The sequence below is a fragment of the Hibiscus syriacus genome, unplaced genomic scaffold, assembly GCF_006381635.1.
Source record: "Hibiscus syriacus cultivar Baekdansim isolate YM2019G1 unplaced genomic scaffold, ASM638163v2 tig00111708_pilon, whole genome shotgun sequence".
NCBI lineage: Eukaryota > Viridiplantae > Streptophyta > Magnoliopsida > Malvales > Malvaceae > Hibiscus > Hibiscus syriacus.
Window position 1 is genome coordinate 2,081,577 of NW_024063159.1, and position 67,530 is coordinate 2,149,106.

Below are 67,530 nucleotides of genomic sequence, written 5' to 3' on the forward strand. Positions count from 1 at the left end.
AATAATGTCTCCCTCGTACATATAATTATATATAAATATCAAGTGGCTCCAAATAATTAACTTCCTTTAGGCCCTGCTCATGGGTCCATATAAGTGCTAAATATTTGGTTATTAGGATAATCGTTGATCGAATCATGTAAAAATTAATTACCAGTTATTAAAGTTGATATATTATCTGTTTTCAAATTAATTTAATTTAAATTTTTAATCAAATAAATGAAATAAAAATATTATATACCTCAAACTTTTAAAGTCATATGAATTTGTATCTGTCAGGCCCAAAATGTATGTAACTTCAAAATAATCTAAATCGAATTAGGAAGCTAAGTTCAAGCACTAATTTAAACCAATAAATTCAGTTTAGTTATGTAATTAGTCAAAAAAAAAAATCGTTGATCAAACTGAGTCCCTTCAGCTTTGATGTGCTGCAGAACCCTCACCAACTCATTGATCAAACTTGGTTTTTTTTTTCCGGGAAAACTCCGACCATGAAGCCGGCAATAGCCTTATCGATCGATCCCTGTTCGATCTAAACCCCTGGTAGAACTTCAGGCACATCTTGTACGCACTCACTTGATTGTAAACGCTAATGATCGTCATTGCTTCTCTTATCGTCCCTTCTTCCCATACATTGCTATCATGCTACGATAGGCCACGACACATTTATCGAACCCTTTATCCTGCATCTCCGAAAACAGGTATCGGCTTTCGCGTTGAGACCGATACATCAGTAGACGTTTATGATCGAAGAGTACGTTACGTGATCCGGTTTGCAGCCCTGCAGAACCAGCTGCTCTTAAAAATCACAACAGTAGATTGGGTTAAACGCAATGACAGCGAGTTTAACAGTGTTAATCAATCTAGAACCATCGGGGTAGACATTGTAACGCTTGAAATCATGGGGAGGAGACATGAACAAATCCCATTTCTTGGATTGGACAAAGTACTTTCTCGGGAGCTTCAACACTTGTTTCTCTGGTATGATTCCTGGGTTCTCTTTCAAAGAAGATTTTTGTTGTTTGCACCTAGTTCTACCTTGAATTGTTTGCATTGTGAAACTAAAATTCGTTTGAAGCAAAAAAGATTCCATTTCCTGCTGATTTTATTTTGGTACGTGTCAATTTCTATACCTTGTTTAATGTACATTCAAATTTATATCAAAATTCTGACGTTTTGAAACAACACAGAAAGAAGAAGAAAACTCTTTTGAGGTGTTGTTTAATTGTTCATGAAGCCAAAGCAATCCACTGACTTGCTGTGCATGGACTTGTTGGAGTGCCAATGATCTGCATCCATTTCCATTGCCTGTCCTGAACTTGCTGAATTTCTGCTAACCGGACCAGTTAATAATTTTCGTTAGTTTCTTATTCATTTCAATTGGTTCTTATATTATACCTTAGGTATACATTTCCGTCTGAACGACTGAACCTATGGAAAACAGTGGATTCCCTTCGAAAAATGGCCCAAGTGGAGCAACCAGGGTAAAATCTTTGAAAGCATGAAAAGCGAACCGGTTTGCTAAAAGGACAAACGCCTCGTAGCGGTTCCTGTCAACCTGGACAGAACTAAATGCCGAGATTGGTGATGCTCATGCCACAACTCTGTCACTTTGTTATCCTGGTAGAACTGGTCATTTCTTCCAACAACAAACACTACGTTAATCCTAGACATTTTTTGGTCTATTATGCATGCCAGTTTGGTTTCTGGAGGGTTTCGGCAATCTTTCATTTGAACTTTCTGAGGGCAACCGACATGACATGTAAGGATATTGGTTAGTGCACATTGAGAACTTATCGAAGAATCTGTTTGCTTTTCTTATTTTATTTGATTTCTGCAACTTACCGTGAATCTGTGTATTTAAGGATATTCATCAGAAATGATATCAAAACTAGGAAAATAGGGTATGCCCATGTCTTGTGATGCTCTAATGTGTTAGTTTGTGAGTATTGGTGATATTCATTTATGCAGAGTACATTTGTTAGTAAAAACAACGATGCGGAGTGATCACTCGAGAAATGTACCGAGCTCCCCGTTAATGGTATTAGAGAACCCTCTTTTGCTGTTTCTTCACTCTGCAGATGCTTCTTCCATGATGGCCTCGAGATCTTATCATATTCATAAAGGCCGCCTGCAGAACTAATGCATAATCTCATGTTTAGCTCACTTTGGTAATCTTAAAACTGAAAAACAGGTTATAATTTATTCTCTGATAACATAAATCGAAATTCGTGACATTCACCTTGATTACTTGGTTCCAACCATAGAAATTGTGTTGAATTTTGACTGGAATTCTTCTATGATTTCATTTAATTTGCAGGATTCAAGAGATGGGAGTTTTACCATGTGCCAGCTGAGGTATGTCTGTTATTAGTTTTCTATGGTCATTGTTTCATAAAGTCTCAAAAATGGAAAAATTAATTTTAAGTTTCGTTTTCATTAAAATTGGGGTTTCCTTTAAAATAAAAAATATGTTTCGAGGGAGTCGCCACCAATATTTGTTTAGAGTGTGAATTAAAACAAATTTTAGGTATGCAAAAACGAGTTCGGAGTCGATTACATGTGAGGAAGGGTTAACACCCCATAACGTCTGGAAATTGATACCTAGTCAGTTAATTACTATCTTCTCAATGCAATTTATGAATTCAAATTTAATTAAATTACTAATCTCTTTTTAGTTAAATAAATACAACACAATTTAACCGATTAAAATTTTAGAGAGAAAAGTTAACAACTCGTTACATTTAACTGAAGAGAGTTAACCACCTAATATAAAGTGGAATGACATCCATCTTGTCGTAACCGGTTTTGGTCCGGGCACGAAATATTTATTTGGCGGTGACATTGATGTGAATAAATGGTTTTGAAAATAATTTAGAGTCGCCATCGGCCTTTGGGTCAGGTAGGTCGAATACCTAAAAAATATCTTTTAAAAGAGTTTTTTAGAAAACATCAATTAAAAGATAAACTGATCTGCGTTTTAACCAAAAATTCGTTTTTTTAATAATAAAAAGGGATTCGTGGTCGGTTACGTTTAGGGAAGGTAGCACCCCTACAACGCCCAAAATTGGTACTTTTTAATTATAAATTCTCTAGTATTAAAATTAAAAATTCAAAAATATATTTAATTTATTTTAAAATTAAAAATTCAAAAATATATTTAATTTATTATTTCAAAATTATATAATAATATTTATTTATTTAAAAATATTAGAAAAGGACTTCTAGGTGCCTTAAGACAGCTCTTTTCTTTGATATTAATAAAATTGATTTTAAATAAATTAAATAATAATTTTTAATATATTTAATTTTAAGATACCAGAATAGGACATCTAGTTATATTAAGACTGTCCTTTTCTTCGATATTGAAAAATATTAAAATAATTTATTTTAAAAAATATAAATTATATTTATCTATATATTATGACTATATAATAATAGTAAAATTTTTTAATATATAAACAATTAAAACAATAAAAATACAATTAGAACGATATATTAAAAAGCAGTAAATAAATGAAAACATTTAAAATTAGTGACTAAATTATAGTAAATTAAAATTAAAAACCTAATTCATAATTAATCAAAATTTAGGGTTAAACAGTTATTTTCTTATTTTATTAATTTAGTGACTAAAAAAAACTATATAAAATTCGGATAATAAATTAAAAGAAATTAAAAAATATAAAATCGGTATTAAATAAAATTAAAAACCATGAGACTAAATTGTACATATATATATATATTATAATATATATATATATATATATATATATATATATATATATATATATATATATATATATATATATATTCTGTAAGGACTAATTAAAATAAAATAAAATTAGAAGCTAAATTAAAATAATCAAAAACTACTTTCAGTGACTAAATCGTAAGGATTACACAAACTATAGTGACTGCGGAAATGGTTTACCCATGATGGAAATTACACATATACCCTCATCAAAACGGCGTCGTTTTGATGAGGGTATTTATACCCATTTAAGCCGGCCCTAAGGGCCATCTTTCTCACTTCTCTGGTTTTGCTCTTCTCTTTAGAGAGAGAAGCTCTCGTTTCTCTCGCCGGAAGAGAAAATCGGCCTCCGTTTCCGGCGCCGATCGCCACCGCGACCACCGCTCACGGTGACCGGAATTCCTAATTACTCTAGAGCATAGATCTCGACCTTCTAAGGCCGAATATGGCCTCCGTTGTCCTAAAATGCTCTAGATCGTTCTAGATCTAAAATAAATCGAAGGTTTACCTTCGGTTTACAATGATTCCGGTGGTTCCAGACGATTTAAAGGTTCTACGATGGTAAGATGCTCCTTTTCCTCTTCTTTCTGGTTATTGGCTTGCTGTGATTATCTCTTCCTTTCGTTTTTTTTTCTTTTCTTTTTTTTTTGTTTTCTATTTTTTTTCTCTCTCTCTGTGGCTGTCTGTTTCTCTCTTCTTCGCAGGTATGGTGGCTTTTATAGCCACCACAAGGTTCTGTTTGGACCGGTCCCGAGAGGGATGTCTAGGTGAGTCACCATAGCTATGCTGGTGACTCACCATGGAGCTCGATTTGGGCTGCCATCTGGTGTCTGGAATACGGCGGCGAGGTGGCGTGGCAAAAGCAGCGTCGGCAGCGACTGGTTGGACCATCTGGCAGTGAGGCGTCGGCAGAACGTCTGGAAGCTGGAGAGGCTTGAGCCTTCTGGAAGCGACGGCTGGGAGCTAGGGTTTGAAAACCCTAGCTGAAACCCTAAATTGGTTTAGGGTTTCCATCTGGTCTGGGTCGGTTCTAGGTCACTGTTGGGCTTCAAATTGTAAATGGGCTCGGGGATCTGTAAAATGGTTTGTAATATTTATTTTTATTTAATAATAATAATATAATAAATTAATAATTAATAATAAAAATGAACTGAAAAATTATGTCTACAGCTGCCCTCTTTGCTCATTCTTGTGTTAACAAGAATAGAGCAAAAGACGAAAAAAACAATAATTTTTCATTCGGCTTATTTTAAGTAATATGGAAATGTTGAAAACATCATGCACTGAAGGCTTACAGATGACCCTAAGGCTTTGAAAAACATCAAAAAGCTCCTGAAGGCTTTTTGGAAACATCATGCACTGTAGGACTACAGATGACCCTAAGGCTTTGAAAACATCAAAAAGCTCCCGAAGGCTTTTTGGAAACATCATGCACTGTAGGACTTACAGATGACTCTAAGGTTTTGAAAACATCAAAAAGCTCCCGAAGGCTTTTTGGAAACATCATGCACTGAAGGACTTACAGATGACCCGAAGGCTTTAAGAACATCAAAAAGCTCTCGAAGGCTTTTTGGAAACATCATGCACTGAAGGACTTACAGATGACCGAAGGCTTTAAAAACATCAAAAAGCTCCCGAAGGCTTTTTGGAAAATCATGCACTGAAGGACTTATAGATGAGGGAAATAGTTTACTAAGTAAAAAAACTAAGGAAATCGTTTTCTTACTTTCAACAATTTCATTTTTAGAAAAGATTGAATGAGAAACTATGGAAATCGTTTTCTCATTATTTTTCAAAATAACATGTTGATTGGGTAACATGCCCCAATTTCAAGATAATTTTCATTCTTGTGGATTGCATCCATCTCTTCTTCACTTGATTAATATGGAGATGTTGAATAAATTCTTCTCTTTTCAGAAGAGTTTTTTCATTATGAACTTTCCGCTGGGGATGATGTTGACCTATTTCCTGTGATAGAGTCATTCAAAAAGTGAATAAGCTCTTGACTTTCTCTAGAAAGGCTGATGCTAATCTATCTCCTTCTGTGATAGAATATGCAAAAAGTTGAACAATTCTTTTATTATGAACTTCTTCCTTCTTCAGATGAGTTCTTCTCATTATGAACTTCTCTGGAAAAGCTGCTCCATCAAGTGATGGATTTGAGCAAAAGGTTGAACAATTCTTATTATGAACTTCTTCTTCCTTCTTCAGATGAGTTCTTTCATTATGAACCTTCTCTGGCAAAATAATCCATCAAGTGATGAATTCAGACAAAGGTTGAACAAATTTCAATATGAACTTCTTCCTTCTTCAGATGAGTTCTTCTCATTATGAACTTTCTCTGGAATGATGATCCATCAAATAATATATTCAAGTAAAAGGTTGAACAAATTCTTCTCATTATGAACTTCTTCTTCCTTCTTCAGATAAGTTCTTCTCATTATGAACTTTCTCTGGAAATGATGATCCATCAAATGATGGATTCAAGTAAAAGGTTGAACAAATTCTTCTCATTATGAACTTCTTCTTCCTTCTTCATATGAGTTCTTCTCATTATGAACTTCTATGGAAATGTCAATCCATGATGGATTTGAGCAAAAGGTTGAACAAATTCTTCTCATTATGAATTTCTTCTTCCTTCAGATGAGTTCTTCTCATTATGAACTCGACCTGGAATGTTGATCCATTGAATGATGGATTGAACTTTGCTAAAATCTTTGAAATTCCTGTCAAATATTCAACATGGATAAAATGAATGAAAATGCTCCTATTTTGCAAATGTCTAAATATGATGCATGAATGTTGATGCGATCTTCGTTAACTTCAAAATGGTGAACTCGGTTTTCCTCCACTTCATCATTTATTGCCAGGGTCACCTCTGGATATCAGTGTAGCAACTTATGCTATCAAGCTTGCATTCTGAAGAAATATGATCAACTTGTATCTTTATGTCTTCTTTGCTTCATGAAAGTCTCAGAAGAATTGTTTCACTTGTGGACTCTTGCTATAGTCAGAGCTATGACTTTGATGCCCCATCTTGTCTTGGATAAAACCAACTTTATTTGTTTGGACTTGTGTAGAAATCCATAAAGTTTTCATTTGAAAAGAGAATCTGTCATCTTTAAAAGAGAATCTATCATCTTTGAAGAGTGTAGATGTAGATATGCCTGACTCAGCAGGGATTAATTAGGAGAGTAAAGCCTGTTCTAATTTGACTCTTGAAACATATCACAAGGAAGATTATTCCAATTCCTTTCATGTCTCCACATATAATCAGATTTCGAATAAGGCAACTTGGACCATATCATGTCGAGATGCTTAACAACAACTTGTCGTTCAACCTTAGTTGGCTCCACTAGTTTCTTGTTGTCAAAATTTTCATCTCTCCTTCTGTGGAAAGAAGTCTTCATTATATTTCACTTTTAATCTTGAAGTTGAAGAAGACAAAATTCATCTTGGGTCAATAAATGGAAACCATATGATTGCAACACTGGTTCAGCACCATAATCACTGGTTCATAAAACATTTGACACATTCATCATCTCATGTGGCTTCTGCTTGGATTGCCGGTCAAGAAACTTCTTTGCATAGTGTTTAAAATTGTATAATGTCACAGACCATTTGAAAACAAAACTCCATGGGGATTCAAGTGTGATGTTGGTATGACCAAAAAATTAGTCAAATCCACAAGATATGCTAGTGCTAAATTGAAGAAGAGACACCAACTAATCTTGATATCATCTCGGGCAAAGGCAAAGTGTGATACAGATCACGTTTTCTTCTGTAATGAGCGTTGTAAGAATTAGAAACATATCAGCTATAGGGGCCATGTACAGGAAGAGGTTCATGGAATTCTTGCCGCTGGGGATGAAACACCCATGATAAAACCAAAATAGATGAAAACCCAGTTCACCCTGGCTAGCAATGATGATCCCAATAACAACGGGAATAACAGTAATATAAGTGAGAGTCGAGTCTCCCTTTTCAATGTCATCAAGGAAGCAAAAACTGATGTGAAAAACAGCTTCATAATCTCAATAGTATAGTGGAAACTATTTGCTAGGAATCTCAAAGAAATATTTTCAATTATCACCGACACACAGAAGGCCAAATTCAATGCTGAAATCTTAAGGAACTGAAACCTGGATCGAGTAGTCTGCCTGAGGATCATCTTTATTTATGCAACCGTAATGTAGTTTATCAAAGAACACTGTCATACGGTAAGAATATTAGGTTTTTGAAAACATACTTGCTGAGTAACATTTGTTCAACAACATGATCATAATGTAACTGCCTGATGAACGAAGCAATTATGTATAGTCAGTTCGACTGTCACTGTTTTACCATTTTCATTCTTCACACCTTTCTGTCTCATTGGAAATATTTTTTCAAGTCAATGATCTTGACACAGGATGATATAGGCCTTCAGCATGCCCCCACATTGGCTAATACAAGTGTTCAAAATGCATCAACAGTTCTGATTCTGATTGAAATGGGTTTTCAGCATGCCCCAGCATTTTGCTGATAAATATTCAGAATATTTCAACATTTCTGATTCTGTTTGAAAAAGGTTTTTAGCATGCCCCAAATATTTGTAATATGAGTCTCAAAATACCACATGGATCTGTCTGAAGTGAGCTCTAAAATGCCCCAATATTGCTTCTTGTTAAGATGAGCCTACAAGAATGCCCAAATATTCATATTGCTGTGAGCCTTCAAAATGCCCCAATCTATTTCTGGTTGAAATGGGCCCTCAAGATGTCCCTCTAGATTTATCTGATTCACTCTCAATCTCTGTTTGACTGGAATGTCATGATCCCCACGAGGTCCAATTTTGACATTGATTTGTTGTAGGTACTTGTAGCTTTATTCGTGTCCCAAATCTATTTATCTTGAATACTCTCATTCTGGTGTCACTAAACATTAGTGTTATCAAGTAACTGAAATTTCTTCATGTTGTCACAAACTTAAGAAGTATTCAATCATTCTGACAGAAACGTCTGAGATATGTATCTTCTGAATGAGGTGACCCTTTTCTGTATCTGGAGGGATTTAGTCAGACAGAGTAGTGAAAATAGTTTGGTAATCCGTTCCAGGCTGACACAGTGGCTTATCATCTTTCAGTGAAGGCCATATCTGAAATATACTTTTCTGTGGGAGAGAAACCAATTTATGCAAACAATAATCTGATGCAATGGCAAGACTACATATACAATGGTACAGGCTCATAAAAATCCATACCCATGCAACATGTTGATTCTGATAATAACTCATCTGATTATGAAGCGATCTTTCAGGATGATTTCACATATATTGATAGTTCTTCTGATATCGAGGAAATCATGAATTCTGATTCTGATGAGGAGAGTAAACTGTTATACTTGACAAAAATGGGATTCTCAGAGGCTGAAGCTTCAATAACTATGGAGAGATGTGGTCCAGATTCATCAATTACAGAGTTGACAGATTTTATATGTGCTGCCCAAATGGCTAAGGCTGCTGATGCACTTCTTTCAGGAGAATATAGGAAGCCATTATGCAATGATCCTAATTACAAGTAAAGGCGAATCTTGGGCTATGTTTTTTTTTTTGGAAAGGAAGAAGCAGAGGAAGCTTGAAAAGAAGCTTCTTAATGAAGATAATCATGCAGTTCATCTTTCAATTCCAACGATTGGTTCTGGGGTTCCTACTGAATCAGATCAGATAACTCAAAGAACACTTCCAGAAGATGCTATGGACATTCATCTTCCAAATTCAATGATTGGTTCTGTCCAACCAGATCAGATAACTCAAAGAACACTTCTAGAAGATGCTATGGAGCACATTACATTTGTTCCAGTTAATGTTTGGACTAGGATATCACAGTGCTTATTCGATGTAGAGCCAGAATTTTTAGATTCGAAGCATTTCCATGCTACTACACTGAAAAGGGCTATATTCATAATTCTGCCAATTAAGAACAGATTTTCTCTTATTCTGCTTCCTCCATGTGCTGATGCTTTTCCATTGACAAAGAAATGGTGGCTTTCATGGGATCCAAGAACAAAGTTGAACTGTTTATAAACATGTACAGGAAGTGCCAAATTGACAGAAAGGATCTGTAAGGCCCTTGAAGCTTATGACCATGAGCCACCTTCGAGTGTCCAGAAGTATGTTCTTGATGAGTGCTAAAAATAGAATCTAGTATGGGTTGGAAGGAATAAAGTTGTTCCACTTGAACCTGATGAGGTGGAAATGCTTTTAGGTTTCCTTAAAAACCATACACAAGGATCTGTATAAAGACATATTTCCTAGTGATATCAATGTCCTGTCTCTTTTCTCTGGGATCAATGATGCAGAGGTTGTCTTCTACTGTCTTGGCATATTTTTGAAAACAGATGTGCAAGAACTGAATAATGATCGGTTGGAGCAATTGATGAGTAGATTTGTCGAATTCGACCTTGTTGTCGGTGACATCCAGTGTAACAACCTTACTGGAAGAAATAAACATCATCAGGATGAAATAAAAGATTTTTGCTGGTGCATTTTCTTGCAATGACTGCCACAGTGACTGTCTCTTCGGCTGCTCCAAAATACACATCGTCATATCCCACTCTTCCCTAACCATGGAAAGGTTTAGTTGATGGTAAAACTGGTTATCTCAACCTTTGGAATCCTGTACGGCATACAAATGTAAAATTTGTTCCAATGTCTTATTCTGTGCCATAAGTCCTCAAATTCAAATTCAACAATCTTCTGAAGGACATAATGGGTATCATCTTGACAAAGAAAGTGATTGGCATAGAAGAAGTATCAATGATAGATCAAGACTTGAGCCAACATCACGGTATAACCAGAGTGCAAGTATTGACTTGTTCATTCCCATAATACATCTTACTGGGACCTATATCTCTGTGATGTAATCTGCCAGAAACATGGATTAATGGCTGGGGAAAGTAATTTGTCTGGTGATGCTTATCGACCTCAACATGAGATAAACGATAATCTTTCTTGATGAGCAGCTAATAATGTCATAGGGGAGTGTCACGAGTTCAATTCTCCAGTTTTTCTGACTTCTCATACCACTTGCTTTCAAAAATGTGAAGTGTTTCATCATCCTGGCATCACTTTTTCTACAATAGAGGTAGATTGGGCAACAACTTGCTTCAAGGACCTTCTCCATTTGAGACTGTCGTGTTTGAAAATGTTTTTTCTCCTTTCTTTATTGAAGAATGAAAGAATTTTGCAAAGTATTACCCCTTTCAGGTTCACAATACAATCAAATTATAAACAATGAGTTTAAAATGAATATCAAATAAATCAACTACACTTTTAAATCATTCAAAAATCATAGTCCTATGGCAAGTGTCAAAATTATTGACTGATTTAAGGTGTAGGTGGATTTTGGTAAAGTAGGTTCTTTCAAGTTGGTTCAGTATGTTGCTTCGGGCTTCCACTAACTTGAAGAAATGGTTGTTATGCTCATCTTGTAGAGATGCTTCTCGTTTCTAGAGTCTCATGAACGTTTTTGAGATGTGTGGTGCTTCATTAAGAGCTTAATATCGTCTCTTATGTCATTGTTGCACCATTCAATATTCGAGCCGCCTTTTCAGGTTTTCAACTCGAATCCTCCTTTGGTTCTAAGATGTTATTTAAAAATTACATCTTGAACTCCCCTTTTATCATTTTTCATATCATGTATTAAAGATTTTAAAAACCAATTTTTACAAATAAAAATCAATCTTGAGAGGCGGAATGAATTCTAAAGATATCATCTTTTACTTAGAAATCCATGTATGATTAAAATGGACTTTTCAGGTACGTAACGTAGGCCATGGCTTATGGTTACGAAAGAAAGGGATAAAAAGGCCCAAATAAGTGTTTAAGGGTAATCAAACCAAGGATCAATTCATTCTGATGCCATCAATCTTGCCTTGCTTAACTTGGATCTGCTTTGTTGGGGATTTTTCCATAATCTGGATCCCTCTAGACTGCCAAATTTTGGATTCATTTCCATTTCTCATATCTTAAGCATTTCTGCTCTTCTTGTTTGTACTTGATCAACCTTGTAACTTGAGGCTCAATAAGTCACCCATCTTGATTCAATTTTCCTTTTCCTTTTTTTCTTCTTTGTTGGATGAGTATAATACTTCAATTGCTTGAGCACCTCCGTTACTTTTGCATTTTGGAGGTTTTCCATTATTCTTGATTGGATTGATCTTCAAGCACTCTGTATTTGACATACTTTGTAGTTCAAAACTTTCATGACTTCATGGAAACTTGTCTTCGTAATAAAACTGTATTGACAATCTTTATTCTTGTGAGCCAATATCCTTTACCTTGCCCCCCAATGTAGAGGGTGATCCTTGGTTAGGGTTGAATTAGAAGAAAAAATTATTCAGGCTCAAATGGGGAAAACAAAGGATATATATATATATATTAAAGGATAAATGAAACAATGCCGTTCATCATCTCATACACAGAAACCTTTGTAAAAAGAGGTATCCACAGGGGGATGAATATTCAAGATTAACTTTATTTACATGAAAAAATATAATTAATGCATGATATATTTCTTTCAATCAATCACTTTCCCCTTCTTCTTTGAGTATGCCCTAATCACTCGAAATTATCATCAATGAGTTGGTCCATGATGCCTCATTCGTCTCTTCTTGCAGTAAGATTCACGGATAATTGAAAGTTTGGTTCTTTGAGGTCTTTTGGTTTATGATGGTTTTGTATTTGGAAGGACAAATGTGTGACTTATAAAGTCATGTATATGGTGGAAGGTAGTATCATCAATCAATCGACTCTACCCGAGAAGGTAAAACATCTAGTGTTTGTGTCTCAAAAACAGGTAGAGACATTTCTTCAGAGTCTCAGATAAATGTAGTGTCAGGATTTGGTTTTGGTACAGGTCAAGTAATTGGTGTTGGATGGGATATTGAAGATATAATTTTATCACTTGCCAATAAATCTATAACTCTTGAAAAAATTAAAAGAATATTTAATCTACTTGATACTCAATAATTCAAGATTAAAACTTGATTCCTTGCTCATAACCTAATAAGCACACACATTTTTATTGCACAAAAAGCGGAGAAAGGAACAAAAAACAAGTTCAAACAAGATGCTGAAAATAGAAAAGTACTACAGTGGTATATAACACTTCCACTTATTATTTTATTATGCCTCATTATCCTATAATGGTATGTAATAGGATCAGGGTTTTTTCTTCATTGCCCCCCATTCTTGATCATTTCTTGTGTCAAAACCCCTTTGTCAACAAGCATCTCAATTTCTTTTAACAAGGCCTACAATCGCCTGTAGAATGCCCCTTTACCCCAAGTGGAAATTACAAACACTATCTTGATCATAGCTATGAGCAGAAGGGTTTGATGTCACTTTAGTTGGTCTTGGTGTGATGTATGACCTTTAACCAAAGGGTATAAGTTTGAAATAGAAGTTTGGAACACTTCTAAAGTTTTCTTGATCGCATGACTTTCTTGGTCGACGAACAGTTACTTACTCTTTTTCTTTGCAGTTGCGAGGACTCGGATGCAACATTCATTCATGATCAGCTTTGCTTTTGATCCGTCGGGCTCTGGATGTGACTTTTGAATTTTCTTCATTGATTACATTCTCAATTAAATCTCACTTGTCACAAGATTCTCGAATTAGTTGTCGGATTTGCCTGCATTAACTCGAAGAAAGGCGCTGGAAGGAATCACGAAACATACGTGATATCTCTTCTTCTAACATGGGAGGTTGAATTGTGCTACCACTCCTCTCCATCTTAAGCAATATTCTTGAAATCTTTCATTGGTTTTCCTTTACTCTCGAAGATCATACGTGTGGAGCTAAGCCTTTAACATACCGATATTCCCAAAAATGCATCAGCTAAATCTACCCATTTCTTGATCTGTTCTTGGGTCAACTGATTGTACCAGATTACGGGTTAACAAGGCTATCATGGAAAGAGTGAATTAACAGGTCATCAGAATTTAAATATCCTCCCATTTTTCTGCAAAACATTCTCAGGTGGATTAGGGGACAACTTGTGCCATCATATTCTCAAAATCAGGCATTTTGAATTCATGGGGAATAATCAAATCTGGAACCAAGCTAAGCTCTCTTGCTTCTAATTCTTTGTGGGAAGTATAACACATTTCATATTTTTAATTGCTTCCCATCTTCTTGAATCTTTCCTATATTGCGAATAATGAACAAGGCTATTCTTTGGATTCAATTGGGATGCCCCAGAGGGTTTTACCATTTTCGACTCTTCAATCTGACAGCATGGTTGCTCTTTATCAATTCTCTTCTTATCAGATGTACATACTGAATAATTTGATTTGATCCATCTGGTACTGAATCTGATATTTCTTCTTATCCGGAGGTAACCTTGTCAATTGTTCTGGCCACGATCTTGTAGTCCCTTATAAGATTGCTCCATTGTTTTCATGATGACAGTAAAGTAATATGAATGAATGACCTTGGTTTTACTGTTACAAAACCTTTCATTAATTATTAACATGTTTTATAATTAAAATACATGACAATACTTAAATAAAAATGTGAAAAATGCATAAATGGAAAAATAAGAATGCAAAATGTGCAATTCAAAGATATAAAAAGTAAATACACAAAATGAAAATGCACAGATACAAAATGTAAATGCATGTATGAAAGGTGTACTTTAGAGTGATCATCTTAGAACATATTCAGAACACAAAAGCTTCAGTACATCAAACAAAAACTTTACTTGTAGGGGATTACTTTAGTCCTAACTTCAACAAAACTTTACATATAGGGAATAACTTTCCCATTTTATTCTCTAAAACCAAGTTAGTTTCAGCTTATGGACCATATAGCTTGTCTGAACTGCAAACTTCTTCCATGACATTCTGGGGTTCTTTCATCTCCTATGTCAATTCTTGGAGTTGATCATTTTCCTTGCGAGAGAAACATTTGTGTTCAAAAGTTTTTGGACAAAATCTTCATGTATGTTGCAACTTTTTTTCAGTTGGTGACCCTGCTATCCACTCTTCTAGGGTGTTTCCTATACCAGCATTTTGAAAAGCTTGACTGACCTTCTGGAAATCTTCATGTATGGTTTTCATTTTGGTGCTCAATTTATCGTTTTCAATCTTCAAATGATGTATTTGAGCTTCAAACTCAGCAAATCTTCTCTGGGCGCCCCTACTGATATTCTACTTTTGAAGACTTTTGGTAAATCTATCAGAACCCTTGGTTACCAAATTAGGTCGATCATTTACCATAACTGTAAGGTTCCATGATCCAAAAGACTTTGGATTCGCGTTGAAGGCAAGACAATTCTCGATGGTATGTCCTTGAGCTCCGGCATGATATTCACAATGAACGTTGATGTCATACCAATTTGGATACGGAGGTTGGAACGGTTTATATATAGGATCCACTTCTCGTGCTTTCTATCAGAACCCTTGGTTACCAAATTAGGTCGATCATTTACCATAACTTGTAAGGTTCCATGATCCAAAAGACTTTGGATTCAGCGTTTGAAGGCAAGACAATTCTCGATGGTATGTCCTTGAGCTCCGGCATGATATTCACAATGAACGTTGATGTCATACCAATTTGGATACGGAGGTTGGAACGGTTTTATAATATGGATCCACTTCTCGTGCTTCAAGTAGCTTCTCATACAACTCTTTATGATGTGGGGATAGTATCAAGATGAGAACCACCTTTTGTCTTGAATTGAACCTGAGTTTAGATATCGGGAGCCTACTAAACTTCGATGATTTCAGGTTACATGATTTCTCTTCTCTGGAAGCTTTTACAATTGTCATCATTTCTTTGGTATCTCCAGATGACTTGTGAATACGGATGATGATTGTCTGTAACTTCTCCAATTGATTAGGATCAAAGTCCCTTGCATATTTGAGATTGCAGGATTATGTTCATTAAGCTTTCTCTCTTTCTGTGCAGGAATCTCTTCTCTTTTGGCCAAAACAGATATTCTATCCATCATTTTGGACACCTGCTCTCTTATTTCTCGTATCTCCTTTTGCTCTTCAATGGGCATACAATCTTTGGGTGCATAGCTCTTCTCTATCTTTAGAGTTCCCTCAGGATGTCTTTTCTTGGCCGCATCATATTTTGTTTGATCATAGAACTTTTGTCCATTTATGATTTCTTTCTAATTTGATGAACAGTCTTTTCAGTTAACACCTTTTGGTCATGATCATGCAATGCAAACAAAAGAAAATAATTTAAACAAATTAGAGCACAAATAACATACATGGGAAAATAAGAAAAAAATAAAATGGTTAATACCAACTAATTGAAAGAAAAAAATCATGGTATATAATAAATCCTAACCTCATGCTTTCTAGTTCCATGCTTTGTTTGGAAAAATTAACCTAATCGCATGATTTCTAGTTCGCATGCATTTATTCAGGGAGAAAAAAAAATAATAATAAATTAAAAGCTAGAGCTTATTTCTCCTTTGTGTACACCTATGAACAAAATTTCGGCATGGTTTCAGATCGGGAGAGTTTCTAGGGTTTATTATATGCAGGTTTTCAGTTCTAGGAGTAAAGGTACTCGAATTGTCCTTGTTGATGCCCCCTTGGGCTATCAAACCCTCAATCCTAGTCCATTACAGACTTAAGTGGATCGAGTTCAATTCGAGGGGATACATTTCTCTATATCTGACACGGAGAATAAATTCTCACGAAGACATAGAGCATATGAACCCCGGAAGTTACTTGCTAGGTCTGACACGGAGAATAAATTCTCACGAAGACGTCGCTTTCACTCCCACTTAAAAGGGACAACTCAATTATAGAGCTTTATGTTATGCAATGCAAATGTTGTGTGTGAGGAGAAATGTTCAAACCTTTGACAGAAAAATAAATAATGAAATAAAATACTTGCAAATAAAACATATAAATATTATGAAAATAATAAGTAAATATAAAAATTTTGAAAAGAAAAAATTAAAAATTAAATATATGAACTTTTAATTTTTAATTAATAGAGACAGTTTATAATTGATTTTAAAGTTTAACCAATCCCCAGCAGAGTCGCCAAGCTGTCGTAACCGGTTTTGGTCCGGGCACGAAATATTTATTTGGCGGTGACATTGATGTGAATAAATGGTTTTGAAAATAATTTAAGAGTCGCCATCGGCCTTTTGGGTCAGGTAGGTCGAATACCTAAAAAATATCTTTTAAAAGAGTTTTTAAGAAAACATCAATTAAAAGATAAACTGATCTGCGTTTTAACCAAAAATTCGTTCTTTTTAATAATAAAAAGGGATTCGTGGTCGGTTACGTTTAGGGAAGGATTAGCACCCCTACAACGCCCAAAATTGGTACTTTTTAATTATAAATTGTGTCTAGTATTAAAATTAAAAATTCAAAAATATATTTAATTTATTATTTCAAAATTATGTAAATAATATTTATTTATTTATTTAAAAATATTAGAAAAGGACTTCTAGGTGCCTTAAGACAGCTCTTTTCTTTGATATTAATAAAATTGATTTTAAATAAAATTAAATAATAATTTTTAATAATATTTAATTTTAAGATACCAGAATAGGACATCTAGTTATATTAAGACTGTCCTTTTCTTCGATATTGAAAAATATTAAAATAATTTATTTTAAAAAATATAAATTATTATTTATCATATATATTTATGACTATATAATAATAGTAAAAATTTTTAAATATATAAACAATTAAAACAATAAAAATACAATTAGAACGATATATTTAAAAGCAGTAAAATAAATGAAAACATTTAAAATTAGTGACTAAATTATAGTAAAATTAAAATTAAAAACCTAATTCATAATTAATCAAAATTATAGGGTTTAAACATGTTATTTTCTTATTTTATTAATTTAGTGACTAAAATAAAACTATATAAAATTCGGATAATAAATTAAAAGAAATTAAAAAATATAAAATCGGTATTAAAATAATAATTAATAAACCATGAGGGACTAAATTTGATATTTACCTAAATATATATATATATATATTCTGATAAGGACTAAATTAAAATAAAATAAAATTAGAAGACTAAATTAAAATAATCAAAAACTACTTTCAGTGACTAAATCGTAAGGATTACAAACTATAGTGACTGCGGAAATGGTTTACCCATGATGGAAATTACACATATACCCTCATCAAAACGGCGTCGTTTTGATGAGGGTATTTATACCCATTTAAGCCGGCCCTAAGGGCCATCTTTCTCACTTCTCTGGTTTTGCTTCTCTCTCTTTAGAGAGAGAAGCTCTCGTTTTCTCTCGTCGGAAGAGAAAATCGGCCTCCGTTTCCGGCGCCGATCGCCACCGCCGGCCACCGCTCACGGTGACCGGAATTCCTAAATTACTCTAGAGCATAGATCTCGACCTTCTAAGGCCGAATATGGCCTCCGTTTGTCCTAAAATGCTCTAGATCGTTCTAGATCTAAAATAAATCGAAGGTTTTACCTTCGGTTTTACAATGATTCCGGTGGTTCCAGACGATTTAAAGGCTTCTACGATGGTAAGATGCTCCTTTTCCTCTTCTTTCTGGTTATTGGCTTGCTGTGATTATCTCTTCCTTTCGTTTTTTTTTCTTTTCTTTTTTTTTTGTTTTCTATTTTTTGTTCTCTCTCTCTGTGGCTGTCTGTTCTTCTCTTCTTTCGCAGGTATGGTGGCTTTTATAGCCACCACAAGGTTCTGTTTGGACCGGTCCCGAGAGGGATGTCTAGGTGAGTCACCATAGCTATGCTGGTGACTCACCATGGAGCTCGATTTGGGCTGCCATCTGGTGTTCTGGAATCTACGGCGGCGAGGTGGCGTGGCAAAAGCAGCGTCGGCAGCGACTGGTTGGACCATCTGGCAGTGGAGGCGTCGGCAGCAGCGTCTGGAAGCTGGAGAGGCAGCTTGAGCCTTCTGGAAGCGGCGGCTGGGAGCTAGGGTTTGAAAACCCTAGCTGAAACCCTAAATTGGTTTAGGGTTTCCATCTAGTCTGGGCCGGTTCTAGGTCACTGTTGGGCTTCAAATTGTAAATGGGCTCGGGGATCTTGTAAAATGGGTTTGTAATATTTATTTTTTATTTAATAATAATAATATAATAAATTAATAATTAATAATAATAAAATGAACTGAAAAATTATTGTCTACACATCTCATTTCCAACTAAAGCGGTGAATTACTAATTTTCTATTTAAAAATTTTAAAGTTAAATTGTTAACATTTCACCATTTCAAGCTAAAGGGAAACACCGCCTAATATAAGTTAGAGAGACAGGTTTTCCATATTTGGAAAGAAATAAGAAATACCATAACCGTTGTATTGATTTATCTAAGGTTATGCAACAAACAAAAAATTTATTTATGAAAATTACTGGACCTTTAAGGTAGATGGGGATATTCAAAATTTTGAATATTTATAAATACCGAAATTAAACCTCTGAAGAGGGTCGAGAGGCTCACTTACGATAAGTCTAAATATAAGAATATTTCTCCTTCCTATTATCTTATCAATTTTAAAAATTATCATATTTTTATGGTTTCACTAGAGGATACTTATTCACTTTAAATTATCGAATTAAACTACATAGGTGAATTATGATAACTCACTTCAGTAATTTGAATTTAATGTGCATTGCCTTTTAATTTGTTAAGTAAAGGTGGAGTAATGCGAACGAGGCTATCAAACTTTAAAATAAAAATAAAAATGTTATGCACACAATCAAATTTAAAAAATTTAATTACAAATTAATCATGCTCGAGTCGATCTAATTAATTAATCATCTTCTGTTAAAGAATAGTCACATAACATATGTTATTAAAACAATTAAAATCAATTAATAATAAGGCATTAGAAATAAAAACATGGCATAAACAACATAAAAAAAGACAAACCATAAAAAATAAATCAAAGTATGAAAGAGGATTTAATCGCATTAAAGTGGAAGATATAGGGGCTTAAATTGCAAATTTCAGAACTTAATTTAAATGTTTAGGGACTAAATTACAAAGTTCTAAAAATAAAGAGGACTGCATAGCGCATTTCTCGCTTTCCCTTAAAAGCGCGCGGTTCACGTAAGGACTAGACCGAACCAGTTCAAACGATCCGACCCCTATATAAGCTCCCTTGGCCTTTTTTTTAAATTTGTCACACCCCTATCAAGGCAATCCTATTCGGCAAATCGAGCGACCACGAGGTGGTCTCCTCCCCCTCTAAGCTGGTGTAAGCTCAATACAGACGGTATCGGGAGGGTGCGACAGGTTTCGCTCCATGTGATGGTGTTCTCCGTTCTTGGAGGGGTGATTGGTTATTTGGTTTCTCGAGATCCATCGACATTTGTTTGGTGTTGGAGACAGAACTATGGGGTGTTCATGAGGGCTTGGTTCATGCTTGGAATTATAGAGAGCGAAGAGTTATCTTTGAAATCGACAGCCTTGCAGCAGTTCGAGCTCTTAATCAAAAGCGAGGTGTAGGTGTTTCCTTCACTTTTTATGATCGAGTTGATGCTCTGTTGGAACGAGATTGGATCGTTCAAATTTGCCACATCAGTAGAGAAGCAAACGAGGTGGCTGACAAACTGGCGAAGATGGTAGACCTTGGTGTTGATGCAAGCCTTGAGCTTTACAACCCCCTCTTTTATTCCGCAGATTATTCAGTTTTATTCCACTGGGATTGAAGTAGTTGCAGAATGATGTCTTTTATTTCCTTTGTTCACTAAAAAAAAACTCACTCCCCAAAACTCTCTCTAATTCTCTCTACCAATCCCCTGTCGATGAGCCTCAAGCCCAGAAATTGGCGGCTACTTCACCGATTAGTTAGCCCCGACCACTGCTTCGCCCACCATCCATGGTGACTGGAAACCTAAAAACTATCATGTTCGAAAGCTCATTTTGTCCTAAGTCTAAATCTACCCTCTAGAAACCTAGACGAATCAATAAGCATAGATCTAAAGAAAAAAGCCGCGAGTTTTACCTTTCGAACACCCTGACGGTGTTAGGTCTCCCCGGTGACCACTTTGCTTTTCTGCCATTTCTTTGAATCCTTTTAATTTCTTAAGTGTTTATGATTTTTTTTTTCAAAATATAATTTCAACTTTTTCTACTAAAATCATCAATAAAACAGGCAAACTTCGAAGTGATGGTATGTCCAAAGGGCCGATTATATATGTGTGCACAATCTCCAATTGCCTTTGAGCTCGTCAAGATCTACCAACTTCAAAGCTTTGTTTGTGTTGCTTTTCTTACAGGCCTCACACAATTGATCTGGAGGGTTGATTTCTAGCAGTCCTTTCACCATATTTACCTTTGATAACAACTTCAGGCCTGCAAATCTAAGATGTTCGTATCTTAAATGCACAACCATGAATCATCTTTGATTGTCGTCTTCATGCACTTAACTTATCTTGACTCGATATCAATGGCAAAAAAAACGATTTCGAGTCATATTGACTTTGGCAATTAATTATCCTTCTTTATTTTTTATGGCGAAGGAGTGATTCTTTATCTCCACTTCGTAACATTTTTTCAGGAGTTGACCAAGGCTGATGATATTGTTTTCCAAAGCCAGTACAAAATAAACATCTGAGATGTATTTCTTTTCACCATTCTTTTGAGTAATCATGATTTTGCCTTTACCTTTGACTTCCATATGCGAGTCATCCCCAAAAGTTACTCGACCGTGGATCATTTCATCTAACTTCACGAACAACTCCTTTCGACCACATATATGATTGCTAGCATAATTATCGAGATATCATATATTTTTCTTGAATTCTCCATTTCCTTTGTAAGTCAAAAATATATGAGATTTACATTTTCTTCTTTTTCAGCTGTTGCTACATTATTTCATTCTTCTTGTTTAGGAGTTGATCTACATTCATAACTAAAGTGATCATATTTATTACAATTATAATATTGTACCTTAGATTTATTTATTTGATATCTGCTTCTACCTTGGCCTCGACCTCTGAATCCTCATCCACTGTATGATGTCTGGTAACTTTCGCTTGATTTAGTGGTGTCATATGAATGACCACCACATCCATGAGTTACTTGTCCACCTCTATATCTTCCACGATAATCACCACAATTTTATCGGCTTCGTGTGTAGTTACTGCTGGCTTCACCGTCGCTAACATCTAACTTGCTTTGTAGGGCTAGTTCCAAAATTTTAGAATATTTATTTTGTTTCATTTTCTGCCCGTGGGCTTGGAGTGAACCCACAAGCACATCGATTGATATCTGAGATAAATTTTTTGATTCTTCGATTGCCACGATCACGTAATTGAATTTTCGTATCAGTGACCACTCTGACCTTATCGAGTGATTCACCATTTATTTTCATTTCGTTTACCACCGCTTTAACACGATTAACATGATCATTGACACTTTCCGTATTTTTCATTTTCGCATTTCAAACTCAGCTCTTAGAGATTGTAAACATACTTTTTTTTTGTTGCTTTTTCTACATATTGAATAGTTTTTTATAGAATCTCTTACGCTTGTTTTGTGGTCTTCGTATTTGAGGGTTTTTCAAAGGTTGATTTTTCAACTCATTGAAAAGTAAAAAACAACGTCCTCTTTGTCTTTCTTACGGGATTTCTTCAGTATCCATTTCTTTTCATTAGTTAAGGTCGCTTATGCTGCTGCATTTTCAGACTCAACATAATCTTCATTGACAACATCCCAACAATCTTGGGAACAGAGTAAGACCTTTATTTGGATACTCCAATTTTCATGTTTTTTTTTGTCAACGGCGAGATTTGTGGTTGAATTATATTAGTCATTTTCACCACCACGTAAACTCGAATCAAACTTGAATCAAACTCGAATCAAGCTCTAATACCACTTGTTGGAAGTATTGATGGACACCCGATAAACTTAATAATTCGTTCAATATAATTAATACGAAGCAAAATACGATACAAACACGAACACACCACTAACTTCAGCTAATTTACAAACACCACAAACAAAGTTTTGCTAAACTATCTCTTTCTCGTTTTTTTCTTCACTTATACGTTACTCGATCTTAAGGTAGAATAATATATTTATAGTAATAGTTGAACCGCTCAAGTTTGCTTCATAATTGTCGCCAGACCTTTGCTTACCATAATAAAGCTTAGTGCTGCCTTCATTACCTTTTTGCAACCTTAATTGTTGACTTCTTAATTGATAAGTAATTAAGCATCAATTTGCTGCTCCATTTGCCACGTTCCAATTCTTGTTCAGTGGCATCAGATACGAGTGTTTTGTTTGTGATTTCTGGATCATGAAATTCTTCAAGTACTTCTACTCCATATCTTACTTAAGCTAGAAAAAACTCTGGACGATAAAACAGGGGAATTCGGTCAATTACCATGCTTTCCTTTGTACAACATTTGTAATTACAGGGGCATGATGTTCCAGTTTCCTTTCAACATTTCCATAGCTCGGCATCTCAAACCCTAATCATGGATCTAATCGAAAAATGAAGTAATTATTACCGCACAACATTATCCCCTGCATCCGACGAGGGCTACTCGAGACAAAGAGTACTGATTTACACAAGTAAAGATCGGTGTTGTGTAGGATCAGTGTTTGATCATTGATGGCTACTGTCCAATGTTGGGCAGCTATCATTGCCATCTAATGCGGACGTTACCTTAAATGCATGGGGGGTCCACAGTTAAACCATGCACGTTATAATTCTAATTATTTTGCTATGGGTTACACATGATGACATGAAATTAATCGTTTTCCCCCCTTCCTTTTTTAAAACTAGTTTAGCTTCTAGGAAATAAAAAAAGAGTCGTTTCTATTTAAACTTAAAAACGAGTAACGAATTATAGTATTAAAGTTCTATTTTTTAATAATTTGGTATTTATCGTTTATTTATGAGTAAATTATAATACTAAATTAATTGTGTATTGATTTTAAAGTAAGCAATCCTATTAGATAGGGGCAACTTGTACTTATTTGGTATATATATTATTTTTATTTCATTTTTGTTAGTCTCTATTCAAACTTGTCAGGACACATGAGCATATAATTTAAATACAAAGTACATAATAAAAATATAGAGAGAAAAATGAAATAAGTTAGGGAAACAACTATCAGTGTCAATGTGTCCATTACTTTTACTCTCAATTCCTCCCTGCACAGAACATCACATGATTGTATTAATGGGAGTTTGGTGAAAATAATTAATTCCTGCCTAATACTTCCACATCACTATCAATCCACACTCGTCACCTCAATGTTTTTAATAGTTACATGGTAATGATATTGTTTAGAATTTTTTAATCTCTTGATAATGTGTATATATTCCACAAAACGTAAGTATTAGAATATATTTTTTTTATTAAAAATAACATTCTCTTTTATTACTTAATTCACTCTTATTATATTATCAAAGTTAATCTCCTCCAACTGATTAAGCTTTAGTTATCATTCTCTCTTTGAGTGAAAATAATAGTATTTGTTAATATATAAGCATTGAGATAAAAATAAAAAATAAAAGGGTCCGACATTTTTCGGGGGTTTTAAACTCTAATTATTTTATTATTATTATTTTTTGGTTAAAAAACAGTTGAAGGATAGTCTATTCGTCATAGATGAGATGGTATGACGTGTCACCTAGCTTTTAAATATGATATTATGGTGATAGAGTGATATCTATCACCACCACCTTTTATGCCCTCGTCTTGTCCCCCCAATTTGACTAATACTACCCGGGTAAAATATATTTCACATCATTTAATTAAATATTTGATAATAAATATATCATATTTTATAATTATAAATAAATAATTTAATTTAAATATTATTATAAGCATATATTTTTACAATTAAAATTAAAATAAATGTGTAATATAACTTGATAGAATAATAATTATATCACCCTATCCCTAAATATACATTATACAAGTTGGCAAATTGGAAAGAAAATGGAGAGACAAAAAGGGAAAATGTCCTTTTTGTTGGATAGAGATATATAAGAAATAGTGGTTAGGCTCGTACGTTGGAGGGTTTGAAAATTGGAATTGGTATCAGGTGGCACTCATAAATAATGGTTCACATGATAATTTGGTCTAAATATTATGTAAAATGTGGATTGTAAGGGGATAACGTTGTCACATGGACAGGGGTGTTTGGCTGAATCAGTTGCATGTGATACGTTTACCATGGTAAATAACTGATTCTACAATACTTCAAATAGCATTTATATATTGATAGCGTCGAGATAACTATGATGCCTTTTTAAGTGTAAAATATATCCCTCTATATAAAAGATTATTCACACTTCCCCACCAAAATTAAAAAAAAAAAAATTAACCACATAAGGGTTGAGATGAATCGCTAGATATAACATAATAAATTCGTCTAGAGATAAATTGAAATTCAAACATTAAAGGTTGTTATATTAAAGTACAATTCTCTGTGTAAATTAGAAATGGTGAATTGTATAATTTTCTTTGTAAGCATATGGATAGTCCAAACTCCAAACCCAACTCCATCCTAAAATAGTTTTCTCCAAATCACCGTAAACATAGGTTAACCCAACTCTCAAACCCAACAAATCCATAGGGATGAGCACGAGACTCGAATATGATAAATTTTGATTCAATTCAATCCTATTGAGATTGTTTTTTTTTAAAAAAAATTGTATAGGATCAGATTTTCTAGATGATAAGTTTGTATCGAGTCAGATTCAGGTTTAGCATGAAAAATATCACAACCGATCCGACCTAAGAACTAGTGACGAAACTTGGTAATGAAGTTTGGGGGGCCATGTAACACTCTAATCAAGACGTACTCTAAAAGGTCTTTGGAAATCTGCTTTGTTGAACGGAAATATTTGATGATGATAGCTCCCCATATCTGTCCCTAAGAACATGCACACGGAAACATATTATGAATGTTGAGCTTACGAGCTTAGTGCCTCACTGGAAACTGTACTATACTATATGCATTCACTAGATAAAGTGACAAGTGGCACATGTCTGAACATGCTAAATATTGTACTACTAATCTATTGCTGGCATCATGGTGCGGTTGAACGATTCTACATCTAGAAGCTCACACACCCTTCTAGCACTGCCGAAGCACCATCGGGTACTCCTAGGTGAGATTCGAAAATTCTGCATCAGAAATGTGCACCCACTGAATTACTTCGTCGAGTCTTGGGGCATCTAGTGCCCAGGCGGCTGTTGAAGTGCCGTGGCACTTACTTGGATCCACTCGCTGTCGAATTTTTCTAAAAGGAACTCGAGTGTCTTGATTATTTCTCGAGCATCAAATAAGGTTAGTTTTATGTAAACCTAGTTATATTATGTTTCTACTGTTATGATATTAATTATTGTTCTTGCTTGAAGTCTTATTTGATGATATACTAAAGTGTTGGGGGTACCTCGAGTCTAATTCTCTTAAAAACTGGTCTTTTTGTCTAAAACAGACTAAAAGTATCGATACTAGCCCAAGAGTATCGAACTCCTGCAAAAGTTTTGATACTTTTATACATTCTAGACTGCCTAGTTTTGATACTTTCTGGGAGTTTCAAAACTATGTCCTAAAGTATCGATACTCTTTCAAGAGTATCAATATTCTTGCACAGAAACTCATGAGTTTTCCCGAGAAGAAGAGCAAGTTTCGATACTATCCCTCTAGTATCGAAACTCAACCTGCAGTGAGCATAAAATAGTTGCAAAAACTCATATTCTTTTATCCCAAAGACCTTAATGAGGTCCCCAAACATTATTAATGTTTTATTAAGATACAAAGGAGCATAAATAGGGATTTAAACATATTTTTAACTTTAAAACATCAAATCTACCATGGGAGTACTTCAAGCTCATGCAACCTACTACATTTCATCTAAATGAATTACACATGGTATAGCTGAGTCAAAAGTGAGTTACATTTGATGCTAAGCTGTTGGAAACGTCAAAGACTCAGCCCAAAGTAAGTTTTCCCTTCCCCTAGCTTTGGAACCATCTCCAACCTCTTGTACTAAACAAAACCAATTGTAAGGATTACTAACTATTGTTAGGCATTAAGGAGGGTTTTAAAACACTTCCTAAGGCTAGAAATATCTGAAAAATGAATTGGAACCATCTAATTTCTTAAACTATTCTAAAACTTGTTTTTCAGAACTATGGTAAAATGAGTGGTTTGGGAGCTTAAGAGAAAGACGGGAAGTGTTGAATTCGTTTCTTACCTTGATGTTGCTGGAAAATGCCTGAAGTGAAATAAATCTCTCACCTTTAATTAGAGAGTTGGGGAAGAAGATGAAGAATACATAGGGAGTTTGGGAGAGAAGACAAAGATAAAGAAAATAAGGAGGCAAAGAAATCGGATGGGAGATCATTGTTCATAAATGTTTTTCAACTTTTGAAATTCTCAATAGTGCAATTGCTCATTCGATCCTCCTGATTTTGGTTGCAAACTAAAAACACTTTTTTTAATCTTTATTGGGATTACCTCAAGTCCAATCCTCTTTAATTTGGGTCAAGGCTTCTTACAAGTTAAGGAATTAAATCAATGCCTAGCCCAATACTTCTAACCTGGGATTCGGGGTGTTACAACTCTCTCTTCCTAGAAAGAAATTTTATCATTGAAATTTACTTGAGTAAAAGAGGTGAAGGTACTGATGTTGCATATCCTCTTCGGTTTCCCATGTTGTTTCCTCAATGCCATGGTTCCTCCATAACACTTTCACCAAAAGAATCTTCTTGTTTCTTAATTCTTTAACTCCATTCGCTATGATTCTAACTGGTTTTTATGAATAAGGCATATCCGAACTGACGTCAATCTGCTCTAAGGGTATGACGTACGAAGGGTCGGAGCGGTATCTCCTGAGCATGGAAACATGGAGCACATTGTGAATGTCCTCCGACTCTATTGAGTACCTCATAAGGTCCTATAAAGAAAAGGGTCAACTTGGCTTTACGCCTAAATCGAAGTACTTTCTTTCATGAGAAAACCTTGAGGAATACTTTGTCCTCTACTGTAGACTCAATGTCCTTACGTTTCAAGTCCGCGTAAGATCTCTTCCTTTTTTAAGCCTCCTAAAGTCAGTTCTGAATTACCCAAACCTTTTCTTCTATATCTGGAATCAAGTCTGGGCCTACTATTGTACCCTCACTGAGCTTTGTCTAACAAAGCAGAGTCCTACACTTCTACCCATACAAGGCCTCGTACGTAGCCATCTGAATGCTCAAATAGAAACTGTTGTTATAGGTAAACTCTACTAATAGAAAGTGGTCATCCCAACTATCCTCTATATCGATGATAGTACACCTGAACATGTCCTCGAGAATCTGGATAACTCGCCTTGACTGGCCATCCATATGAGGGTGAAAAGCTGTAATGAAGTGTAGTTGGGTACCTATGGACTCATGAAGAGCTTCCCAAAAGCAAGAAGTAAATCGAGGGTCTTTGTCTGAAATAATGAAAGTCAGTACACCGTGCAACCTCACTATCTCATGGATATACAACTAAGCTAACCTCTCTAAGGTATAGTCCATCCTAACTGGGAGGAAGTGAGTTGATTTGGTGAAGCAATTTACTATGACTCAAACTGCGTCGTGTCTCTGTCTAGACATTGGTAAACCAGTCACAAAGTCTATGGTCATCTTTTTACATTTCCACTGAGGAATCTGAATGGACTAAAGCAAACCTAAGGAAACATGGTGTTCTAACTTAACATGCTGACACGCTAGACATCTAGAGACAAATTCCGATACTTCCCTTTTCATGCTCGACCAATAGAGCAATCTACGAAGCTCCTGGTGCATCTTGTTACTGCGTGGGTATACAGAGAGTGGACTGTAGTGTGCTTCATGGAGAATCTTACTACGTAACTGAGCATCTGTAGGTACGTACAACCGACCTTTGAAGTATAACACATCTTCATCTTGAAGCTCAAAACATGAGGCCGCGCTCTGGCGAACCTGCTCGATCCGACTTCTCAATCGGTCAACTAAATTTTGTCCTCTTGACTCCACCTACTAACTCTAGCTTGACTTGTAGCTCGGCTATAAAACCACCATCACTGGATAAACTCAAACACGCTAAGAGAGATTGTAACTCAGTCATTGACTTCCTGCTTAAGGCGTCTACTACCATATTTATCTTTCCTAGATGATAATCTATTACAGAGTTGTAGTCCTTAAGCAACTCAACCCATCTACATTATCTGATGTTCAACTCTTTCTGAGTGAGAAGATACTTGAGCATCTTATAACCGGTGAAGATATGTCACTTCTCACAAAAAATGTAGTGTTGCCAAATCTTCAGGACGAACACCACTGTTGCTAGCTCAAGGTCATGGGTAGGGTAATTACACTCGTGAGGCTTAAGCTGACGGGACACGGAAGCTACAACTATGGGTGGGAATAGGCCAGACCAGGCTTTAAAAGGCCTGAGTCTGGCCTACGATGAATTTTTTAGGCCTGAGCCTGGCCTATAACATATCAAAGGCTTTTATTTTTGCTCGGCCTGGCCTTTTTAAAAGCATAGCCTAGCCTGATAGCCTTTTTAAAAGCCTTCTTCACATTAAATTTCACTCGACCCAACCCGATCCGATTTAATTTTTTATTTATTAAAACCCACAAATTTTTTTAATTTAAAATATAAAAATACATAAAATAATCGTTGGAAGCCACACCCTAATATAAGCTTGGCCCCGCATTTTGACTAAAAAAAAAAGAAAAAGCGTGAAAAAGTATTAAAAGGAATTAAAAATATAGCTAAAATAATTATTGAAACCCACACCTTAATATCATGCTTGCCAAAATTATATTCCCCTCCCTCGGGAACAATATAAGTTGCCTAGGAATGAATGGATTGCCGACTAGGGACCCTAAACCTGTCATTATTCATTAAAATATAATAATTTCCAAACCACCAATTTAATTGTATTTTAATAAAGTGTAGGGTCCAAACCTGTCATTATTTATTAAAATGTAATAATTTTTAACGTAAATGTGCCACATTAAAAGATTCAATAAGGTATAGGGTAGTAAAATAATCACCCAAAAAAATAATATAAGTATATATATATTTATAGGCTGACCTATCAGGCTTATAAGGCTTTTTAATAAGCCTAAGCCTGGTCTATTTAATTTAATAGGCTTTTAAATCAGCCCGAGCGTAACCTTTTTATTAAATATGTCAATCCAGGCCAGACTTTATGTAGGCCAAGTCGTAGGCCCCTGTAGGCCAGCCTGGCCTATTTTACCCCTAGCTACAACTTTACCTTTTTGTATCAATATATATCCAAGTCCATTCAATGAAGCATCGCTGAAAACTGTGAAGTCCTTAACCAAATCTGGTTGAGTCAACACTGGGGATTGAGTCAATATGACCTTTAACTGCTCGAAGCTCTCCTACTACCTCTCATACCAAACAAAGGGAACTTTATTTTGAAGAAATTTGGTTAACAGGGCTGCTATAATTGAGAAACCTTGAACAAACCGACGATAGTACCCATCCAACTTGAGAAAACTGTGCACCTCAGACATATTCTTAGGGGACTCCTATTCAACTATAGTTTGAATTTTATAAGGGTCAACTATGATGCCGTCAACTAAAATGACATGCCCCAAGAATGCTACATCTAATAGCCAAAATTTGTACTTCCCAAACTTGGCATACAACTGTCTATCTTTGAGGGTTTGAAGTACAATACAAAGATGCTGATCATGCTCATCCTCCGATCGAGAGTACACCAGTATATCATCTATAAACACCACCATGAACTAGTCCAAGTATGGGTGGAATACATGATTCATTAGGTCTATGAATGCCACTTGGGCATTGGTGAGTCCAAACGACATCACTAAGAACTCATAATGATCGTACCTTATTTTGAAAGTCGTATTCGCCACATCTTTGTCCTTGACTTTCAACTGATAGTAGCTTGATCATAGATCAATCTTTAAGAAGACACATGCCTCTCTGAGCTGGTTGAAGAGGTCATCTATCCAAGGGAGTGGGTAACGGTACTTGATGGTCAACTTATTTAATTGTATGTAGTCGACGCACAACCTTATTAACCTATATTTCTTCTTAAAGAATAAGACTGACACTCCCTAATGAGAGATGCTCGGTCAGATAAAACCAATCTCTAGCAACTCCTGAATATGGTGCTTCAGCTCCTTTAGCTCAATTGATGACATGTGATAGGGAGCAATAGACACCAGGGCTGAACCAGACATTACCTCAATTCCAAACTCTAATTCGTGTTCGTCTGGCAAACTTGGAAACTCCTTTAGGAATATATCGAAAAGGTCTCGCACTGTTTGGATATCCTTGAGTATGGGTGCTAAAATTCGGGTGTTAACCACGTGAGCCGAGATTGCCTCACACCCACAATCGATCATCTTTTGGGCTTTTAAAGCTGAAATTATCCTCGTCTGGTAGGATCTCTCACTGGTCATCACCAACTTAGTTTCATCGACTATTTTGAGCTTAAGTCACCTAGCTTTGCACCTCAATATAACATCGTACTTGGTTAACCAGTCCATAACTAAGATCATGTCCAACTTCCTAAATGATAAATTTATCAAGTCCGCTGGAAAATTTTGATCCTAGATCCTTACTGGGTATCGTCTAAAACTTTTATCCAGTAGGACATCTAAACCTAGAGGGCTTGAGACTCAAACACCCATATCTAGGTTCTCTACTAGAATTTATATTTCTTGGACTATGTTAGAGTAAATGTACGAATCAGTAGAATTGAGGTCTATCAATACAGTAACTGGAAGGGAAAATACTGTAAATGTACCTGATATAACATCTGGCACATCGTAATTCTCCCTGAATCGCACTACATACTATTGGGAGACCACTCTCGGCTTGACCCCCAGCCTCTAATCTAGTCGTCCTATGACTCTTCTTTCCAGGCGCAACGCTATCTTTTCTAGTTGATCCTCGACCTCTTTGCACTGATGGTGCCAATAGCTGAGTCACTGTTGATGCTGTGCCATAAGCTCTTAGGCAATCTATGGTGAAATGACCCATAAATTCGTAACTATAACAACCTTCATACCCCAATTGACATGTCCCTGGGTGTCTCTTCCGGTACCTAAAACATAGAGAAAATATGAACCCTCTAATCAGCTCACTAGCAATACTCCCATAATCTGAGTTTAATGGAATCCTCATCGAGTCGGACCTACCTCCACGACCTGAACTCTGCCCGGTCTTTCGAGACTACACTGCTGGGGCCTCGAAGAAGCCTGACTATCTCTAGCTCTTTTGTCCAGAGTGACCTGCCATGTAACCTTACTAGACTGCCTAGTCTGCCTATCTAAGGCTCTCTCAATTGCCTTCACCTGGTGAGACAGTTGAGCAAAGACTCTGGGAGGATCTACTGTAAAATGGGTTAAAATAATATCATAAATGCCCTTTCTAAAATGATAGCAACAATGTTCCTTAGTCGAAATCAACTCTACCACATACTTACTAAGCTTGAAAAACTCCCGCTCATACTGCACCACTAAGTGGTCACTCTGAGTTAGGTGTAGGAATTGCTCAATCAAATCATTGGTGTGGATGTACTTTTCTCTGAACTAGGTGAAAAACTGCTCCCAAGTAGGCCTCTATGGATCCATCGCCAACTCTACCATCTCCCACCACTTTATTGTGTCACCCTTAAGCAAGGAGGTTACGTACTCCAGTTACCTGCTGGGGTGAGATGCATCTATCGAAGGGTACAAAATGTCTCTCTAAGCCATTGGTCCGTTGCGATAGAATCATTATCCTCTAAACTGAAGAACTCGGTGGTTTTATATCTACAGAGCCGCTCTACGGGGGACTCCTAGGGAAAGGCTACTGATTGAGCTAGGGGTGCTAGTGAGGGATATGGTACAACTAAAAAACTAGGAAGAGACCTAACTATTTGCCTAAGTACGGATGTGAGGTCCCTGAAGAAGGTAGCCTCCTTTATCCCACATCTAATAGATTTGGACGATCATATGTATCCGGGATAAAATCCTCACTGATATTGGATGATGGTGAGGCATGACTCTTGTCTCTGTCATCCTGGCTATAATTTAGGTTGTCTGCTATAGGGTCTATATGAAATTAGAAAAGGATGGGGGTCATTATTGTCATTCCAATTATTTAAATACTCTACACTCTCTAGAGGCAATGTACATATACAAACATTGATTGACTCCAACTCGCAGGTCCTAGAAATGACTAAACCTGATGCTTTGATAACACTAAATGTAACACTCTAATCCAGTTCGACCCGAAGATCCATGGATTACAATATTACACGGAACTACCAAAATAATGACCCATAATTTTTTCTTTTAAAATTACTTGTAAATTTATGAAATTTAATCATCGATGATATAATATAAAAACATAATAAAATATGAGTTTACAATTTATAGGGAGAGTTCCCAAAATGCATCCGTAAAATAATACAAATACTGAGTTTCAATAAGAGTTACGACTGAATACATAACAAGACATATAACAATATATGCCCTCTAAAGATGACTCAAGACGTACTCTAAAAGGTATATGGAAATTTTTTCTACTGCACTGGAATATATGATAATGATGGCTCTCCACAATCTGCCTCTAAGAACCTGCGCACGAAAACATATTCCGAACATGAAGTTTAAGAGCTTAGTGCCTCACTGGAAACTGTACTATACTATATTCATTTACTAGATGATGTGACAAGTGGCACGGGTCTGAACATGTTAAATATTGTACTACTAATTTATGGTTGGCATCATAGTACGACTAAGGGATTCTACATCTCGAAGCTCATGCACCCCTCTAGCACTACTGAAGCATCATCGGGTACTCTTGGGTGAGATCCGAAATTCTACATCAAAAGTGCACCCACCAACTTACTCCATCGAGTCTTGTGGCATCTGACACCCAGTCAACTATTGAAGTGTCATGGCACTGACTTGGATCCATTAACTATCGTATTTCTACTAAAAGGAACTCGGGTGTCCTGATTGTTTCTCGAGTATCAAACAAGGCTAGTTTTATGTAAACCTAGCTATATTATGTTTCTACTATTATGATATTAATTATTGTTCTCGCTTGAAGTATTATTTGAGGATATACTGAATTGTTGGGGTACCTCGAGTTTAATTCCCTTAAAAATGGCCTTTTTGTCCAAAACAGATGAAAAATATCGATACTAGCCCAAGAGTATCAATACTCTTACAAAAGTTTCGATACTTTTTACAAGTATCGATACTTTTAAACATTCTGGACAACCTAGTTTCGATATTTTCTGGGAGTTTCGAAACTATGACCCAAAGAATATATACTCTTGCCCAGAAACTCATGAATTTGCCCGAGAAGAAGAATAAGTTTTGATACTATCCCTCTAGTATCAAAACTCAAACTACAGAAAGCATAAAATAGGTGTAAAAACTCATATTCTTCTATCCCAAAGACCTTAATGAGGTCCCCAAACATTATTAATATTTTATGAAGATACAAAGGAGCATAAATAGGGCTTTAAACGTATTTATAACTCTAAAACATGAAATCTACCACTAGAGTGCTTCAAGCTCATACAACCTACTACATTTCATCTGAATGACTTACACATGTTATAGCTGAGTCAAAAGTTAGTTACCTTTGATGCTAAGCTGCTGGAAACGTCAAAGTCTCAAACCAAAGTAAGTTTTTCCTTCCCCTAGCTTTGAATCATTCTCCAACCTCTTGCACTAAATAAAAGCAATTACAAGGATTACTAACTGTTGTTAGGGGTTAATGAGGGTTTTAAAACACTTTCTAAGGCTAAAAAAATCTGAATAATGGATTGAAACCATCTAATTTCTTAAACCCTTCTAAAACCTGTTTTTGAGAACTATGGTGAAATGAGTGGTTTGGGAGCTTAAAAGAAAGATTGGGAAGTTCTGAATTCATTTCTTACCTTAATGTTATTGGAAAATGCCTGAAGTGAACTAAAGCTCTCACATTTACTTAGAGAGTTAAGGAAGAAGATGAAGAAGAGATAGGGAGTTTGAAAGAGAAGACAAAGATGAAGAAAAGAGGGAGGCAAATAAATCAGACGTGATATCACTATTCATAAATGGGTTTCATCTTTTGAAATCCTCAATGATACAATTGCTCTTTTGGTCCTCCTAATTTTGGTTGCAAACTAAAAACATCATTTTTAATCTCTATTGGGCTTACCTCAAGCCCAAATCCTCTTTAATTTGGGTCAAGGCTTCCTACAATCTAAGGAATTAAACCAAGGTCCATCTCGGGCTAGTCCAATACTTCTAACCCGGGATTCGAGGTGTTACAGACCAACTTAAAACTTTAAAAAAATTAAAAGTTTAAATTAAAAATTTCAAAAATTTTGAAGGGTTTAGTTTATATTTTTCCAAAAATATTAGGGTCTAATTGAAATTTTGAAATTTTGAGAGGCTTACTAAGAATTTTTTTAAAATTATGAGAGGCGATTTAATTAAGAACATTAAAAAATTTAAAATTTAATATGAATTTTTAAATATTTTGGGGAACCAAATTAATTTTTTTTTCTCAAAATTTAAAGGGTTTAAATTATAATTTTTAAAATTTTTGGGGGCATGACCCCACTAGCCCTGCTTATGTTCCGCCACTGCCAAGAATGCCAAAAATTATAATTATATCTTATATATTTATCAGTAATTGCAATAATATTATTCTTTATATTATTTTTTCCAATTAGATTTCCATTTTATTGAATAAAATTAATTTTTTTTATAAATATATTTGTATCTCTATTCAAACGAAGTTACTCTAACTTAGGTTGAATAAGATTTTAGGTGAAGAATATATATTTTTCGAATTTGAATTAATTAACCAAAAACCTGACTCAACCGATACATATTCATCCCTATAAATCCTTCTCGAATTTAGAATCCTTCCCCTCCATCGAGAGTCCAAATACCAGTAATCTCTTTTTCATATATATATATATATATCTACCCCACCCTATCCAATTATCTCCTATTCAACTTAAAAAAACTACACTCCTCGCCTTATAACGTTAATCTTATAAATATGATCACAAATAAAACAATGATAGAAATATTCTTGACTGTAAGTGTGGACTTTTTTTTTTTGAATCGTAGGAATCAAATATTTTCTATTAAAACAAAATGCTTTCATGGTCGAAAAAGGTTCAGTCGGCCATGGAAATCCAACACTCTATCTATCAATCCAAAGCTTTTGGACCCGTTTTATCATTGAGATGGCAATTGCTTTTATCAAGAATATTGTTGAATCGGCGGTATGGGAAAGCTTTCTTCTTTTGACCCCACACGCCTTTCATAAATGCTGGTAAGTTTATACTTAAATGTATACTTAAATAAGTTGGGTATGTACCGACGAGTTGAATTAAGCAGTTTTATATCGCTTTTAAGGTCTCAAATTCGAGTTTTTTGTATGTAGAAAATCTCCGCCGGAAGACTCGACAAATCCTTTAAACTAGAGAGCAAAAAAAAAAAAAAAAGTTGGGTGTGTTTATTACATCAACTACAATGTTGTGCTGTGGACATCCAAATAATAAATTAAGCCCTTATACACTTATAGGTGGTAATAGCATTGTTTCAATCGAGTTCAAGTTAAGTAATATTATTTTTGGTTTAAACTTTATTCAGTTTAGTTTATATTTGAGTTAGATTATTTTAGATTTGAATTTAATTCAAATTTATAAAAATTAAATTATCTTAATTTTAGATCAACCGATTTTTAAACTGGAATAACGACGAATCGATTTAATTTAAAGTTGCATACAGATCCAAATTTTAACATCATATATATGATTTAAAGTTTGGTTTTACAAAAATCATACGTAAACTGTAATGTATTTAACATGAGTTTATAATTTATTTCTAAAAAGTTATGAACCTTAACATTTATAAATAAAAATTATGCGTACAAAAGTTGGAAATTTATAAAAATGGTAAAAAAAAAAAAGTAGACGAGGGTGGAGGATCTGGTAATTACTGCGGGAGTTAATGTTGAAATTGATGTGGCAAAATCTCATCTCCCTCCACATGATGATTTATTTCACCAGCACTTCTGCAACCATCACTTTTTTTATTGTACCATTTACCTTTTGACACTCTTTTAAACTCTCAACGATCGGATCCAGCGTTAGGTTTATTGGCTGAAGGTGCTTTCCTTTCGATGATCAAAAAGATTTACTTTGTATATTAATAGGGTTGATATTCTTTCAACGTAAACTTCAAGATTCAAACCCTAATACCACACAAACTAGCTTTATTTTCCGAACTACTCTCTTACACTCGCATCTGCCGAATATCTGTTCCTTTCCGCACCCCACCTCATATTCATTTCACTATAAGTAGTAGTGTAGTACACTGCACAAAAGCAATATTTATTGTTTGCTTTCTTTCTTCTCTTTCGTTTCGTTTGTATAGATAGAGACGGGGGATTATTATTCTTGTTGTTTTGGATGGCTGAGGTGGAGATTGAGGAGGTGAATGGCGGAGCAGGCTTCGGCGCCGGGGGTGTTAACGGAGGTGCACAATCCCCTCCTCCTCCTCATCGTGAAGGGAATATGTACTTGGTGTGGGAAGATTTGACGGTGTTGCTGTCAAACTTCGGTAATGGACCGACCAGGAGATTGCTTGATAGAGTTACAGGGTGTGCTCAACCTGGTAGAATCATGGCTATCATGGGTCCTTCTGGCTCTGGCAAATCCACTCTACTCGATGCTTTAGCAGGTCTCCCCTCTATCAACATACATACATACATGTATATTGGTTTTGTTCTTTTGGTTTCATTATAGCACATGTTAAAGAATGCATGCATGCGAGACAACTTCATTCCATCTTTTCTGTTCAAGGACGGTGTCGGCGAAAAATCCTTGCTTTTGAATCACTTCACAAGTTAGTGTGTGCTTTGTCTTCTTATTTTTTTTATTGCTTTAAAAGTTAAACCGCCTGACTAGCGGCGGCCGCCCTCTTCCGCCACTCACGTGTCTCTTCTTCTCATGTTTGTTCGTGTCTTGATCATGTTGAAATTTTATATTTTGATTTTTTCCCCATTTTTTTTCATGCCCGAACATGTCCTATTTTAGGTAGAACACGCGGCAACATCGATACTTTCACGGATGGAATCTAATTAAATTATGATTAAAGAATTATATGGGATTGATTTATTACCCTAATTATAACAATGGATTCAACCATTTATGGCATTTTACAAAAATAGTAGAGATATTAATGGGGACCGTTGGAGTATTTACTTCCTCTTAGCTACTGAGGGTCTAGTTTTTTTTAATTAATCAAATATTAAAAAAAATTATTAAAAAATATATTTTTAGTCTAATTTATTTTGTTCATAAATTAATATCAAACTGAAAGATCTTAAGATTTCATCTCGTAATATCGTATAAATCTAACTTTTTAGGTGCACATTTATTACACTGTTAATATCTGCATACATATTTTTCCATTCCTGGAGGTCGTTAAGCTTAATATTTCTTACTAATAGTTCAAATCCTTCTGATCAGCAATCTACTTCTGTTAATTCCAATGAAAATCAAACTTCAATTAACTTACTAGTCAAAAAAAGAGAGAGGATGATATTGATAAATGGTTTGCACATAATGAGAGATGAATGAATAGGTTAAATTTGGTAGCGGTTGATGAAGATGCAGGTATGGAAGTTGTTAAATGTTAAAGCTGCTGATAAATGACCTGAACTACCCAAAGATAAAATCCGACATTAAAATGCAAAATAGCTTTTACTCTCAATCCTGCTACCATTAAATGTTGCCTCAGTTTACTCATTAAAATTAAAAACAAGGGGGGGGCTTAGCTTAGGGTGCTGCAGGGCAGGCTGCAACACCCAATGCCTAGCCATTGTAGACAATTACAACCTGCAAGTATAATATCAGTTCCAAAATAAAATATCATATTATAATATTTCCGTATTATAATAGTATTTATGTGTATTCATCGTATTTTTTATTTCATGCTAATGTTGAACAATCGAATGAGTTGTATGCAGGTAGACTTTCTGGAAATGTTGTGATGACTGGAAATGTTCTTCTTAATGGAAAGAAGAGGCTAGACTACGGTAGTGTCGTAAGTACCGTAAAGATTTTATTTTTGGACAACAAGAAATTGAACTGCCCTGAAAATTTTGGCTATTCAATGAAGAGTTGCCTGTTGTGAAATTTCAGGCTTACGTTACTCAAGAGGACATACTTTTGGGAACTCTAACAGTGAGAGAGACCATAACTTACTCGGCTCAGCTGAGGCTACCATCATCTTTGAACAGAAAAGATATTGATGACATTGTGGAGGGAACAATAACAGAAATGGGTCTCCAAGAGTGTGCCGATCGGCTTATTGGAAACTGGCACCTACGCGGCATAAGCGGCGGGGAGAAGAAAAGGCTAAGCATTGCACTCGAAATCCTCACGAGGCCTCATCTCTTGTTTCTTGATGAACCTACAAGTGGCCTGGACAGTGCCTCGGCGTTTTTTGTGATACAAACTCTTAGGAACGTTGGCCGTGATGGCAGGACTATCATCACCGCAATCCATCAGCCGAGCAGCGAAGTTTTCTCCCTTTTCGATGACCTGATTCTACTATCTGGTGGAGAACAAGTTTACTTTGGGGAGGCAAAAATGGCTGCAAAGGTAGTGAAACAACATATCTCAACAATGTCATCAAACTTGTTTGCAGATTATAGTGTTTCATCACATATAATTGAATTAAATTTGTTCATTTCTACTTACAAAATTGAATTTGCAGTTCTTCGCTGAAGTAGGATTCCCATGTCCGAGTCGGAGAAATCCTTCGGATCACTTCCTTCGTTGCATAAATTCAGATTTTGACATTGTAGAAGAGACTCTGAAGACTCTGAAGGGATCTTACAGAATGACCGTAAGCATTTCATTCTTCATTTTCCAAGGAGATAACAACAAAGACATTTCCCCATGTAGCAGTCACTTGGCTTCCTTGCATTTCTCTGAAATTTATATTTTCCCAGGATTTAACAGGCAACAAATAACATATGTAGTATCATAGTTTTGTGAAACAATTTCATATTTTAAACAAGGAACAGGGAAGTCATGAATCAGATGTTCAGGCCATGCACATCTGATAAAAGCATGGTTAAATATGTTTTTCATTTATGAACTGTAGGAACTTCAAAACACATTAGATCCTTTGACAAACCAAACAACAGCACAGATAAAAGCATCGCTTGTTAAGAAATACAGAAGCTCAGATTACGCGGCAAAGGCGAAAGCGAGAATTCGAGAAATTTCGACAATTGTAAGCCTACGTTCCTACGGCTCTTCATTTTACTTGAAATACCTATGCCAGACACAGACCCTTGTCTCTAACATGTACACTAAACATTAGGGAAGAACTACAAAAATTTGAGCATATCTGAATCTAATGCATACCTAAATTCTACATTCACCCTTGTGTCCGAGTAACATAGAGCTTAAATATGTCATGGGGCTAATAGATCGAACAGTTCCTTAGATTTTTCTTATTTTATATTTCAGGAGGGACTCGTTATTGGAAAGAAACACAGCAGTGAAGCAAAATGGTTGAAACAACTATCAACTTTGACAAAGAGGTCCTTTGTAAACATGTCCAGAGATATGGGATATTACTGGTTAAGGATAGGAATCTATGTGGCCTTATCAATTTGTGTTGGCTCTATTTTCTTCGACATCGGAACAAACTACAATGCAATCTTAGCTCGGGGAGCGTGCGGTGGTTTTATATCAGGTTTCATGACATTCATGTCCATAGGAGGCTTCCCATCCTTCATTGAAGAACTCAAGGTGGGTAGTCTCATTGAAGTACTAATGATACTAAAAGCTTTCAATAACTCCTTTTTCTTCTCCTCTGTTTGGTGTTCTATCATAGGTTTTTTTATAGGGAAAGGCGCAATGGACATTATGGGGTTGCTGTTTATATACTGTCAAATTTCCTCTCCTCATTTCCATTCTTGACTGTGATGTCCCTTTCTACTGCATCAATTACCTATTACATGGTGAAATTCCGGCCCGGAATTTCACATTTCATGTATATCGCACTTGATCTCGTTAGCTCCATTGCAACTGTAGAGAGCTGCATGATGATGATAGCATCATTAGTTCCCAACTTCATGATGGGAGTCATAATTGGAGCCGGTTATATAGTAAGTACAATTTTTAACAAATTTTTAGAGCTCCATCATTAATGTCATCATAAAAATCTTCCTTTTTCTCCTTTACACAGGGTTTATTGATGATGACAGCCGGATATTTCCGAACGCTGCCGGATCTCCCAAAGATATTCTGGCGCTACCCTGTTTCATATATCAACTATGGCGCATGGGCATTACAGGTATATTTTTATTGGAATGCAGCAATGTCCCAATAAACAATGTGAAATTGACTTTCTATAAAATGGAGAATGCAGGGAGCATACAAGAATGATATGGTGGGGCTCGAGTTTGACGGCTTCATACCTGGTGGTCCGAAACTAAAAGGCGATGTGGTCCTCTCGACCATGCTCGGCATCAATCTGGAGCATTCAAAGTGGTGGGACTTAGCAGCTGTTATAATGCTTTTGATAACTTATAGATTTCTTTTCTTCATCATACTCAAATTCAAGGAGAGAGTCTCACCGATATCAGCTTTATTTATTCTTCTTCAGCGACTTTCCTTGCTCATTACCCGATAGGATAAACAGATACCAAAAAAAAAAAAAAAGGTCCCATTGTTCTTGGTGTATTTTGTCTGAAAATGTTGTAGCAGAACAATATCATAACATCTAATGATAACAACATCTTAATATCTACTTTAGACATTATCCTCTGATTATCATAACAAAAAATAATATTATAAACATATAATGTAATTTTAGATGATACTTGATTTATTAAATAACTGTACAAATCTTACTTAAACATCTAAAAAAAAGAATATAAAAATTATATGTCTAAATCTTATATTGTTAAAGAGTCGTTCAAAATAGAACTAATATCATAACATTACAGATAATTACATTCAAATTTGAAAATAGACTTAAACAAATAAATTCAATTACCCAAAAATTTTCAAATAAAATAACTCAAATTCAACTCAATAGAATACTGACCCATAAACCAAAATAACACAGAACTTGCAGCAATACTATACTAAACCAGTACCGAAAACAATAGCAAAAACTCCAAAACCCTTGGCAATGGAACCAATGAGACACCTAACAACCTGAACATTGGCCGGAACTAGTCGACACTGGAGTAAAAGTTTGAACCTTCCTTACGCCTCCACACATCGACGTATTAAGACAAGGCCGATTCTTCGAGCGATGCATGAGCTCCATGCACAGATGATCTAGTCACCGAAATTGGAGAACTCATCAGCCTCCTGCTCCTCCATGTGCCTACAATCTATAAACAAACTAGAAGTTTTATATAACCCTACTACATTTTCTAGAATTCCAACTTCTTTCTACTCATTTTGCAACCCTAAATCATGTTCCTTGATGGCTTGATGCCAATAGAATTTATTTCATTTTCCTATTTAATTCAGAATCAGAATTTACCTGTAGGGAACAGTCCCATTTAATTCCAATCCCCAGGAATTCCTTCTATCCTCCAAGGAACTGCAAAAGGTTTACAAGAAAAAGCCAATAGATCTGTGTAAGGAACTAATTCACAATAGAGAAGCATTCAAAATAACAAAAAGGTCAAAAGCATGGAAGACAAGAACTTCATTGACGAATCATATCAAGATATACAAGCGAAACAAAAGTAAAATAAAATGACAATCTAAGACATTGGTCAGTTCATGAAGCGGTTTTAGGTAGTGCAAGCAGGAAACCAAATCTTTCTCTCATCTTTAAAGAGAAGTCATATTTTACAGATCTAATCAATTAACTCAGCAGACGTAATTTCAAAAGTATTAAAGTTAGAATATAAAACAGTCCCTCAAATTAGCAGGCATTTTATACTGATGTTAGTCTCCGATTCAAACTCATTACTGTTTCTTCTCAGTGGCTACACCATTTTCCACTTGGTTGTCAAACCCATGATAAGGAACTTCAACCATGGGCCCGGGAAGTGGTCGTTCACCAAAGTCCTCTGGGTAGCATTCAAACTCGGGGCCGAAGTTGAACTTCACCACACAGTTCGGTTGATTTGGAAGGGTGTACATTGAAGCAGCAGGATAGTAACGACCACCAAACAAATCCTTGAAAGCAACTCCTGGCATACCCCAATTTTGAAAAAAGAAATTTCACTTCCTGCAGTAAAGTCGACATTTATCAACAGTAATTATCAAACTTCAAGCATAGCACATGAAAAGCAGTATATTTGTTGCTAATTGTAAATAATCTAAACAAATCCTCATCAAACACAGCATATAGTCATTTCAGAAGCAAATTGGTTAAAAAAAATACATGTATTGCATTTCCAGCATAAAAGCTATTATGTGCGGCTAGTTTAAAATCTTTCCAATGGCCTGTCTAAAAAGGTAATGCAAGTTAAAAACCGCAAAATATAGTCACAGCTTATTAGATTTCTACTTTGATGCCAGGTTTAAACAAACAATTCGTTTCTAATAAAATGCTCCGAATCCATGTTCAGGTTTAACAGGCAAAACATAGCACAACCAATCAGATAGGTTCAATTAGATTCTGGTTAGACTTTATAATTAGTGTTCTAACTTTACCCATTATGACATTCCTTACTGTAGAAAAGGGCCAAAAGGAGAGAACCTAGCACCCCATGCAATGACCATGCAGAAGCCAGAATCCAAACCAAAACCATGCAACAGAGTTGATTTTATTCTGATCAGACTTTTTTGTTCAAATCTTCCACAGGATTTATGTTTGGGTGGGATACTGCAACAGTCAACTGAATCCGATAATACAAGCCATATAATTGATTTGTGTAAAGGTTCCATATGTCGCTTCTCAGAAACACACTACAAGGATTCATATCTTACTATTTCCTTTCCATACAGCAAAGGCCTAACTTACAGTTTGTTCAAATCTCAGGGTTCAATGTATTCTGAAAAGACATTTTATTCAAATTTTCCACATGATTTAAGTGATGGTGGGATAGTGCAAAGTCTAACAAATCATACAAAAAACAAGCCATAAAATTTTCATTGTAAAAGCTTTTAAATGTCACTTCTCAGAATACTACTTAAAAGGACCCGTATCTTTTTGTATCTTTTCATAAGAATTAAGGAGAGGCCTACAATTTGGTAACTGGATGACTGATGATTATTGGTTAATGAGAAGAGGATCAAAGCATATTGTCAACCAAACTAATTTCTAAAATAGATTAAAACCTGTATCTTAAATCTTTAATATACTCCACTTGTCATTTGATCAGATTAATATTCTCAAACTATCCAATTTTAAGGCAACCAAAATAGTGCCAGCTTGAAAAGAAATTGGAAAAAAATCGATTCAAAACCAAGAAGAAAACAATGAAAAAGAACAAACAGTTGGATCAATAATTAAATATAATGGATGCACAAAAGCGTAATGGGGCTAAGAACAAATTATTTTCCGAACACTTTGCATCAAAATTTAAAAGTACCATCCTAGAAGACGCAGTGTGTCTGATTACATTGTGCTTTCTCTTCTAAGATATTATCAAAATAGAGCATACATAGAAACAGTAAACGACATGGTAAAGTAAAAACATAAGAGGAATAAACATAAAAGAAGCATACATATCCAATTCAGTTCATTCAAATCCAAAACACAAAGAACAAGGTTTAATCAGAATAGCAGTAGAAACTTACCAGGCACCACCCTTTTTTTTTATAGAATATTAGGCCTCATTAAAAACCCTCATCTTACCCTCCATATTACTATAGTAACATGAAGGACAATTGAAGAGGGAAAAGAGTGCTTATTACTTTTATTAATCAAGAGAATAATACACTGCCATCCCTTACATCATACTTTAAAAGCCTCAACACTAATTACATAAGACTTAAACACCTCATCCTGCTGAAACCTTAACACCGATTACATAAGACTAAAAACAAAATCCCTGCAAAATTGTAAGGAAGTCTTGCACCCTAACACGCCATAAACAAAGCCTAACAATCATCCCATACCATCTTTAGCTAATCTGTCCGCTTCCCAATTAGCAGCCCTCAAGATAAGCCTTAAGGTAATATCCTTCCCTTACATTATAGAGACAATCTTCTTCACCAAGGATAGAGACATAGGGGTGCTTAATTCCGGATTCTTGATCCACTTCAAAGCATTACTTGAATCCGATTATAAAATAATCCTCTTATTAAGACCGACACCTGAATCAGTCAACATGCACAACCCCTTTTTATTGCCAATAATTCTGCCATAATCGGAGCCCCCAACCTTATCAGAGAAGATCAACACACCACTGCTGTCCCTTATGAGTCCCCCTATACCACCTTTATTCCATCCATTCACCATCGCCCCATCAACATTAATTTTTATGAACCCATCTGGAGGAGGAACCAACAAGTTGGTTGGGATCTACTTCTTTTTTATCTACCAACCGAATCCGCAAGAATTAAGTCACCCACTAAGTAGTCGAAAGGGATTTGCACAGCATCAAAACTATCAGCAAACCAAGAGACTATTCTAAATCGAACAATAAATAACATCCTCACAACATCCAGCTTTCCTTAGGTGGCTCCTCTTTTGAATCAGGGGCACACACATACCTCTGCCTTTTATACCAAACCAAATCAGAGGGCTTGGGAGCATACGACCCACCTTCTGGCAAATTTATATAAAACCCAATAACATCTCCCTCTTTATACCCTTCTTCTCCATACTTCTCTCGCAAAGCTTTATGCACCTTACTCCCATCAATATCTCTATATCCAAAGCTATTGCCATCATACCCTACCGGTGCCTGCAAGTCCCCTTTATCGGTTGACCACCCGAGCCGCGAATGCCCCGTCTCCCCCAACTTCGCTACTTTGATTTCGAAGTACCAAGCTCCCTTCTCCACTTCTCTGGTGGCTATAACCATTCTATACCCCTTTGTGCTACCAGCACTCATCCTATCCTCAGTTAACTCCACTTTTTCAGCTTTATAAACCTTGGAAAGACGTATTTTCATATCAGGGGTATCGTCCCCTTTGTCTGGGAATCTCGGAACTGGTGTGATCAAAACCGCGTCTTCCCCATTCCCAACGTTTTGGTTATTCACTTTGCTCTTCTTTTCCCCTTTTCTAGACGTTTTCGTTGCCCAGACATTATTGTTTTTCTTCTTAGACTTCTTTGTTGTCTTGGCTTTTGTTGCAGGGGAAGGGTTTGATGGGACATTGCCGTTACTGTTACTGTTTTCGACAGCAGCGTTGGTGGGGTTATCATCGTTGATTGCGGGTGCTGAATTAGGGTATGGAGGAGTTATTAAAGACGACACCTGTTTTTGCTTTTTGGGTGGAGGTTCTTCGTCGTCCTCTAATTCGTCGTAGCTATGGGAAACTTTGAACGGGTTTTGGGTGTCATCGGAAGCAGTCGTGGTGGTTGTTGTAGGATCTTCAGAGAGAGAATCCGACGAAGCCGCAGCAAGCTGGGAGGTTTTCGGTTTGCTACTGCTGATGCCTTTTGGGGTTTTGATTTCCCTAATGGCGGGCTCGGTGTCGTCTTGGAGTAGAGCATCTTTCAGATGTTCGCCGGTGACCGGAGGTGGTGAGGAGGTGGATGGGGGGGTTGTTTCTTCGTAGTAATCGTCATTATAAGTGGCTTGGAGAGAGTCCATCGAGGAGGGAGGGGTGTAGAGATTTCGTGGGAAAACTTGGGTTTATGATTTGGATTTTGTTCCGGGAAAAAGAAAACAACTTTTAGAGAATAAGATGCAATGGTTTTTGGGCTGAGACTGAGTCAAAAAATCTGGGCTTTTGCTTTCGAAGTTTGGGCTGAGCAAAAATCTCATCACTTGTTATATATATAATACTAAGAGTACGTTTGGTTCAAGAATATAAGATTATCAGTAGGAAAAAAAGATTACCAGGTAATAGGATTACTAGGAATGTTGTATTTTGTGTTTGGTTGGTTTAGCAGGAATGTAAGATTACCGGGTTTGATTAAAGAAATAAAAGATTATTGGAATGTATATTTGACTAAATTGTCCTTATTATATATTTGTATAATATTACAAATTGTAAAATATTTATATATTTTTTAAAAAAAATTAAATTCATAATATTTATATACTTTTTTTTACAAAATTAAAAATATAAAAAAGGTTTAATGAAAGGGTAAAAAAAATTTTAACTTCTGAGCTTCATATAAAATTTTAATTATAGATTTTTTTTGTAAATCTAAAATAATTTAAGGATAAATTTGTAATTTAACATTCGTAGAATTTTTATTATTCAATGACAGTCGAATGATATTTTTGAAAAAAAATAAAATTTTAAGGGCATTTTAGTCCAAAACGCTGATAATGTTACAATACCTAAGGGAAGAGAGATAATGATATTCCCGGTAATATACCCAAAAAATCTACTATTGGTAATAAAACATTAAAACCAAACATGGGAATGTGAGATTCTCATCCCATAAGAATCCCACACAATCCTTGAACCAAACACCCCTAATGGTACAAGAGAATAATACTTCAAATCTAGTATTGATTACAGGAGAGGAAGAACAACCGTTCGTTCAACTCTAACAAGCAATAAATTTTGGGTAAATTACACATTTAATACCTAAAATTTTACTTTTAATACGTTTTAGTATCTGAACTTTTAATTTTTACAAAATCAGTACCCGTTATTAAAAATGTGACATTTTAACGGGGTGACATCAGGGTCGTGGCTGGGGGAGCAAACTGCGCGTCCGCGCAGGGCCTTCCAAAAAATGGGGCTAAAAAATATATATATATATATAGCGGCGTTTTACCAATAAATGTCACTATAGATGGACCTATTACGCCGTTTTTTTTTAAAAAAACGTCATTATTATTGTGGCTTTATTGATAAAACGCTATTATAGATGGATTTATTGCGACGTTTGTCAAGAAAACGCTACTATTATTACCCCGAAATTAAATACATCTAAAAAATAGAGACCCCTTTATACAAATTTGTACATGACTCCCGAAAATCCTGCCACGACCTTGGGTGACATGTATTAGAAAGAACAAAGGGAAAATCTCCTAAAAGGAGAATACCAATAATCAAACCTGGGTTCCCTTGTGGGTTACACAGGCGCCCAACCGGCTAGGTTAGGCTAGGCAATCATTGTTTTTACCTTGCTGATGTTTGTATTTAACTTATAAAAAAGAAATTTATTAAATCTATTATTTGAACTTAAAGCATCTCACAAAAATATTCAAACATTTATCCAATATAAGAATTGATATAATACATACTAAAATTATTATTTAACTTATAAAAATATTAAATTAAAATTAAATAATTTCTCATTTTCAATTTAAAATAAAAATAATTATATAAGTATTTATATATTTTATAATATTAATATTAATTTATTTAAAAAAATTAAATTTATGATATTTATTATAATAGAATACAAGTTTTACATTATTTTAAAAATAAATAAATATTAAAAACATATTCTATCATAAGTAGTTTACAATTATATATGTATTTAGTTATTTAATATTTAAATTAATTTTTTTAAAATAAATAAATATTAAAATGAAAAATTATTTTAAAAATAAATAAAATATTATAAATCATATTTAGTTTACCCATAATGGAACCCAGGTTTGATTCCTAGTGGCATCCTTTAGGAGATTTTCCTTTTGTTCTATTTCTAATATGGTGGCGATTGAATAAAATTAATTAGAAAATAATATAAATAATAATTTAAAAATAAGAAAATAATTTAAAATTGTCACGTCAGCTCTTTAGGTATGATTTTGTAAAAAGTGAAACTTTAGGTACTAAATGCATAGTTTATCAATAAATTTTCTATCAATTTTTTTTTCACCCTTCCTAGAAAACATATGAATGGAAGTAAATTTTTTTTTCATCTTTTCATTCTTCTACCCATCTAATATTTCATCCCTTCAACTTTCTTTTGACCCTACCAAGCAAAGCCTGATAGTTCATTTCTTCTTTGCAGGCCGCATCAATGTTCAAGGGACCTGGTCCTCCCGCTGTTCCATTTTCATTAGGTTCTTTTGGTATCCTTAAATCTTGTCAAAGCACTTGTTTAATGAAAGGAGATCAAATTGATGATTCACTTTGGTTTTAGTTAAAAATGCTTATTAACTCGTATACCGTAACTAAAAGGAAAATTCTTTGACTTGATCTAGATAGTGAGCATTTCAAGGAATGCCTTGATTCAGTCCTGAGGGGACCCTTCAGTATAACACTGCGGCACCCCCATATATGCTTCAACAATTGCAGGTCCCTGGATTTTTGTTCACACCTATTTGTCCGCATTCGTTATTGTTTCGATCCCTGATACTGCCGGAACATGTAACTGTCCGGATAATGGTGCCGTTCAATATCAGAAGTCTGGCTTGGGCATCATTCGATGGGAAGGACCGGAAACTGCTGCCGGGATGCTCTTTTGTGCAGTATGGCACCTTGGCCTGTGCCTACAGCATGTCAAGTTGATTCTACTAATGACTTTCTACGCAGCATCCACGACGGCCTCCATTGGAACCTCGGAAGGATGCAGTCGATTCGATGGCCCTCAGGATATATAAGGTCATCTCTGAAATAGCTGTAAGTAGTATTTATGATAGCAATTTTATCATTCCCTCAGGTTGTAGGAAGGAGCATTGTATTTACCCTGCTGCTGATGACATTAACCAAAGTTGTAGTCCAAGACTAGAAGAGTATCTTTGAATGTTTTAATGTGACCAAAAGAGGAATTTTTCTGTCAAAATCTGTCAAATATAGTTTGGAAATGTTTAAATTACACAGGGAAAATGTTCTCTTTTCTAACAATATATATACCGAATTCATTTAGTGACCTCAGTGATAAAAGGATTTGTTGTTCTCCTTAAAGAACTCGGGTTCAAGCAACTGCTTATGCTATATGCATATTGTTAATGATTAAGAAATATTATAAAAGGATATTAACTTCTAATCATCCTAGACTAATATTTCATAATTATATTAGAGTGATTCTCTTTCCCCTATCTAGAACAAGTCATTTAATTAAGTAAAACATCAAAGTTTTCAATATCTTAATTTTGTCGTTGTTCGAGTACTTAAAGTCGAAATTGTACATCTAATGTAAAAATTTAAAACAAAGAACGTACACATGAAGGATTGAGAAACCCCAGATTTTATATAATTATTTTGAGTAACCAATGAAAACTTATATTTGACAAGTTTATCGACTTAATTATGAAGCATCGATAAGATTGCAGATATCAGAATTCAATTAATCGTTAAAAAATATTCGGGAATTGATGAAACAAGATAATTTTAATGATAAAATAAAATAAAATAAAATAAAATAAATTGTAATTTTAAAAGGGGCTGATTTCAGGCATGCTGGCTGTAAGCCCTGATTTAGTTGGGCCATGAGGAAATTGTTGAGGTTGAGGGATGATGCTGAGGTCTTTTTCAATGGTATTGTGAACTGGTCGATTGTCAACAATAGATGATTGTGGGAGAGAATTCGTGATAGGAGGGATAAAGTTGGTGGCATAAACTCATTTGATTCCCTTCTCACATCTCTAAGCACTCGATTATTGTTTAGATGGCCTGTTTGGATAGGTTGCCTACTAAGGATAGACTTGTGGGTTTGGTGTCATATCGGATGAGCTCTGTGGGTTGTGTGGAGGAGTTTAGAGATAACTTGTTTGCAGGGAATCATTAGGATTTGTAGGCTCTAGGTGTGCTGAGAGCGGATTGTGTTATGGACGGCTGAGCATTGGAGAGGTGATTCGCTTACTATTCACATTAAAAGCGTTTGGGAAGAACGTGACTTCAGACAGTGTAGGGGAATTGCCCGTTCGAGTGATATCATTGTTGATAACATGAAGTATATAGTTCGCATTAAGCTTAGTAATACTTGTTTTGACGAAGGAGATAAGGTGAAAATGAGGTTGTGTGTTGATTGGGGGCCGCCTTAGTGGGGCTCTTCTTTGGAGGTCTGTTGTAGCTTGGCTACTTTCCTTCTAATGGAATACTTGATTTATTACAAAAAAAAAAAAACAATAATTCGTATTACATGTAGGTTTCTTACGATTTTACATTGCATTGTTGATCTGAATGTTCATCCCGACTATGCAATTACTTCACCCTTCCTACACTCCCTTAACTTGATGTTCATAACACTCGTGCCAGACATTTTCATAACATTGCAGCATTCGATTTTTCCGGGCTGAAAAAAGCAGAGAGAAATCGATTAATAAGAACGAATTTTGAAGATAATTTATGTTACCGAGATTGTTCACTACTTGTGTCCGATGCAAACCTGCTTATGAACCGATGCGTTTGAAGACACGCGAATCCTGAGGACATCATCGGCGGTATGGTTTCCGGAGAAGAAACAAGGTGGTAATTTACGTCGAGCTGTTCGCCTATACGTAGAGACAACTAAGGAATCCCCTTTCATTCTCCCAATGTTCTCCATGAAGAATACATGAGGAGCTTGACACGGATCGTTTGTGACCAACCTGGTGTTGAACATATACAATGGAGGATGACCATTCTTCCAGGGACGAAATGTCTCCAGGGGTCTCTTCAGAATACTTCGAGGGATGATACTTTTCATATATATGAACCGAATAACCCCACGAGACTGAGATGGACCAGTTCTTTTGCTTGTCGTAGCATATTGTTTGCTGTGCTAAACGTGATTCATCGACTTTGGCGGCTTGCATGAGATGTTTTACCGCGTCAGTTCGGTTCTTGTTGGGGAATATTGGGTCTATGTTGTCGAAATGGTGAAGCGTAATGATTGGTGACTGCGGATGAGCCGATAGCATACCTGATATATCACCGAGAAGATCAACCTGCAGTTTATAATATCACAATAAGAAATCTTTTTGTTTGGTCGTATTCTCAAGATAACGGAGAAGTTGCGGATGCTGCAATTCTACAAATCTACTATCACCTCTTAAGGGTATTGTATGAACCCCAATTGAACTAAATTCGGACTCAATACAATCTCTTAAGGTTTGAATTCTAACCTCTCACAGGCATTCTATGAACCTTGATTGAACCATACCCGCCATTTGACAACCGAATTGTTATCAATTCAGTTTGGTTTCGGCCGAACTGAACTAAACCCAGGCCTGATATCATCAAATTGTCATCTTAGTACTGGAGATGTTAGAATTCGAACCTCTAATCTATTTGACAAAATCAAATTGTTATTAATTCAATTGGGTTGAATCCAACTGAACTGAACTCGGGTATTATACAATCGACGGGTTACAGGTGTTGAAATTCGAACATGAAGCTATCGAGATCAACCCAAATTAGATTAACAAGAAAAAAAGGAAGCAAATGCTGGGATTCAAATCCTAAATCAACCAGGTCACCTAAACCCCTTGTTAGGCTATTATAGGGAAAATGAAAGAGATTACATATACTCGAACTTCATAAATTTGATTCGAGGCAATCATATTGTTACTAGTTTTCGATATTTCAAGAAAAAGGTAGGTTAAAACTGTACCAAGTATGAAGGCAATTACCTGATGGACACCCCTTTCAAGGGTAAGAGAAATCCCCAAGTCGAATAAGCAAGATGATGTCAAAGAGTCACTGGTATGACTAAAGGGGTATCTTTCGAGGCAATCATTCATCAATGGCGCCAGTTGTTCCACCAGTGAATAGCTCAGAGCATATCCAGCGCCACCGTACGCCATATCGAAGGCGAAGAGGAAGTTCGAAATCACAGACTCCGAATACATCCCGACGTAATAGTGCTTGGTGTGGTCATATTTTCCCAACACTTCCACTAAATTGTCCACAAAAAACAGAGTGTCATCGTCGGCCATTACGAACCACCTCACCCCCTGGTTATCTCCCAGGTTAAACGAGTCGAGAACGGATCGGAAAATTCGAGCCTCGATAGGGTTCACCAGCTTCGGGTACACCGGCAGCTTCGTGGCGTCCGAATTGAGCCTAAACGGCGGAGACGTTTCAGGCCAAGGGAGGAACTCTTTAGGTGGGGGTGAGTCCATGAAGATGTTCCCCCTTGTTTTGTTCGGTCTCCACCAGGCTTCGGTGTATGGTCTTCTCGCCGGCCATGTTTTAGTGCAGCCTACAAGAACGAACTTAATGTGGCTAATGTTCGTTGGATAATGCACAGGTAATTCGGTCGTCTTGTTCGACAGTTTCACCTTGACCGGCGACATAACATCGGGTGAGACTTTGCACGTGGAATTATACAAGAGTGTGTTAGAAAATCAAAAGAAGAAGACCCAAAACAGCTACCAATTTAGCTAAATCTATGAAAGGACGATTACGAAATCTGGGTTTCATTGGTACTCAAAAGGAAACGAGTGAACTCACCAGAATTTCTGAGAATTTTTTTTTGCTGCATGAAAAGGCAGATCTGTATGAACTGGAGTATTTATCATAACCTTATTGAATGAACATGTTAACTTTGCTTCCGATTAAATTCAGTAACAAAGAGCCAAGATGAACCGAACGGAGAAGAAAGTTGGTGGAGAAAAGAGATACAGTTGTTTTCACTCGTTTACAGCCAAAAATGATAAGTTCATTGGTCTTGTCTAATTGTGTAATTGTCGGGGGCAAGTGGAGTGCTTTGTTTTTGGTCAGTTTCGTCATTTTGAACTTCAAGTGGCCATGCTTGTCCAAGTGTACCCAGATTTTTCCCACTCTTTATGTGGTCAACACTGTGGGAGATTAAGAGCCAAAATGCTCATGGGTAGAACGGGTCGGGTTCGGGTATTGGTTTCTCCGTCTCCGTTTAAAAAATTCGTAATCATTTTCGTTTAAAAAATCGTAGGGATTTAAACGGGCATCCCCATCGGGTAATCGGAGAAAACCGCAGGGAAACGGGTATCCCCGTTTAGTATAAACGATTATTTAAACGGGTATCGGGCCAGTTATATATATTTAAATTAAATATATAAATATTATATATATTTTTAATTTAATTTAAATTTATTAATATTATATATATATATATATAATAATAATAATTATTTTTAATATTTATCGGGTCGGGTATCGAGCCGGGAAATCGGGTAATCGGGGCGGGGATTACTAAACCTGTCCCCGTCCCCATCCCCGTTTAACATAAACGATTTTTCCCCGTCCCCGTCCCCGTTTAACATAAATGGTTTTTCCCCATCCCGTTTAATTCAATTTTCAATTTTTCCAATCGGATTCAGATTTTTTTTCGATCCCTACTCATGGGTTCTTGCATGTTAAATATAAGCAGTCAGCTTTGATACCCTTCAATATTTTAACCGCATAAAACTTTTATACGATGAATATAAATAAAATTTTAGATTAAATATCAAATAAATATTTAAAAAAAATTAATCCTGGAGAGTTTCAAAAGAAAAACTTGCTCTTTGTTACCGTTTCGTCCCCAAATTCTGGGTCAATGTAGGACAGGAGCATGATGCAATGGGTTCAAACCCCAACCAAAATGATTTCAGTTTCATTGGTTCGGGTTTCAATTTTAATTTTTTTATATTATATAGATTTAAGAAGGTTGAATGAATGGAAATAAATAAATGAGGTTAACCCATTACTTTTTTATTGTATATCTTTTTATTTTCTGTTATTAATCGAAGTTATTTATTTTCACTCATCTAACGATCGTACATAGAGGGTGTTTAATGAGTTGAGCATCTCGTGAGTTGCTCAACTCGACTCGGTTAAAGCTCAATAAAAACTCAACTTGGGTTGACTCGACTTGAGACCTTAATGAGTTGGGTTGAGCAAAGTCTAACTTGACTCGAAAAGTTCGTAAGCAGTTCGTTAATTTTTTTATATAATTTTTTTGTAGTTATCTTAAACAATTATTTCATACACTCAAAATTATTTTAATGTATTTGTTGATTGTTGCTTTGGAGTTTAGACCTTAAAATTACTTCATACACTATTTTGATATTTTTTTTGTTAAATTTATTAATTTATGTTTATATTAAGTTCTATATAGTATTAGTAGATTTTACCTATAGTTAAGAAAATAAGATAAAATTTTCGGTGAGCTTAACGGATAACGAGACGAGTAATGAGCATCGAGCTTAACGAGTAACGAGCTTAATGAGCAACGAACTTAATGAGCAACGAGTTTAATGAGTAACAAGTTTTCTTAATGAGTATTAGTATATTTTACCTAAATTCTACTCTTTTTTTTTCATTTTAGTAACACACCGTTAAAAATTTATGTACTAAAACGAAACAAAAAGTTAACAGCGAGATACTAAAATGAAACAAAAAGTTAACTATTGGTACTAAAATGAAATAAAAACTAAACTTTGGGTATGATTTTGTAAAAATTGAAAGTTCAAGTACTAAATGCGTAGTTTACTCTATAAATTATAATAAAAGTATATATATATATATATATATATATATATATATATATATATATTATGATAATTTATTATTAGTATTTTTATATATAAATATCTTGAAAAACATAAATTTAAAATATATTATAAAGAATTAAATAAATGACTTGTCAATTTAATTTAAACATGTAAATTAAATATTTTTAAATATCCCTTATGTTTTTTAAATAATTAACAAAAGTACTAAAATAATTTAAAAAGTATCAATTAAATTGAAAAACCCTAAACCCCATTTAACCTAAAAAATTATCAATCGTTAATAATTTTAGTTTCAATTGAAAAATTATTTTGAGACACGTTTTAACTTAAAATATTATATGTTTATTTTAAAAAGTTATGTAATTAATAATAATTTTAATTATAATCAAGAATGTCTTGATGATAACTTTTTAAATTATAAACAAATTAGTTATGTAATTTACATAATTTACTATGAAAAATATAATATTTTAAATTTCTAAAATATTATTCAATTTATTCTAAAAAATATTAGGCTCTGACTAAGTTTCTCGATTACAAACTGTTTTTTAATAATACATTAACTAGTTATATGACTCATTCAACTTAAACGCTTGCTATGGATAAAAACATTTAAGTTAGCCGTTGTTAATTAGTTAAATCCTAAAAGAAAACAAATATTATAAATTGTCACATCATTAATTTTCAAGCATTTGATATGAATATGACACGAGATGAAATATAACACGAACACGACATGAATAAAATATTAAGCCTAAAGCTATAACACTATTGAAGTTAGACCAAAATAACAAAAAAAACAAAAACCCAAAAGCAAAATTGTGATACGACAAAAAAATACACAACACAGATAGTCGAGTTAAAATGGTATTAAAAATTAGGCTTAATATATTTTTAGGTGTCTAAATTATATCTTAAATTAATTTTTAGTACTTAAAGAAATTTTTATTAAAAATAGGTGTTTAACATTTCTAATTTTACACTTTTAAGTGTTTGTACCATAACAGTTGTTAAATTTGATTATTATCTGATACATGTCATGCATATAAAATTTTAAAAAAAATATTTATGAAAGATACATGTTAGGTGTCTAAACTATACTTAAATTGACTTAGTGCCTAACATTATCTCCGACGATGACGAAAGATCACCACTAGCTGAGTTTTGTTTGGAGCAAGGCGATGAACTCAATGATGACAATCATGTAATGTACATTCAATTGTAGCCATCAGAATCGTCAAAAAATAATGAAGGAAAATTTAGAAAACCGACGACCATTCACAACACTTTTCACAACGATCGACGCAATTTCATAATGGATAGAAGATTAGATTTTGGTTGTAGTGGCAAGACGATTCTGATAGTATAAACAGTGACTGCCACAAACTAACAATGGTCGATCAATGGTGGAATTTTGTGTGGTTTTTTTTCCAGTTTTTTTAAATTATAATATTATTTTTTTTAAAATAATTTTTTAAAATATTTTTTATATGCATGACACGTTTTAGATAACGGTCAAATTTAACGAATATTACGGTCCATGCACTTAAAAGTGTAATATTGGAAACCTTAGGTACCTATTTTTAATAAAAAATTATTTAGGCACCAAAAATCAATTTAAGGTATAGTTTAGGCACCTAAAAGTATATTAAGCCTAAAAATTATATTACTCTAACTGCAATGATAAGCAAAAGAGGACTCAAAAGCAATGATATGTCGGCTTAACCATGCTTTCGCATCCCTGAACTACGAGACCTGCGAAGCTGCTTCCATGGAACTGTGATGGCCGAGTTTAAGAAGCCGACATTATTCACTCCAATGCGGTGTTTTCTTCTTCGTGAGCCTTTTGAATGCCGACCAAACGAGCATAATCCACCCACCTACGAAAAGAATTCGAAATCGTGAGATTTGAGGGGCTGTTGGCAACAAAACGACTATCCTAGTGAGTACGGTAGTTTCGAAGATTGATATCGGATCTTACAATAGGGAACCTAAGTACGTGTTGCCCGTTCGAACGGCAAAGCATATTGCACTCAACATGATCTTGTGCTGGTGTAGCAAAGGCTCCAAAATACGCTGTTCAATTACACCAGCCAGCACTTGGTACCTATCGGAACAAAACACAAACCCTCAGCAAAAAATTAAAAAAAAATTAATTCCTATCATTTATACATCATACAATCGGTGTTTCAAGACATTTCGGTTTCATGGGCAAAAAAACCTCTCATATGATAGCTAAATTCTATGTTACTTGGAGTCGAGTGTGAGTACTGGATATAATTACATGTCTGGTACCTGTTAGCAATAGCTAATGCTCCAACAAAACTTTCGACTTTGATGATACATGTAAATGGTTTTATAAAATAAACAAGTCGTTCAACATTAGGTACTAGAGGACACCCCAGTGGTTAGGGAATTGAGATTCCGACTTAAAGCTCTACAATGTTAAATCTTAGATGGAGAGCTTAGGGATTATGGGATGACAGAGCAACCTTCCTTTCGTGTAGCTCATAAATAATAATGGTAAAACGAGAAAAGCATTTCCATGAACATTACGCAATTACACACCTGAGGTTGCTAGAAACTGCCATGTAAACACCGTAGGCAACACTGGTGGATAGTATGGGAACATTTTCAACTTCAGCAGCGGATGACTTGTCGACAGCCCTTCTGGCATTAATCAAGGCATTTGTAACCACTGTGCCAACCTGTGAAGAAAAAAAAAAAAGGGAACTCCATTAAATCAAATTGCAAAAGAAGAAATGATTTTCTTTATAGAAATTGAATTGCAAACAATTTTCTCAGCAAATTGAAATAATAAACCCTTACCAGCGAAGAAGTTGTGCCTACTGCAAAAAGCTTTGCCCCGTTTCGCTGCAAAGCACATACAATTAAAACATGAAAAAAATGGTCCATTGTTTATATCTCAGATGTTCAGATATTTTGATCTTTAAAAGTTTGCAAGATACAAAAGATCTCCTTACCATTACGGCACTTAATCTCTGCAAAAGCGAATACGAAGTCCCAGGGAGAGCAACCTGCAGACAAAATTTCATTGACTGTCAAACAGAACATTCTCTCCATGCAACTTCATTGCCAAAGATGATGATGATGATAACCTGGAAAGCATTATCAGGGCATCTATAGAAGAACTTGGAAATAGCCCCAGCACTGACTGCAAGAGGAGGTCGGAGAGAGACCGTAGGAGCAGGAAGATAAACAAGCATGAAATCTGCAATTATGGCCATTACCTAGAAAAACAAATGTGGAATTTCAATTTATGGAAATAACTGAGTTGGACATGTAATTCATAATCATCTACACATTACAGAGCTAGTGAATTTCTCAGGATCAGGGAAAATATACATTATACAGACACAATTTATTAAGTTAAAAATAGTACAAATTTTCCAAAGAACCTTAATTATAATTCAGTCTTACTAGTTTCACCTTCATCATTCAACGAAACTGCATCTTTACTGTTTCATATGATTTTCTTTAGCCTGGTAGAGGAGCATGAAAAAACATAAAAGGTTTGTTTTCATGTTAGGATGTCATTAATGCGTGGTTAGATTGCTAGGAGGACATGCATGTGTGAAGAAGGCACATTCTGGTTGCAGGTGAGAAAGAGACTCGTTCGTTCTCATTAAACCTTGAACTGCCAACTTCTTAAACACGATGCCATCAATGGGTTCAGGGGGAATCTACGGCTCGACCAACTTGATGGTCGGCCAAAAGATTCTGCAGCAAGCTCAAGGTCTACAAGCTCTACAATTTAAGGCCATTTCCGGCATTGGTTCGCAAGATCATAGAATCCCCATACTAGAACCAAATCAGGCTTCCACGATTTGTTGGTGGTATCCTCTTCTATCTTTTTTCTTGTTAACAAAAAACTATATATAATGTTTCAGCTGTGAACTCAGTATTTCATCTAATCATCCTTATGATGAGAAGATTTTTGGTTTTAAAATTAAAAAATAGTGCTCATTCCTTCCTGCTGATGCTGGAAATCTATGTGATGTATTTACCAATGCATGATATCGACTTAATTATCTAACAATGACACGGCAGTAAACTGCTTATCTTTTACAGAAAACAGAGTGTTAAATGGATGTTTATATATCCTCAAATTTATTCCTTGAATCTATCAATCAAATCATATTTTCTATTTAGGCCAAAAGATCTAAGCTAAAATGGTGTTGGTTGAGGTGAAAACAAGCATACCACATCTGCAAAAACGATTTCGAGCTCCTTGAAGAAGTTTTCTCTTCGACGTTCATATTCTGCAGCGGTCTAGAAAATACGAAATAAACATAAGTATAATAGTTGTTAAGATTGAATCAACAAAATTATATGAGCCATCCAGGATGGAGAATAAAAGAGTCAAAATTCATCACATAAAACAATACCTTCGTGAAGATCCCAACACCACATTCCATGGCAACTTTAGCTAAGAAGAGATCATCGGCCAAAAGCCTTTCTTTGAACCCACCGAACTGCATCAACCACTGCATAAACCCAGACTTGTCGAGCCCCAAGAACCTCTCTACAACCGACCCGGGAATCCTCCCAGCTTGAATCGCCGCCGCCAAGTCCTTGGGTAAGCTCTCCATCGACCTACCTGCCTCGGCCAGCACAATCATAGCCTCTCTCTTGTTCTTATCGCCAGCGTTCTCATCACCACTACCCTTGCCTTTTCCATCGTCATTGTTTCCTCCGCCACCACCCGAGTTGTTGTTGTTGTTGTGTTTGATGTCGCCACCATCGCCTCCGGGAAGGGTAGAGAAGGTTAAGAACGGCGAAGGTTGGCGGTGGCGGAGACTGGTGGTGGAGGAGGAGGGAAGGCTTAGGTGGAGGCGGAAATGGGAAGATGAAGTGAATTTAGGGATGACCTTAGGGAGAGGAGAGAAAGATGGAGAAGGGGTGAAAAGACAGGCGGCGATCGACATTGGTGGCCGGTGGCTACTGGTGATGGTGGTGGTGGGTTGTGTTAAAAAGAGTTGGGAGTGCTTTGTTTGTGCTGTACTTGCGTTGTTTGTCCCGGGAGTTAATGTGTTTAGGTTAGTAGTTGTTTTGTTTGTTGGTGTGTGTTAGTTGGCAAAATGAGGATCTGAGCAAACGACGGACGCCGACCCTCTGTCCGTCCCAAGGGCTTTTGTCTCAAACCTCTACTGTTTTAATAAAGGGCAAAATAACTTTTAGTCGCCTGAACTCTACAATTTCTCTCACTTTAGTCCCTGTGTCTATAATATTTTTAATTTTTTTATATTTTGATAATTTGGGTATTATGAGATTTTTTATGGAAGGCATAATTATGAGCGTAAATTCAAATAGCAGCCCGATAATAGAACAACGGTTGCTAAATAGCAGGGGTAATAGTGTCAAAAAAGTAGGTTTCTAAAGGCGCGCCTAGGTGCGAGGCGTAAAGAGGCGATGAAGAGAATACCCGCTTTGGTCAGAGCGAGACATTTTACAGAATGCTGTGAGACGTGAACCTATGGGCTTTAGACGTCGGGCGATAGACGCAATGCCTTAAATCTTCTGCTATTAAAATCAATGTTACCTAGTTTGGTGAGAAAAGGGATGGAAGGAGGGATCACCACAAAAGCAAAGGAAAGGAAGATAGGGAAAGAGTTATGCGGGAGGAGGGGTGGATAGAGTGTAAAGAAATGAAGTTAGAGGTATTGAAATATCTCAAGAGAGAAAAACAACAGTAGAGAAAGATCAAATAAATCAAGAAAAATGCATATCAGAGAACAAGAAAACAATATGAAAACAACACAATCAAACGAATTCTTTACACTCAAGAATGATCAGACGAACAGCTATAATGCAGTAACGCATGTGTAGATGTGTTGCATTTAACATCAAGATTAAATGCATTGCATCAGACTAGGAATCAGCTCGCACTCTATATTGTCTGGTGCATGTATCTAACTTTAAGCTAACATCATTAAAAGAGAAGCAGTTGCTTTAAAGTAAGGGTGTAAACGAGCGAGTCGAGCTTGAATATTGCTAAGCTCGACTCCACTCGAAAACTCTGAAATGAAGCTCGACTCAACTCGAAAACTCACGAGCTTAAAATTTGTAAGGTCGACTCAAACTCGAAATCCTGAACTGAAGCTCGTGAGTAGCTCGAAAAGGCTCGAAATGAATTTTTTTTTATTAAACTTAACTAGATTGAAGCCTCAAACTCAAATTCAAATCTGAACCTTAAATACATAAAAGGTTTACTATATTTTTTTTTAAAATCAACACATAAATGTTAATATTATTAATAATTTATTTTTAAAAAAAATAAAATCTTAATATATTATATTTTTGGGCTGCTCATGAGCTTTTCGTTTCGAGTATCAAGCAGCTCGTTTCGGCTCATTAAGAATTCGAGTTGAGCTCGAATCAAGTTCATTCGATCTGAGTATTTATCGAGCCTTAACCGAGTCGATCTCGAATAACTCGCAATATGTCTCGTCTCATTTACAACCATCCTTTAAAGAACAAATAAGAGAAAGCTCTGTTTTAAATTTGATTGAATCCTTTGGTGGTGGCTGGTAATCACTGGATAGGGTTTACCACTTCATTTATGCTGACTTTTAAGAATTAACTATACTTACGGTCACTAATATTTTAATAGGTGTTCATTTTGATCATTAACGGTTTTAAAAATTACACTACAATCATTATAATTATTAATAAATTACAAAATAGTCACTCTTCCACTAATCCAATTAAATTGATGATGTGACATATTAACAAAAAAAATATCTATTTACTCCTTAAACTATAATTATAAGTAAAATTTGGATTGAACCATTAGGTGATTCAGTGGTAAAAAATGTTATTCTTTCTAAGAAATTCAAGTTTGAGTAGTTGTGTTTGCACTTCAAAGTATTAGTGTGTTGTCAAAGTATTGCTTTGATTTATATCATATAGTACAAACGGTGACCCTCATATACGAAATGCACACGCCTGCACCTTACGCCTAGGCTCCAGGGACCTCTTGTGCCTCGATTTGCCTTGCGCCCTTAAAAACCAAGGTCCAAAATTATTATCGTGAAAATAAATGTGTGAAGTAAAATCACATCAATAGTGGTAAATTGTAGTCATAGTTTAACATGTAGCAGTCAATTGAGGTAATAACGTGACGCTATTTTCGCTATTGTTTCACTATTTTTTTAAAAAATAGCTATTTTTAAAGAAAATCAAAGCTTTTAAAAAAATTACGAGCGCAATACCATTATAAATGCATTAATACATGTTATATCCGTAATTGAAATAAATACAACACAACCAGAAACACGTTTGCATCCACGATCTAAATCCGATGTTGTACACATTAACCGATTTTATAGTTTCACATTATTAAAATGTTAAAAATGAAAAGATATATTGTTCAAGAACTAATCTGAATAAAATAAATTCAAATTCAAAATCTAAATTGAAATTGAAATAAATTATTAAGTTTACAAATTATTTTTTTATAAATTATATATATAATTATATATTGAATCAAAATGTTTAAATTAATGTGCCTTATCTAATCAAATACGGGCGAATATCAAAACATTGTGAATCAAAATGATCAAATTATCATTTATGTTGGGTGGATCATTCCTTAATTGATCAAGGTAGATGTATCACTTGTCTTGGGGAGAAGAATCATCCACATTCATGAAAACTAACATTCATCCATTTATGGTGAATTGATCTAAAAGCAACAAATGAGTCTTTTGGTTACCCCATTACTCTACTATGAATAAGAGGTTTTATGAAGGCTAACATATAGCAAGTGAAAAACAAGATAGAGTGAGTTGTAAGAAAACACATTCATAAGAGAGTTCCTCCAAGAGAAAAAGAAAGATAGAGTGAACCACCTTTGAGTTAGTATTTTTGTAAACCATCCTTATTAGGTGAGGCATTTTGTATCCCTACTTATATAATAGTGGAAGGCAAATTTGCACTGGATTAGCGTATCGTGGTTTTTCTCGATTTGGGTTTTATGTGTCACCAAAATACTGTGTGTTTTTGTTGTTTTTATATTTGTGCCCATCTTAATCACACAAAGAGAGAAAGAGGTATTCTCATATATAACCGTATTTTCCCAACAATGGAATCAGAGCCAGGATGTAATAGCCATCATATATCTTGTATTATTAAGATAGAGGGGAGTGCTACACATGATGGTGGTATGTTCAAACTCACGACAGACAATTTCTCATATTGGAAGTCAATGATGGAAGATCATCCTTATTGTAAAGATCTGTAAGACCCAATTACAATTTAGACAATGCCCGAAAGGAAGAATGAGAAAGAATGAGAACTTTTAAACAAAAGGTGATCTCTATGATTTATAAACATATCGATAGAAGCTTATTTGAACATGTGTCAACATGCATCAATGCTTATGAATTATGGAGTAAACTGAAGTCCATGATCCAAAAGAAGACACCTCGAAACAAAGTACATCTTATAAGACGCTTGGTCAAATTTGAGTACAAAGATGGCCAAAGCATGATTGAACATCTAAACACGTTCAAGGGGCTTGTGAATCAACTATTCAAGATAGAAATGAAGATTGATGATGAGTTACAAGCTTTGTTATTACTAAACTATTTACAAGAGAGTTAGGACACTCTCGTTGTTACTTTGAGTAACTCGACTCCAGAAGGAAAACTCATCACAGACACTGTTTCAAACAGTTTGATGAATGAAGAAGCTAGGAGGAAGGAACGAGGCTTGCCTAACCAAAAAAAAGCCAATGTGGTGGAGAATCGAGGAAGAAATGATAATCAAGGAACAAATGAGAACCGATGAAAAAACAAGACTCGAGGTTATAAAAAGTCACGAGGGCAATCTAAATCGTGATACAAAGTGATCTGTTACTATTGTGGCAAACCAAATCACAAAAAGTCGGAGTGCCAAAATATCAAAAGAGGTCAGAAGAATGGAACAATCTAGTGTGATCAAATTGATCCAAAGAAAAATGAAGAAAATAATACAACTGCTATTGCAACAAAGGAAGAAGATGAAAATTTTCTGTTTGGAGGAGATAAATATCTCAACATTTCTCAAGATGATTACTCATGGATTTTTGACTAAAGAGCATCATTTCATGTAACTCCACATGGTGAATTTTTCTCACCATACCAAATCGGCGATTTTGGTACTTTGAATATGGGAAGTCAGGAAATAAGTACGATCGTGGGTATTTGTAATGTCATTTTAAAAACCAATAAAAATTATAAAATTGTATTGAATGATGTTAGACATGTACCAGAATGCATCTCAATCTCATTTCAGTTGACAATGTAGATGAAGCTGGTTATATGAATCTTTTCGGTGGGGAAAGTGGAAACTCACCAGAAACAACATGATCATTGCTAGAGGAAACAAGAAAGGTTCCTTGTATATCACACAAGGAAAGTTATGCAAGGGAGAAGCAAATGTAGTTTATGGTAACTTATGCTTGAAGTTATGGCACAAAAGGTTGGGGCACATCAGTGGGAAGGGATTGCAAATCCTTGCTCGAAAAAAGCTTCTACCTGAGGTGAAAGGTAAACTAGTTCAACCATGCATTAATTTATTAGCTGGCAAGCAACACAAAGTTTCATTTTATCGAACCAATCAACCATATAAAAGAAAATATATTATTGATTTGGTGCACATATATGTTTGTTCAATGAATGAAAAATCAATGGGCTGTGCTTTTTACTTTGTCACTTTTATTCATGACCATTCAAGAAAAGTTTGGGTATAATTGTTGAAAACAAAAAACCAAGTTCTTGAGAAATTCAAGGAGTTTCATGCCAAGGTGGAACGTCAGACTGGAAGAAAGTTAAAATGTATAAGAGCAAACAATGGAGGAGAGTATAAAGGCCTTTTTGAAGAATATTGTAAGTCTTATGGCATCAGGCTCAAAAAGACTCCACCTAAAACACCTCTATTAAATGTTGTTGCTGAGAGAATGAGCCGAACAATTGAAGAAAGAGTTCAGAGTATGCTTTCAAATAATAAATTGACGAAATCATTATGGGGAGAAGTAGTTAAAACTGTCACCATGGTTATCAATCATTTTTCTTCTAGTTCTTTGGATAGAGAAATCCCAGAACAAGTATGGACAAGAAAGAAGATTTCATATGAAAATTTCAATGTGTTTGGTTGTCGTGCCTTTGTCCATATTCTTAAGGACGAACTTTCCAAACTTGATGCAAAGACAAATTAATGCATCTACCTTGGCACACCTCAAGATGAATTTGGTTATCAATTATGGGATCTGATAAACAAACTGATTGTTAGAAGTTAAGATGTTGTATTTTTTAGGATCAAACCATCGAAGACACCAAGCAATCCGAGAGACCTATGTTTAAGGTCATTACTCGAATTGTTCAAGATCAGTACCAATAATAAGATATGAAACTATTGAAGAACAAAGTATTGAAAATCAAGATGGAAATAATGAGTCATCGACCAAGGATTCATCCATATAAATAAATGATGACCAATATATCGAGACAACTGACCCAGATGTTACACCTTAACTAGAATTTAGGAGATCAGTACGTGAAAGGAGACCCTCAAATAAGTATTCTCTAAGTGAGTATATGACAATCATAAATGAGGGGAAGACTCAGAGTTTTGATGAAGCAATGGAAGATTACCATAAAAAGGAATGGTTGAAAGCCATGTAAGAATAAATGCAATCTTTGCATGAAAATCATACTTATGATCTTGTGGAGTTACCCAAATAAATGTGTGCTTTGAATAACAAATGGGTATACAAACACAAAACCTATGAGGACAACAAGAAGACAAGGCATAAGGCTATAATTGTTGTCAAAGGTTGCATTTAGAAGGACATAATTGATTTTGAGGAAATCTTCTTACATGTGGTTAAGATGTCATCAATCCGAGTTGTACTTAGTCTGGCTGTTAGTCTAGATTTGGAAGTCGAGTAAATTAATGTGAAAACAACATTTATCCATAGTGACTTAGCATGCCAGGAAAAGAAAACTTAGCATATCGACTCAAAAAGAGCCTTTACGATCTAAAATAGACACTGTGACAATGTTACAAGAAGTTTGATTCCTTTATGACCCAACATCAATTTAAGAAGACCCAAACTGATCATTCTGTGTTTGTGAAAAGATATGATAGTGGAGATTTCATCATATTATTGATTTATGTTGATGATATGTTAATTATTGGGCAATACAAGAAGAAAATTGATGCACTTAGGAAGGCTTTGAGTAATTAGTTTTCCATGAAGGATTTAAGCTCAGCGAAACAAATCCTTGAAATTAATATCATTAGAGATCGGTCTAAGAAGTTGTTATGGTTATCCCAAGAACAGTACATTGAGAAATTCTTCAAAGATTCAACATGTACAAGTCAAAGTCAGTTAGTGTACCACTTGCTGGACATTTCAAGTTAAGCAAAAAAAACAAAGTCCCACAAGTGAGAAAGAGAAAGAAGAAATTAAAGATGCCTCATATTCATGTGCAGTTGGAAGTCTAATGTATGACATGATTTGTACAAGACCCGACATAGCCCATGCTCTAGGAATGGTGAGTCGATTCCTATCCAATCCAAGCAAAGTAAACTAGGAGGCTATAAAATAGATTTTTGATACCTTTGTGCCACATCAAATAGATGTCCTTGTTTTGGAAAAGGGAAGACAGATTTGATAGGATATACAGATGCATATATGGATGAAGATACCGATTTGAGAAATTCTACATTTGGATATGTGACTTCTTTTTCAGGTGAGCTATTTCTTGGCAATCAATGCTCCAAAAATGTGTGGCATTATCAACAATAGAAGTAGAGTATGTCGCATCGACTGAAGCTTGAAAAGAAATGTTATGAACAAAAAATTTTCTGCAAGAATTGAGTCACAAGCAAAAGAAGTATATCCATATAATAATCAAATCGCTATTTATTTAGCCAAAAATTTAGCATATCACTATAAGACAAAACACATTGATGTTCGTTATTATTGGATACGAGATGTGTTGAAAGAAAAAAAACTTGAACTAGATAAAGTTAACACTAATTATAATTGGGATGATATGATGACAAAGGTGATTTTGACCAAGAAATTCGAAGATTGTTGTCAAAGATTGAGTTTGTTTGTTCCCTCCAATTAAGTCAGGAAGGGGGATATTTGTTGGGTAGATCATTCATTAATATATCAAGGGAGATGTACCATCATTAATCAAGGGAGATGTATCAATTGTCTTTGGATAATAATCACCCACATTCATGAAAATTAACATTCATCATTTTATGGTGGATTGATCTATAGA

At 35.2% G+C, this 67,530-nt stretch overlaps 4 protein-coding genes across 5 annotated transcripts; 1 reads left to right on the forward strand and 3 right to left on the reverse strand.

The window, feature by feature from the left end:
* Nucleotides 1-37,032: 37,032 nt before the first annotated feature.
* On the forward strand, nt 37,033-41,448 carry LOC120168066 (ABC transporter G family member 12-like). The gene is made up of 9 exons (XM_039176908.1): nt 37,033-37,470; nt 38,762-38,838; nt 38,937-39,398; nt 39,514-39,645; nt 39,907-40,038; nt 40,278-40,563; nt 40,650-40,921; nt 41,002-41,109; nt 41,185-41,448. Exons 1-9 carry the CDS (start codon nt 37,200-37,202, stop codon nt 41,446-41,448), a joined length of 2,004 nt encoding a protein of 667 aa, XP_039032839.1. The 5' UTR covers nt 37,033-37,199.
* Nucleotides 41,449-45,376: 3,928 nt separating this feature from the next.
* Nucleotides 45,377-46,526, reverse strand: LOC120167909 (protein TRAUCO-like). The gene has a single exon (XM_039176790.1). The coding sequence runs from the start codon at nt 46,496-46,498 to the stop codon at nt 45,392-45,394; it is 1,107 nt and encodes a 368-aa protein (XP_039032721.1). The 5' UTR covers nt 46,499-46,526; the 3' UTR covers nt 45,377-45,391.
* A 4,243-nt stretch (nt 46,527-50,769) lies between these two features.
* Nucleotides 50,770-53,377, reverse strand: LOC120167994. Of its 2 annotated transcripts, XM_039176867.1 has the most exons (4): nt 53,202-53,377; nt 52,379-53,029; nt 51,154-51,694; nt 50,770-51,060 (listed from the first exon to the last, which is right to left on the reverse strand). In XM_039176867.1, the coding sequence occupies exons 2-3, from the start codon at nt 52,868-52,870 to the stop codon at nt 51,260-51,262; spliced, it is 927 nt and encodes a 308-aa protein (XP_039032798.1). In that variant the 5' UTR covers nt 52,871-53,029; nt 53,202-53,377; the 3' UTR covers nt 50,770-51,060; nt 51,154-51,259. The 2 variants fall into 2 exon arrangements, with proteins under 2 accessions (XP_039032798.1, XP_039032797.1); XM_039176866.1 differs by having other exon boundaries at nt 52,379-53,377.
* Nucleotides 53,378-56,778: 3,401 nt separating this feature from the next.
* Nucleotides 56,779-60,273, reverse strand: LOC120167939 (protein RETICULATA-RELATED 4, chloroplastic-like). The gene is made up of 8 exons (XM_039176832.1): nt 59,635-60,273; nt 59,450-59,518; nt 58,345-58,476; nt 58,210-58,263; nt 58,055-58,099; nt 57,794-57,933; nt 57,207-57,332; nt 56,779-57,105 (listed from the first exon to the last, which is right to left on the reverse strand). Exons 1-8 carry the CDS (start codon nt 60,172-60,174, stop codon nt 57,036-57,038), a joined length of 1,176 nt encoding a protein of 391 aa, XP_039032763.1. The 5' UTR covers nt 60,175-60,273; the 3' UTR covers nt 56,779-57,035.
* Nucleotides 60,274-67,530: the final 7,257 nt, after the last annotated feature.

Coding starts and splice junctions, on each gene's coding strand:
- LOC120168066 (XM_039176908.1), top strand. CDS start 37,200: ATGGCTGAGGTGGAGATTGAGGAGGTGAATGGCGGAGCAGGCTTCGGC. Junction 37,471..38,761: donor TCTACTCGATGCTTTAGCAG/GTCTCCCCTCTA, acceptor AGTTGTATGCAG/GTAGACTTTCTGGAAATGTT. Junction 40,039..40,277: donor TTCGAGAAATTTCGACAATT/GTAAGCCTACGT, acceptor TTTATATTTCAG/GAGGGACTCGTTATTGGAAA.
- LOC120167909 (XM_039176790.1), bottom strand. CDS start 46,498: ATGGACTCTCTCCAAGCCACTTATAATGACGATTACTACGAAGAAACA.
- LOC120167994 (XM_039176866.1), bottom strand. CDS start 53,044: ATGTCGCCGGTCAAGGTGAAACTGTCGAACAAGACGACCGAATTACCT. Junction 51,695..52,378: donor TTGAAAGGGGTGTCCATCAG/GTAATTGCCTTC, acceptor TATAAACTGCAG/GTTGATCTTCTCGGTGATAT.
- LOC120167939 (XM_039176832.1), bottom strand. CDS start 60,174: ATGTCGATCGCCGCCTGTCTTTTCACCCCTTCTCCATCTTTCTCTCCT. Junction 59,519..59,634: donor GTGTTGGGATCTTCACGAAG/GTATTGTTTTAT, acceptor CGTATTTTCTAG/ACCGCTGCAGAATATGAACG. Junction 58,100..58,209: donor AGAGATTAAGTGCCGTAATG/GTAAGGAGATCT, acceptor TGTGCTTTGCAG/CGAAACGGGGCAAAGCTTTT.